This window comes from Triticum urartu, chromosome 2A, assembly GCF_056163025.1.
Source record: "Triticum urartu cultivar PI428250 chromosome 2A, HENAU_Tu73, whole genome shotgun sequence".
In the NCBI taxonomy this organism is placed as follows: Eukaryota; Viridiplantae; Streptophyta; class Magnoliopsida; order Poales; family Poaceae; genus Triticum; species Triticum urartu.
The window spans coordinates 712487613-712559701 of record NC_141874.1 but is presented as its reverse complement, the minus strand read 5'-3'; the positions used below and the strand labels follow the sequence as shown (position 1 = coordinate 712559701).

The window sequence follows — 72089 nt, the reverse complement described above, 5'->3', positions numbered from 1 at the left end:
ATTTTGTCTTTTTTCAAGATCATTTCCATGAACACTCACCAAAAAACCTCCGCCCAACTTTGCCAAGTTGCCCGGAGGCTTGGGGGCTACTGTCAGAGTAATCGACCACGGGTACCCCGAGGACGGCAAGACGATATTTCAAGACATCGGGGCTAGCAAAGCCCCTCAGTCCGACTGTCCGGCCGCTCCTGCCGGCTTCCCGTCCAACTGCTCTGCCCGGCTGACTGCCAGCTGCCGACTGCGCCAACCAGCCGGCTGCCGACTGTAGCACGACCCGACACCGACAAGACCCTGACACGATGGCCATACCGCGGACAAGACGGCTGTACCCGGACACTGCTGAGCAATAGTGATACACGGTAGCAGGTGTGAGATGTCACATCGTTGTCTCCCAAATAGTGAAGTTGGTCACATGGGCCATCCCTTGTCCCCTGGGCTCCCCTTTATAAGGAGCACCAGGGGAGGCTCACGGCCACGGGCGCCACTATGGCCTCTTGGCCATTCACTTCCACGCATGCATGCTAGCTAGCAAGATGGCAAGCTAGCTCACGCCCACATCCATCCATCCATCCATTCATAGACACATGGACTCACACACTCTCACGCATGAGCATGGCCGGCCACTAGCTAGCTCACATACACATATGAGACATATACCAGATCAGATGCACTCGACACTGATCCCAGATACAGCTCCAGGAGCACTTTGTACTGCCCGATGTACACCCCAGATAGATGCACTCAGACATGCAGCAGTAGGAGTATTATCTCTCCGGAGAGCTCCCAAGCTGGGTAAACCACCGCGTGCTACTCGCATACCCGCTGCCGGGCCTACCAGCAGCAGTCTTACCCACACACTAAGCCCTTATGGCATCTGTCGACTCGCAAGCCCCCCGTGAGAAATACCACGACAGGACCCGGTACCCGTATTCGATTGAATCGGCCTCGGGGCCCCATCCCGCGTTGTCCATGTAGAGCTTGCCACGGCGACTCTAAATCATCCGGCCCACATCGTATCCCTTGAGGCCATCAAATCTGCCCTTTAAGAAATCGAAGCCATCGTGCGATAGCCCCACGGTGGGTGCCAACTATCGTGGGTTTGTCACGGTAGATGTCCTCGTGAAAGGACTTAGTTGTGGGGCCATCGCAACAGGTTAGCTTAAAGGGGTTAAACCGTACAAGGGGACACGGGAAGTTTATACTAGTTCGGCCCCTTCAATGAAGGTAAAAGCCTACGTCTAGTTGTGATTGGTATTTCTAGGGTTTCGACGGCCAGGGAGCGAATCCGCTTTGACTGGCCCTCGAGTTGTTGTTTTTTCTCCTCAAACCGTGGTCGGGTCGTCCCTTTGTATATACAGGTTGACGCCCGCCGGTTTAAAGAGTCCCGAGGCTGGATCATAGAGGTGTCCGGCTCGGTCTCTATTCCTGTAACTTACAATACAAGTTTACATGATAAAGTCGGTTTACATCTACAGGCTTTAATCCATCTTTGGGCCTTGGGCCTTCTTAAAGCGCCAGTATCTTCTCATCTTCGTGGGCTTCAATCTTCATGGAGCTAATCCGGCCACTCCTAGCCGGTTTACCTCCAGTAACCATATCCCCAACACCTACCATAATCTCTTCATTTGTTCTCCGCTATTAGTTACTTTGAAGTGACTCATTGTTGCATCTTGAGGGGTAGTTATATGATCCAATTATGTTATTATTGTTGAGAGAACTTGCACTAGTGAAAGTATGAACCCTAGGCCTTATTTCCACGCATTGCAATACCGTTTACGCTCACTTTTATCATTAGTTACCTTGCTGTTTTTATATTTTCAGATTACAAAAACCTTTATCTACCATCCATATACCACTTGTATCACCATCTCTTCGCCGAACTAGTGCACCCATACAATTTACCATTGTATTGGGTCTGTTGGGGACACAAGAGACTCTTTGCTATTTGGTTGCAGGGTTGCTTGAGAGATACCATCTTCATCCTACGCCTCCTACGGATTGATAAACCTTAGGTCATCCACTTGAGGGAAATTTGCTACTGTCCTACAAACCTCTGCACTTGGAGGCCCAACAACTTCTACAAGAAGAAGGTTGTGTAGTACACATCAAGCTCTTTTCTAGCGCCGTTGCCGGGGAGGCTAGGTAAGCGGCACTAACACCCCGTCAACTAAGCTCTTTTCTGGCGCCGTTGCTGGGGAGGTTAGCGCTTGAAGGTATATCTTTAGATCTTGCAATTGAATCTTTTTGTTTCTTGTTTTAGCACTAGTTTAGTTTATAAAAGAAAACTACAAAAAAATGCAATTGAGTTTGCCTCATACGCTTCATCTTTTTAATATCTTTCGTGAGTATGATGGAAAGGAAAATTGTGCCAAAGTGTTAGAAGAAGAATTCATTAAAATGTTTGGCACTAAATCTTTGAATGATGAGCATGATTGCAATGTTATTAGTATGAACTCCTTGAATATCCATGATGCTAATGATATGCAAACCACAAGCTTGGGGATGCTATGTTTGATGAAGATGATATTTTTTGTCCCCCAAGTTTTGATGAGCAAATTTATTATGATGAAAGCATGCCTCCTATTTATGATGATTATATTGATGAAAGTGGATTTGGAGAGGTCATGACTTCATTTAGTGATGAATCCACTATTTCGGAAGAGGTTCCAATTGATTATGAGAACAAAGTTGCTATCTATGATGATTGTTGTGATGACTTGTATGCTATAAAGAATAATGATATCCATGAAACTTGTCATCATGATTTTAGTTTTCAATTGGATTATGCCTCACATGATGATTATTTGGTTGAGTTTGCTCCCACTATTATTCATGAGAAGAATTTTGCTTGTGTGGAGAGTAATAAAATTTCTATGCTTGTAGATCATGAAAAGAATGCTTTAGGTGCTGGTTATATTGTTGAATTCATTCATGATGCTACTGAAAATTATTATGAGGGAGGAATATATGCTTATAGGAATTGCAATAATATCAAGTTTCCTCTCTATGTGCTTAAAGTTTTGAAGTTATGCTTGTTTTACCTTCCTATGCAAGTTGATTCTTGTTCCCACAAGTTGTTTGCTCACAAAACCCCTATGCATAGGAAGTGGGTTAGACTTAAATGTGTTAGTCATATTCTTCATGATGCTCTCTTTATGTTTCAATTCTTATCTTTTATGTGAGCATGATTGAATCATCATGCCTAGCTAGGGGCGTTAAACGATAGCGCTTGTTGGGAGGAAACCCAACTTCATTTTTGTTCTTTGCTTTTTGTTCCTGTTTAGTAATAAATAATTTATCTAGCCTCTGTTGTGATAGAGTTTTTATGTTTTAGTTAGTGTTTGTGCCAAGTAGAACCGTTGGGAAGACTTGGGGAAAGTCTTGTTGATCTTGCTGTAAAAAACAGAAACTTTAGCACTCACGAGAATTGCTGTCATTTTTTATTGGAGAGTGATATTTAGTTAAATATTTTTGCAGATGATTTATATATAAATTTCTCAAGTCCATAAATTTATTTTAGAATTTTTGGGGTTCCAGAAGTTTGCGTTAGTTACAGATTACTACAGACTGTTCTGTTTTTGACATATTCTGTTTTTCATGTGTTGTTTACTTATTTTGATGAATCTATGGCTAGTAAAAGAGTTTATAAACCATAGATAAGTTGGAATGTAGTAGTTTTAACACCAATATAGATAAATAATGAGTTCATTACATTACCTTGAAGTGGTGTTTTGTTTTCTTTCGCTAATGGAGCTTACGAGTTTTCTGTTAAGTTTTGTGTTGTAAAGTTTTCAAGTTTTGGGTAAAGATTCGATGGACTATGGAATAAGGAGTGGCAAGAGCCTATGCTTGGGGATGCCCAAGGCACCCCGAGGTAATATTCAAGGACAACCAAAAGCCTAAGCTTGGGGATGCCCCGGAAGGCATCCCCTCTTTCGTCTTCGTTCATCGGTAACTTTACTTGGAGCTATATTTTTATTCACCACATCATATGTGTTTTGCTTGGAGCATCAATTTATTTTGTTAGAATTTGCTTGCTGTTATTTATAACAATGTTTTGCATCTTTTATTTCAATAAAAGTGGCATTGATAGCCTTTACGTTGATTCCGTCAGCGAGTATACCGGGTCTGAGCTAATTATTCGGCTTTTGACTTTCTCATTTTATCGGTATACCCATTTTTGGTAATACGTTGTGATATGTTTTAACTTTGCCGTTGAGTTCAAACTGTTGAGGTTGCAAAGGAATCTTGGATCTGCCAGAACAGACTTGGATATTCCACACTAACCATGTCAAGCGGGTCAGCGGGGTATGCAAATCCTTGTAAATAGAGTAGGCCGCTGAAGGTGTATGTCTTTGTGGATCCATGTGGAATTATGGCCTCCAACTGACTTGGGGTATCCGGACCCTGATGGTCGTGCAAAATAATCATACCTTTGTTGTCAGTCTCACCCTTTAACGGTCATGATTTTCTTTGTCAGGATACCTTCTGAAATACTTGACCACAGATGTCCTTGATCCTTCGTATGACCATGACTGTGGCTAGTGCAATATTTTTGGCATTATTCCTTCTGCTTATTTTATGACCTTTCTTAGGTATATCTGCTGGATCGGTGTCATATCCCGTATAAGTGACCGATCTGACCCGGGATACATGCGTGCCATATGTATAATAAACATATGCAATTGAATACCATATTAGTGCGGCAGGCATATGTTTTGACTGAATTGTTCCTCTGACAAAATTATTGCAAATTTGATCCTTGATCCGAAGAGAAAAGCAATTCGTGTAGCTTGCCGAGGAAGGCTCATTAGCTTCTGCTCGAAGCTTTTGTCTGTGTAGCGTGCAGAAGAAGCCTTGATAGCTTACACATGAAGCTTGACCTGAGTAGTGTGTGCAGGAGAAGCTGGGTTTCCGTACTTGAGAAGCTTCTCCTCAGGTTTGCTTGTTGAGAAAAATTCATTTCCCGTCTGTCAGAAGCTTTTACCGAGGTGTCTTGTTGAGAAAGACCGGGTACCGTGGGCCGGAAATAGTTCACATATCATGCTGAGGAAAACTTGAGGAGCCTTGCCTCATAAATTTCTTCCGATAGCGTGTGGAATAATGATGGGTATCTTATATCCAAAACTTCATACTGATATGCAGACTGAAATCCCTGCACATGTCCATAATATTTTGCGGCTGATCATTTGCATGAGAAAATTTGTTTGACTGTCTTCCTTGAGCATATCACATCCTGACTTTCTCTTGGAGTATAACATATTTCAAGTATCATTTATTGTTGAGCCAAAAATTTGCCTATGATCCATACCTTTGACTGAAAAATATACCGTTGGTCTTGCATCTGACTTGCCTTTCTACCGGATGGATCATTACTGCTGCAGAATTGATGCGGCTAATCAATCCAAGACACAGTTTGTATTCTGAGCAGATATTCCATATATCATGCGGTTGACTGAGAAGGCCATAATGTTTAGCTGAGCTTCTTCCAAATATTTAAATACTTATTACTTCTTCGAGTCTGTTGTCAGTTGATGAGCAACTCTTTATAGGGGGAAAATAATGCAACTCCGGGGCCCAAAAAGAAAGAAGCAAAAGAAAACTCAACTAAACAAAAAAACACAACAATAATCAATTCACACACAATCACTGTCGCATATTACTGCTAGTCACACAACATGCATGCCTACTTAAGCACACAAATTTCGTGGGATCTTCGGTTCTACGATCTAGCATGTTGTGACGATGTGCACGAGGACGAATAAATGTGTGGAAAAATTGGTGTAAACAGCGCTACACCAAGTGCTAGCTTAGCCAGGTAGCAACCCGGACTAGCTCGGAGGCGAGGGCGCATTCGGCAATCATGCAGTGGGACACGAAGGTCGCAACCACATTATTTTCAAGCGGACGGAAAAAGATTCGTACTCGTCCAAGAAATAGGATAGCAGGGGGAAAACTGAGGCTGCTGACACTGCCCTTTCTTGATAACTATGATCATTAAGGGTTGCCAAAATGACAAGAAAAAGGACGATCCGTGATAGAAGCATGTCTACCACCGAAACAAAAGGTGCGGCTGAAAGAAATAATTCGGCGCGATACCTGAGCACCATTTTTGCAAACAGTGTCGGGATCACTTGGCATCACTCTGCTGGGACAGAAATGACGCCAAACACTGAAGAATGAGCAAGAAAAGAAAACTGGAGAGATGCAAAGGCTGAGCTGTAGTGGATCCGGACCGATGCCATCTACACTCACCAGATTAAACCGTTAGTAACAAAATAAAAAGGCTACATGCATGCTATGCAACAAACAAATGCAGCAACCAAATGCGACAAACAAGACCACCCCTAAACTACCGATTTCTACCGCTCGCGCTGACTAGGGCGTCCTACAGCCAGACCTGCTCTGATACCAAGCCTGTGGCACCGCGGCTCAGAGAAACCGGAACACCCCGTATTCCCGCCCAGAGATCGAGGAGAAGTCTCTGGAATACGGCACTGCTTGAAATAGAACAAATCAGCTCTTATTACAAAAATAATAATTACACGGGTCTGATGTTACAATGATCACATCAGCATGGCGACACTACGGCTGCGATACTACACTTGCTCTATGCTAGCAGCGGAACAAGTCGTAGCAGCGGAACAACGACGAAGGTGGTGAACTCCACTCCGCAGGGACTCTGGCTGGGACACGATCTAGCTCGTGCGAACGGAAACCACGACAAGCAATCAAGCAATCACGGCATCACCTGCAATCTGGCATGACATGCCAGGTCAGTACATTGAATGTACTTGCAAGCTCACAACAACCATAAACATCAAGGCAAGACAATAACATAGCATTAAGCAGGTTAATTAAATTAACATCTACCATGATACGACAGCAACTACTAAGCATGATATGAAACTACTACAATACATATAAATCACCATCTCAGATCTCCATAACCATATCTCTCTTGGCTAACCGGTCAAGCAATATACCATCTCGATCAACTCACGATCGAAACCATACCGTGATCTTTCCGGCGATCACAACCATGACCAACACTTGGTCTCCAACATCATCATCAACATCCTGCCAAACTATTACTGCTCACAATATATCATCATATATATATATCACCTATAAGTCATTCCGTCATGTGAGTGTTGATCGAATGGTGGGACCTAGTACAGACGCGACTATCGATAGATTAATACACTCTGCAGAGGTAGCACACTGTACCCACACCACAGAACCCATGGCCTCGCACTCCCATTCGGGTGGACCAACGGCGTTCCGATAAAACCGATCTACTGCCATGATACTCTCCCGGCCACTCCGACCCACTCCCCAACGGGCTGGTCCTGGGTGGCCCCGTGTCTACCAAAGACATCCCGACCGCCGTCGTGGTCAAAACACTCCCACTCGGGGACACTCCCACTCGAGGACTCGGTACCATAATCTCATCAACGAGCACACAAGATTATGCCTGCTTACCGGGCCAGGGCAAGCACGACATAACCTTCCCTAGATGGAGGCACCGACGAGATGCATGACAATAGACCGCATTAGGGCCTTCCCACAAAGGCAAATGTGGTTGCACTGGAGAAACCCCGGTTCGGCGTCACATGACCAACTTAATGACGGAATTTATCCCCAAAATATAATTGTGGTAACTGATACTCCGATATCAACTATCAAACTATAATCCAAATCATAGCCATAACCAACAAATAATTCAAGCATAATACCATCATCTCAAAATACTCCAAGGGTAGCACAACACTACTGTCATGATGGATCCGAAAACAATAATCCTACTACTCCAATAACAAGAATAAAGCTATTCGGCTAAGATCCACATGTAAACATCATTACTGAAAATAATACTCCAAGCAACAGAACATCAACTAGCATCATGAAAATAATCATACTAACCACTAATAATCCCAAGGCAGCATGATATCCAAGGTAATACTCCAAAATATAATAACAAGTATCATCATGAAAATAATCATACTAACCACTAATAATCCAAAGGCAGCATGACATCCAAAGAAATACTCCAAAATATAATAACAAGTATCATCATGAAAATAATCATACTAACCACTAATAATCCAAAGGCAGCATGATATCCAAAGTAATACTCCAAAATATAATAACAGATACCATCATGGAAATAATCATACTAACCACTCATAATCCAAAGGCAGCATGACATCCCAAGTGATACTCCAAAAATATCATATCCAACACCACCATGAAAATAATCATAACATAAGCCACTAATAATCCAATGGCAACATGTCAACCACATAAGCTGCAAAAATATAAGTCCTAGAACTCCAAGCAACATCATGGCAATAACAAGATCAAAATACAACTCCGAGAAATTGCCATGCACAAAGTCATGTAGCTAAAGCAATATTTTAAACAAGTTCAAATAATTTAAACCATGTCACTGCATTGCAATCATGCAAATGGAGGGTGTGGCTTGCCTGTGGTGGAAGAAATCACCGAAAGAAAGTGCGAGAAACTCGCGGAAAGATCGCCGGAAAATCTACTCTCCCGGAGGGGGCTGAATAAGGGCAGGGGCAAAATGGTCATTTTCAGAATGTCAAAACATGGTGAAAATGATTCCATCAGAATGGGCTCGACAAAACAAAGAAGTGGGCTTTGGAATCACCTCATTTGGAGTTAGGAGCAAAAAGATATGAATGTTTTTCTACCAGGGACCTATCTGTAAAGAAAATATTTTCCAACAGGGCGGGTGGGGACGGCCACTTATCCACGTCACCACTGGGCTGGGTCAACGCGTAGTGGCTGACGAGGGGGTCCCACGTGCGGGGTGTCATCTTCTTCATCTCCCTCGCGCTCGCCCGTGGACCAGAGGGAGGTCTCCGACGTCGATACTCGTCCGGGCGGCTCAGGTCGACTCGGGTGACGCCCCGGCCACCGGAGTGACCAGCACGGGGACGCGCATCCACCTAGGCTCTTCACGCGCGTCGGTGAGAGCTGGAGGAAGCAGGGCCTCGACCACGGCGGACAGGAGCTTCGGGCGTCGTCGAACTCGATGCTATGGGGCTCTGGCAGAGGAGGGGAATGGCGAGGGAGCTCATCCATGATCTGGTAGGTGCTCTGGTGGAGGAGGAAGTGGGAGAGGGGCTCAGGCTTGAGCCAATCAGGGAGCGTGCCCGCGGCGGCCATGGCGGTGATGGTGGAGCAGGAGGACCGTTCGAGCTCAATGGAGAGGTTGGGGAGGGAGCTGGGAGGTTGGTGAGGAGGCTGATGAGCTCGGAAGGGCCTCAGGTGGCCTTATATAGGCGGGGGCGAGGGGCACGGGCTCGGGTGTCGCCGGGCATGTCTGACCGAGGCTCTGGCGACGGCCAGCGATCACGGGGAGGCGCAGGAACGCGACGAGGGGGGTGCAGACGAGCCGCGGAGGTCACGGAGACGAGCGGAGCTTGGGGACAAGAAGAGGAAGAAGCCACGGCGCCATCAATGCTCGGTCGGCCATAGTGCATCCATGGGCGCACAGCGACGAGAGCTGACAGAGGGGGAAGAGGCTCCAGGAGGACGGCGACGATGCAGGCTAGCTGTTGGACACGCTCACGCGCGCGAAGACGGCGAGAGGAGGAGGGACCGAAGCACAAACAACCACTGGATGCGGCCGCAGTGCATAGAGCGCGTGCACTGCTATGCCATTAACGCGGTCACCGCGTGCACTGGCATATAGCGGGGGAGTGAGGCTTGAACATGTTGTCTAGTGGTAAGTTCATCCAGGGTAGGTCTCAACTACGGTGGTAGCTCGGTTGAAAGTGATATGGTTAAACGGTAAGAACTCTTTGAAGTTTAAAGCAGTAAACTTGGGTGAGCACTAGTGATCAACGGGAAGGGTTTTGGATCCAATGGAGTTGTCTGCGAGGTTGAGGTAAATAAGGACTTACATCCTGGTAACTTGGAGAAGAATTGGATCAACATAAATCATAGTTGCTTTGCAACTGCCAAATCTGGTCCAGAAATGAGATTTGGACGATGCACTCAAATGGTGTGGCCACTTGAGCTCAAGTTTGGCAAGGCTTCATGATTTAATCATATAAAGATGTTGTATAAGTTTCATACCAATTGGATAAACCAAAATGGTACTTGCTTCACAAACATCCTTGCTGACCAGAAACTTGCAAAAATTCTAGAGGAATAATGGCATGATGAACCTTGTCCAAAATGTGTGAAGGTAGGTTATATGAATAATATAAGGCCTAGAAAAATTTTCAGCCATAATGGAGCAAGATAAAATATACTTGCTTCACAAACTGAAATTTTGGGCAGAATCAAAGAATTGAAGGTGAGCTCACATGGAGGCATGAAATGAGCTCTACTTTGGTGGAGGGCTATGATATAATGATATGAGGGATCATGCAAAATGGCAACTCATTTGGACATGCTTAGCTTGTACTTCCTTCACAACCAGTTCCCTCGGATAGGAACTTTGGAAAATCATAATTAAATATTTACTAGGCAAATGAGGTTGCATTTTGGCATGTGGCAATGATATATACAGGAAAAGGTGTCCAAGGAGTTTGAGGTCAATTGGGAAAATATAAATGTCACTTGCTTCACATTCTGCCATTCAGGACAGAAGAGGAAATGAATTATTTGAGAAAGATGATAAACATGACAAATGAAATATTTTGCCATATTTGAGAATTATATTACCCAAAAAATTTATGAGAATTATTTGGGAATTTTAGGAGTGATGGAAATAAAGGTTGCTTCACAACCTAGGGCAGACAGGGTTATTCCTTTAATAGAAAAGGGAATATTCCTGAGAAAAAGATTTTAGGGTTTGGTCAAGGAGTGAAGTGTCATGATCTTGGCAAGGTTTTGAGAATGATGAGCCACTTGGGAGGAAAAAGAGGATGATTTCCCAGGTGACAAGGTCACAGAACCACTCCAAAAAGAAAAACAGAGCAAAAACCAATAAATCAAAAAGAAAAAGAAAAGGGCCAAAATCCAGGCTGTTACAATGCCGAAGGCATCCCAGGATAATATTTCAAGAAGTCTCAAGCGTCTAAGCTTGGGGATGCCCCGGTTGGCATCCCACCTTTCTTCTTCAACAACTATCGGTTAGTTTCGGTTGATCCTAAGTTTTTGCTTCTTCACATGATGTTTGCCATTCTTAGAATGTCATTTTACTTTGTTTTGATTGCTGTTTGAATAAAATACCAAGATCTGAAATTCTTAAATGTTAGAGAGTCTTCACATAGTTGCATAATTATTCGACTACTCATTTATCTTCACTTATATCTTTCGGAGTAGTTTGTCATTTGCTCTAGTGCTTCACTTATATCTTTTTAGAGCACGGTGGTGGTTTTATTTTGAAGAAATATATGAACTCTCATGCTTCACTTATATCATTTTGAGAGTCTTTAGAACAGCATGGTAGTTTTCTTTGGTTATGAAACTAGTCCTAATATGATGGGCATCCAAGAGGGATATAGTAAAAACTTTCATATAAAGTGCATTGAATACTATGAGAAGTTTGATAGTTGACAATTGTTTTGAGATATGGAGATGGTGATATTAGAGATGTGCTAGTTGAGTAGTTGTGAATTTGAGAAATGCTTGTGCTAAAGTTTGTAATTCCCGTAGCATGCACGTATGGTGAACTGTTATGTGATGAAGTCGGAGGATGACTTATTTATTGATTGCCTTCCTTATGAGTGGCGGTCGGGGACGAGCGATGGTCTTTTCCTACCAATCTATCCCCCTAGGAGCATGCGGGTAGTACTTTGTTTCGATAACTAATAGATTTTTTGCAATAAGTATGTGAGTTCTTTATGACTAATGTTGAGTCCATGGATTATACGCACTGTCACCCTTCCACCATTCCTAACCTCTCTAGTACCGCGCAACTTTCGCCGGTACCATAAACCCACCATATACCTTCCTCGAAACAGCCACCATACCTACCTATTATGGCATTTCCATAGCCATTCCGAGATATATTGCCATGCAACTTTCCACTGTTCCATTATTATGACATGCTTCATCATTGGCATATTGCTTTGCATGATCATGTAGTTGACATCGTATTTGTGGCAAAGCCACCGTTCATAATTCTTCCATACATGTCACTCTTGAGTCATTGCACATCCCGGTACACTGCCGGAGGCATTCATATAGAGTCATATTTTGTTCTAGGAATCGAGTTGTAATTCATAAGTTGTAAGTAAATAAAAGTGTGATGATCATCATTAATAGAGCATTATCCCAAAAAAGGGTAGAAAGGCCAAATAAAAAAATAAAGGCCAAATAAAAAAGAAAAAAGAAAGGCCAAAAAAAGAAAATAAAAAGGGGCAATGCTACTATCCTTTTACCACACTTGTGCTTCAAAGTAGCACCATGATCTTCATGATACAGAGTCTCTTATGTTGTCACTTTCATATACTAGTGGGAATTTTTCATTATAGAACTTGGCTTGTATATTCCAACAATGGGCTTCCTCAAATGCCCTAGGTCTTCGTGAGCAAGCAAGTTGGATGCACACCCACTAGTTTCTTTTGTTGAGCTTTCATACATTTATATCTCTAGTGCATCCGTTGCATGGCAATCCCTACTCACTCACATTGATATCTATTGATGGGCATCTCCATAGCCCATTGATACGCCTAGTTGATATGAGACTATCTTCTCCTTTTTGTCTTCTCCACAACCACCATTCTATTCCACCTATAGTGCTACGTCCATGGCTCACGCTCATGTATTGCGTGAAGATTGAAAAAGTTTGAGAACATCAAAAGTATGAAACAATTGCTTGGCTTGTCATCAGGGTTGTGCATGACTTAAATATTTTGTGTGGTGAAGATGGAGCATAGCCATACTATATGATTTTGTAGGGATAGCTTTCTTTGGCCATGTTATTTTGAGAAGATATAATTGCTTGGTTAGTATGCTTGAAGTATTCTTATTTTTATGTCAATATTAAACTTTTGTCTTGAATCTTATGGATCTGAATATTCTTGCCACAATAAAGAGAACTACATGGATAAATATGTTAGGTAGCATTCCACATCAAAAATTCTGTTTTTATCATTTACCTACTCGAGGACGAGCAGGAATTAAGCTTGGGGATGCTGATACGTCTCCAACGTATCTATAATTTTTTTATTGTTCCATGCTATTATATTATCAACCTTGGATGCTTTATATGCATTTATATGCTATTCTATATGATTTTTGGGACTAACCTATTAACCCAGAGCCCAGTGCTAGTTTCTGTTTTTTCCTTGTTTTAGAGTATCGCAGAAAAGGAAAATCAAACGGAGTCCAATTGACCTGAAACTTCACGAAACTTATTTTTGGACCAGAAGAAGCCCACGGGGTATCGGAGTTGGACCAGGAGAGTCCCGAGCTGCCCACCCCCCTGGGCGTGCCCCCCTACCTCGTGGACAGCCCAGAGGTCCACCGACGTACTTCTTCCTCCCATATATACCCATATACCCTAAAAACTTCGGGGAGCACAATAGATCGGGAGTTCCACCGCCACAACCTCCGTAGCCACCGAAAACCAATCTAGACCCATTCCGGCACCCTGCTGGAGGGGGGAATCCCTCTCCGGTGGCCATCTTCATCATCCCGGTGCTCTCCATGACGAGGAGGGAGTAGTTCTCCCTCGGGGATGAGGGTATGTACCAGTAGCTATGTGTTTGATCTCTCTCTCTCTCTCGTGTTCTTGAGGTGGTACGATCTTGATGTATCGCGAGCTTTGCTATTATAGTTGGATCATATGATGTTTCTCCCCCTCTACTCTCTTGTAATGGATTGAGTTTTCCCTTTGAAGTTATCTTATTGAATTGAGTCTTTAAGGATATGAGAACACTTGATGCATGTCTTGCGTGGGATACCCGTGGTGACAATGGGGTATTATATTGATCCACTTTTTGTATGTTTTGTTGATCAACTTGCGGGTTCCGCCCATGAACCTATGCAAAGGGGTTGGCACATGTTTTCGTCTTGACTCTCCGGTAGAAACTTTGGGGCACTCTTTGAAGTACTTTGTGTTGGTTTGAATAGATGAATCTGAGATTGTGTGATGCATATCGTATAATCATACCCACGGATACTTGAGGTAACATTGGAGTATCTAGGTGACATTAGGGTTTTGGTTGATTTGTGTCTTAAGGTGTTATTCTAGTGCGAACTCCAGGGCTGTTTGTGACACTTATAGGAATAGCCCAATGGATTGATTGGAAAGAATAACTTTGAGGTGGTTTCGTACCCTACCATAATCTTTTCGTTTGTTCTCCGCTATTAGTGACTTTGGAGTGACTCTTTGTTTCATGTTGAGGGATAGTTATATGATCTAATTATGTTATTATTGTTGACAGAACTTGCACTAGTGAAAGTATGAACCCTAGGCCTTATTTCCACGCATTGCAATACCATTTACGCTCACTTTTATCATTAGTTACCTTGCTGTTTTTATATTTTCAGATTACAAAAACCTTTATCTACCATCCATATACCACTTGTATCACCATCTCTTCGCCGAACTAGTGCACCTGTACAATTTACCATTGTATTGGGTGTGTTGGGGGCACAAGAGACTCTTTGCTATTTGGTTGCAGGGTTGCTTGAGAGAGACCATCTTCATCCTACGCCTCCTACAGATTGATAAACCTTAGGACATCCACTTGAGGGAAATTTGCTACTGTCCTACAAACCTCTGCACTTGGAGGCCCAACAATGTCTATGTGAAGAAGGTTTTGTAGTAGACATCAGCCCGAACCCGGGAGCTCAATGTGTCGTCAGCACCAACGAATTTGGTCTCTGAAATTGCTGCTCTGGCAGTTGGGGATGCAGATCTGAAGGGGGAATTAAAGAAGATGAACAAGAACTTGAAGCAGATGATTCAATTGAACAAGTAGGCGAATCTGATAGCTTTAGGATTTTATTTTTGTATAGTTGCTCTAGGAATTGCTTACTTGCTGGTCATCACTCGTTAGAGATGTTATTTGTGTCGTGTCATGTGCTCTATGATTTGCTTAAGGATTTGTGGATCATGTGCTCTCTGTGTTGCTTAATTTGTGGATCATGTGCTCTTTGTGTTGCTTAAACTATGCCTCTATCTCCATCTCTGAATCTCTGTAGGTGTCAGTTTTTGACACTTTCAGTTTCGTCAGACAACACCGACCGCAGAAGAGAAAAAACGTAGTTCTAGGTCCCAAATTAAAACTAAGCTCTGGTTGGGCCATCTCATTGCATTGACTGTCAAAGGCCCACAAAGATAAAAGAGGCCTAGAAAATAGTGCATGTGCTGGCCTCTGTATTTTTGCTTGATTATTGCCATGGTAAATTCATTTATTGTCATGCCGAACAAAAATAATGAATGATGGTAAATCGATTTATTGTTAGCAGTACAACTTTTGTCGCATGGCATTTTTGTACAGATAATTGCCATGGCGAACTGAAGAATAAATTTTTCCATGTCATTGTTAGTGTAGATACCATGACAAATTCTTTAGGGTCCCGATTCTTTATTTAACTTGCCCATGTCAAATTTATTTGTACATATCGTGGCAATTTCCTTCTCTATATAGCCTACGGCACAACACTTCGATTTTTTTGACATGCGGGTATTATAAACATGTTTTTGGTGCAAGAAAATATTGTATACACGATTTTTTGTTTTTTTGTTTTATACATGATTTTTTGTAGAACATGGCAAATTTATTAGGGATCTCAATTTATTATTAAGATCATGTCAGATTTAATTATGTAGATCATGATATCCATCAGAAACCATGTCTAAAATAAAGTCTGGTGGCACCATTAGCCACCATATCCATCAAGAGAGCATGTCTAGGGCTCGGCTACGGCACCATATCCATCTAGAGAGCATGTCTACGGCTCGTCTACGACACTATATCCATCTACCGATATCTCATGTAGCAAGCATAGATCCATAACACAGAAAGTAGCAAGCATAACATAGTTCTTACATAAAACATAGGGTGCACAACAGAGTTCATGGTAGAACCACGACATAACATAAAAATATATAAAAATCCCTAATAGGCAAGACAAGCTTCATGAGACCCGCTGGGCCTTCACCACCATCTTCACTACGCCTTCTCTTCAGTGCTCCTCCTCCATACCGTCCTCGCAGAGGTAGTAGGGGAAGTTGTGCATACCGTCGCAGACGGGGAAAATGTAGTCGAAGTTTGTGAGGATGTTGTGGGTTGTGAATGCGATGAATTCGCCTCCACACCAAAACACCTTGGTGAGGAGGTAGTACGCTTCAAATCTGTTGGTGAAGTTGACGATGAGCCCTATCTGTGGAGTGCTGGAGTTTGGACGCACTTCATCCAGTCGGAACATCACCGGCGAGCCCGCCGGGAGGTGGGCAAAGCCTACACTGAGGAACCACTGGGAAAACTCCCTTGCACCCCTCCAGCGTGAGAACGCCCACATGTGGAGTGTCCTCTCCATGACAACGCTGGACAAATACCGTCTATCCAGCATGGTCGGTGGGAGCTCGAAGGTGGGGCCGTTGTACTGCATGCTCGCCTTGCTTTGAGAGTGCTCTGGGTTTGGGTGAAGAAGAGAAGGGGGCGGCGCAAATGGATGTCTGGAGAATAGGTGGAGGGGTGGTGGTTTAAATAGGCAAAGGGGAAGGGAAGGGAAGTTGCACCGGCCGCGCTTTGGATCTGCTACGTTCAAATGAGCCGCCTCAATTGATATGCCACTTTAATTGGAACATGTTTTAATTGTAACGTTGAATAGATGTGACTGTATCGAAAAGTGTAAAACAATGCTCTACATCGAGGAGATACGCGTGCGAGATGAGACAAACCAGCGGCAGCGACCGTCCCTGCGTCCGTGGCGGCTCGTGATAACCCACAAGTATAGGGGATCGCAACAGTTTTTGAGGGTAGAGTATTCAACCCAAATTTATTGATTCGGCACAAGGGGAGCCAAAGAATATTCTCAAGTATTAACAGTTGAGTTGTCAATTTAACCACACCTGAAAGACTTAATATCTGCAGCAAAGTATTTAGTAGCAAAGTAATATGGAAGTAGCAGTAACAGTGGCAAAAGTAACAGACAGTAGCAGTATTTGTAGTGATTGTAACAGTGGCAACGGAAAAGTAACTAAGCAAAGATCAATATGTGAAAAGCTCGTAGGCAATGGATCAGTGATGGATAATTATGTCGGATTCGATTCCTCATGCAACAGTTATAACATAGGGTGACACAGAACTAGCTCCAGTTCATCAATGTAATGTAGGCATGTATTCCGAATATAGTCATACGTGCTTATGGAAAAGAACTTGCATGACATCTTTTGTCCTACCCTCCTGTGGCAGCGGGGTCCTATCGGAAACTAAGGGATATTAAGGCCTCCTTTTAATAGAGTACCAAAACAAAGCATTAACACTTAGTGAATACATGAACTCCTCAAACTACGGTCATCACCGGGAGTGGTCCCGATTATTGTCACTTCGGGGTTACCGGTTCATAACACATAGTAGGTGACTATTGACTTGCAAAATAGGATCAAGAACTCACATATATTCATGAAAACATAATAGGTTCAGATCTGAAATCATGGCACTCGGGCCCTAGTGACAAGCATTAAGCATAGCAAATCCATAGCAACATCAATCTCAGAACATAATGGATATATACTAGGGATCAAACCCTAACAAAACTAACTCGATTACATGATAAATCTCATCCAACCCATCACCGTCCAGCAAGACTATGATGGAATTACTCACGCACGGTGGTGAGCATCATCAAATTGGTGATGCAGGAAGGTTGATGATGACGATGGCGATGGATTCCCCTCTCCGGAGCCCCAAACGGACTCCAGATCAGCCCTCCCGAGAGAGATTAGGGCTTGGCGGCGGCTCCGTATCATAAAATGTGATGAATCCTTCTCTCTGATTTTTTTCCTCCTCGAACATGAATATATAGAGTTGGAGTTGAGGTCGGTGGAGCCTCAGGGGGGCCATGAGACAGGGGGGCGTGCCTAGGGGGTGGGTGCGCCCCCACCCTCGTGGACAGGGTGTGGTGTAATACCCCGGATATGATTTTCCCAATATGTACTCCAACTCTTGCCGTTTCCGGCGTTAAGTTATTTTATTTTCTCGGGTTCGGGTTTTTGCCTCCGTGTGTTGTTGTCGTTGTCATGCATCTCATATCATGTCATCATGTGCATTGCATTTGCATACGTGTTCATCTCATGCATCCGAGCATTTTCCCCGTTGTCCGTTTTGCATTCCGGCGCTTCGTTCTCCTCCGGTGGCCATTTCTACCTTTCTTTCGTGTGTGGGGATTAAACATTTCCGGATTGGACCGAGACTTGCCAAGCGGCCTTGGTTTACTACCGGTAGACCGCCTGTCAAGTTTCGTACCATTTGGACTTCGTTTGATGCTCCAACGGTTAACCGAGGGACCGAGAAGGCCTCGTGTGTGTTGCAGCCCAACACCCCTCCAAGTTGGCCCAAAACCCACCAACACCCTCTCCATCATCTAGAGCGTTCGATCATGATGGCGTGGCCGAAAACCGCACCTCATTTGGACACTCCTAGCTCCCTCTACCTCTATATAAAGACCCCTCCGAATTTCTCCTTCTCCTTCCCCCCGAAACCCTAGCTCCACTCATCATCGCGCACCGCCGGACAAAACTGCCACCGACGGACACGTCCGGATCCACCCCGCCGCCGCCACGTGGCGCTCCGCCATTCGCCCGCGCCCCCGTGACCACATCGACGTCTCCCGCGCCGCGGGCCCGCAAGGCCCGTGCGGGGCCCTCCCCGGCCCGGCAGCGCCGCCCGCCTGCCGCATCACCGCGCCGCCCACGCCTTCGTCTTCTCCGGCCGTGGCGCCCCAGCGCCGCCTCGCCTCCATCACCGGCGGCATGCGCCACCGCGCCGCAGCGAGCCCCGCCGGCGACCGCCTCATCCTTGGCGGTAGGAACCGCGCCGCCAGCGGCCTCCGCCCCGACGTCCTCGCTCCGGTCGCCCTCGTCAACTCCAGCAAGCAATCCGGCCATCCTCGAAGTCCATGCCGCTGCTACAGTAACCGGATCTACATCTGGAATTTGGATCGGTTGACCTTTTTGCCCGAAACCCTAATTATTTGGCTATGTTCATCGCGTCGTAACTTTGCATTCGTAGCTCCATTTTGGGCATATAGCATATCAAAATGTTCTCCTCAGAGAGCACATCATTTCATCTCATTGCATCATTTTCATTTGAGTTCATCTTGATGCCCGAAATGCTGTTAGAAGAATGCTATTTGAGATAATTGGCAGATCTGCTGCTCCAATTAGATATTTTTCATTTTTGCCATGATTTTTGTGTGCATGATATGCCCCTCAGCTCTACATGAGTTTTGCTATATGTTTTGCCATCTATCCAGAGGTGCAACCCATGTATTTTTGTAATGTGTGTGGTGACTAGCACAAGCTTGCAAAGTGGTGCATTCGTTAATGCTGATTTCAGGGACTTAGCATTTCCACTAAGTCCTTGATCTGTTTATCTCAATATGCCATATGTTCATGTTGTTTGCTAGTGATCCGTGCCTCTTTTGAGGATGGTCAGTAAGGATGTTTTGTTAATCTTGTAGTGCTCTATCCATCCATGTATTTTTGCAATTATGGAGCACCCTAGCTTGAGTCAATCGAGCTCTACTTTTGCCATTTAATGAATCTGGGCAGATTGTCTACTTGTTAGCAATTTTGCCGAGGATGTTGTAGTTGATCCGTGCATGCTATGCTATTGTTCTTGCCATGTCTAGCTTGTATAATGTGTATTCTTGATGGGTGTATGCGTAGATTGTCATGACTTGCTCTGTAGTGAGTGCATCGAGCTCGCAAACATGCCTACTTGATATCTGATTTGCATGCTCCAGTTTTTCACTAAGTCTGTGATCTGATTATGTTTTTGCCATGTTCACATGCTTGCAAATGTATTTTCTGATCCCTTTTGGCTCAAGGTCACTAAGGGACTTTTGTTAAGCTCTTTGAGTAGCTCCAATCCATGCTTTAGTTTTCCATGTTCAGGTCCTGTAGTATATAGTTTTCATGCTCCAAAGTGTGCTACCTGATCTGAAATTCCACACAAGTGTTAATTTCACTAAGTCTGAAATCTGTTTACCAAATGCATTTTTGCCATGCTTGTTTGAACCTGTAAATGGATGAATTGGCCGTAGCTCAGTGTTCCTCTTTTGTTAAGCATCATGAATGGATTCCTGCCATGTATTTTGATGCCATGTTTGGGTGCTGTAGCATGTTCATCTTGATGCATTTAGATGGCTACTTGCTGCAAATCGCAGACCGTTGTCATATTTGAATTGCTTGCCATTTCCAAACCGTAACTCCGATTCCGGCGTTCTTTATATCGTTTTCAAGAGATTTCATCTCACCTTTCCAGTGGCACACTTGGATTTCCATGTTGAGGCCAGGTTCATGCATTCCTTGTCAAATCTTGCATATGCATCGCATATCGCATCCCGCATAGCATACCATGTTTGCATCTTGTTGTTTGAGTTTGCACATGGTTGATTGTGTCCTTGTTGCTTGTTTGTCTTGTTTGGGTAGAGCCGGGAGACGAGTTCGCTAACGAGGAGCCCGTTGAGTTTGCTTTCGAGGATCCAGTCAACTCTGACAACTTTGCAGGCAAGATGATCATACCCTCGAAATCACTACTATCTTTGCTTTGCTAGATGCTCGCTCTTTTGCTATGCCTATGCTACGATGCCTACCACTTGCTTTTCATGCCTCCCAAATTGCCATGTCAAACCTCTAACCCACCATGTCCTAGCAAACCGTTGATTGGCTATGTTACCGCTTTGCTCAGCCCCTCTTATAGCGTTGCTAGTTGCAGGTGAAGATTGGAGACCGTTCCTTGTTGGAACATTATTTACTTGTTGGGATATCATTATATTATCTTGTTATCTTAATGCATCTATATACTTGGTAAAGGGTGGAAGGCTCGGCCTCTCTCCTAGTGTTTTGTTCCACTCTTGCCGCCCTAGTTTCCGTCATATCGGTGTTATGTTCCCGGATTTTGCGTTCCTTACGCGGTTGGGTTATAATGGGAAGCCCTTGATAGTTCGCCTTGATTAAAGCTTTTCCAGCAATGCCCAACCTTGGCTTTACAATTTGCCACCTAGCCTCTTTTTCCCTTGGGTTTTCGGAGCCCGAGGGTCATCTTATTTAAACCCCCCGGGCCAGTGCTCCTCTGAGTGTTGGTCCAAACAAAGCCACTTGCAGCGCCACCTCGGGGCAACTCGAGGGTTGGTTTTAGTTGTACGTATTGTTCATCTGAGTGTGCCCTGAGAACGAGATATGTGCAGCTCCTATCGGGATTTGTCGGCACATTCGAGAGGTGTTGCTGGATTTGTTTTAACTTGTCGAAGTGTCTTGTAGAACCGGGATACCGAGTCTGATCGGAATGTCTCGGGAGAAGGTCTATTCCTTCGTTGACCGTGAGAGCTTGTCATGGGCTAAGTTGGGACTCCCCTGCAGGGATTTGAACTTTCGAAAGCCGTGCCCGCGGTTATGGGCAGATGGGAATTTGTTAATGTCCGGTTGTAGATAACTTGAACCTTAACTTAATTAAAATGAATCAACTGTGTGAGTTACCGTGATGGTCTCTTCTCGGCGGAGTCCGGGAAGTGAACACGGTGTTGGAGTAATGCTTGCCGCAGGTTGCTCTCTAGTTATTCGTTCGCGCTTTGCCTTCTCTTCTCGCTCTCTTTTGCGAACAGGTTAGCCACCATATAAGTTAGTCGCTTGCTGCAGCTCCACATATTTACCTTGCCTTACCTATAAGCTTAAATAGTCTTGATCGCAAGGGTGCGAGATTGCTGAGTCCCTGTGGCTCACAGATTACTTCCAAACCAGATGCAGGGCCTGATGACTCCGTTCCAGATGACGCGCTTGAGCTCAAGTGGGAGTTCGACGAGGACTCTCGCCGTTACTATGTGTCTTTCCCTGATGATCAGTAGTGGTGCCCAGTTGGGGCGATAGGGACCGTGTCGCATGTTGGGTTGATCTTTCATTTTGGTGCCGTAGTCGGGCCATGAGTGATTGGTTGATGTAATGCTATTTATGTACTTTGATTGACGTGGCGAGTGTAAGCCAACTATGTATCTCCCCTTTTATTATATATATTACATGGGATGTTGTGAAGATTGCTTAACTTGCGACATTGCTTTCAATGCGGTTATGCCTCTAAGTCGTGCCTCGACACGTGGGAGATATAGCTGCATCGAGGGCGTTACAAGTTGGTATCAGAGCCTTCCCCGACCTTAGGAGCCCCATTGCTTGATCGTTATTAGCGGCGGAGTTGTGTCTAGAAAAATGTTTTGAGTCATTTAGGAATTATATATCGGAGAGTTTAGGAATTCTTTTTACTCCCTAGTCCCTTCATCGCTCTGGTAAGGCATCCTGACGTAGAGTTTTGACTCTTCTCTTCTCAAATTTCACTCAAAAAATTTAGGATCACGCGGGTATCTTGGAATCGTTCCGATGGTTTTGTGACGAGAACATTGTTCTTGGTGCCTCCTGTCTTTAGGGGTTGTGGCAGTGTCCCGGGGAGTTGAGCTCCGAGGTGTTGTCGTCACAATTTTATCGTTGTTGTTCTGGAATACCTGAGTTTAGTACACTGACATCGAAAATCTCTTTTATGCAGTTCGTTGGTGAGATAACGTCGACGCCACCCAGTACTGGGGCGGGTGTTCGGGAGTATCGCCATAACTTGTATAACGGATGCTTTTCGAAGGTTGAGGTAGATGGTTTCCGAAGTTTTTCTCGGTTATGTGTTGAAGGATGGATACAGCTGGATGTAGGATTTGCTAGATTTGGGTGAGATATTATGCTTCCCCTGTATCCCCAACACCTGATTGCATAACCGGAAAGGTTCGGGAGTTTCATAGGTGGGAATTCTTGTAGCTCTAGTTCTTCTTCCACGGATATTTGGTTTGAGATTGGGATTTCTTACCGAGTATTCGTTCTTGATCCGTACCTTGTTGATTTATTCCTCTACCTAAATTCTAAGTGGCTTCTCAATTTATGGATATGTGACCATTTCAAGTGGAATGCATTCGTTCATTTTGTTCGGCTGTGAAGACTATATGTTGCAATTTCTACGCGTTTGATTCAGCTTCATTTTATTTGTCAATGTGCTAACGGTTGTCACCCTCTTCAGGATGGCTCCCGCTAAGAGCACCAATCAGAATCAGAATCAGGATCCGCCACCACCTCCACCTCCTCCGGAGGCATGGCAAGCTGTGATGGCCGCAACCAATGCAAACACATAGTTGATCATGCAAATTCTTCAAGAGCGCAATCAAGCGAACCAAGGCAACAATCAGAATAACTTTGCTACACTCAACCAGTTCCTTGCTAACGGGCCAAAGACTTTCAGCAATTGTGTTGAGGCAACTGATGCTGACGATTGGCTTGTGGATCTGTGCAAGCATTTCGAGTGCAGTAACGTCAGGCCTGAGGACTTTGTCAAGTTCGCTTCCTTCCAACTCAAAGACCAAGCTGCGGAATGGTTCCAGCAATACAATGATTCCAGAAGAGGCCGTGTGATTACCTGGGATGAATTCCGTCAAGATTTCAAAGCTCATCATATCCCTCAGAGCGTGGTTGAAAGGAAGCGTGAGGAATTCCGCAACCTGAAGCAAGGCTCTTTGTCTGTCTATGACTACAACAAGTTGTTTCAGAAGCTCGCCCGCTTTGCTAAGCAGGACGTCCCTGACGAGAAGAGCATGATATACCAGTTTAGGGGTGGTCTCAGAGAAGAAATCCAGCTAGCTCTTGTTCTCTTTGAGCCCTTGAGGTACGATGAGTTCTACAACATGGCATTGAAGCAAGAGACTGCTCAACTGAGGTGTGATGCTTCCAAGAAGCGAGTCAAAGATGCTACTCCTTCTTCCTCTACTCAAGTGGCCAAGCAGCAGAAGTATTGGCTTCCTCCTCCGTTCCGTCAGCCGTATCAGAAGAGCAAAGGTGGCAGTGCATCTTCCCACCCACCCAACCCTGGCTTTCAGAACAAGACTTCGTCTCAAGATCCAGGATCGAGTGCTCCGTATCACCGTTCGCTTTCAGAGGTCACGTGCAACAAGTGCCAACAGAAGGGTCACTATGCCAACAAGTGCTTCAACCAGAGACGTCTTCCTCCTCCTCCTGTGAGATCGGGAAGTATAGCTGTGGTAAAGCATAACCCCAAGCACGCCAAGGTCAATTTGCTGAATGCAGCTCAGGCAGAGGACTCGCCAGATGTCATCATGGGTAACCTTCCTGTTAACGATATTCCAGGTAAAGTTCTTTTTGACACCGGTGCATCGCTTTCTTTTATTTCAACACCATTTGTTGCCAAGCATGATTTTATGACCGAAAGGATTCCTGTCCTGTTGAAGATTGTGTCTCCGGGCAAGCAAATGACTTCTAACAATTGCGTCCCGGATGTCTCTATCACGTTGGGCGATTACAAGTTTCTTTCTTCTCTGGTGGTTCTTGGTAACTCGGATATTGATCTTATTCTCAGGATGGATTGGCTTTCTAAGCACAAGGCGCATCTTGATTGTGCAGCCAGGCAGATTCAATTGACTTATTCGTCTGAGGATGTAATTGTCTTTGCCGCTCGTGATGCTACCATCCGTCTGTTTTCTCTCAATGAGAAGGGTGAACTGGATGCCATCTCGCAAATTCCAGTCGTTTGCGACTATCAAGACGTCTTTCCAGAAGAGCTTCCAGGAATGCCTCCGCACCGGCCAGTTGAATTCGTCATCGATCTTGAGCCTGGCACGGAACCGGTGTGCAAACGTCCTTACAAGCTCGGACCTGAAGAGTTGAAGGAGCTGAAGAAACAACTCAATGTTCAAGAGAGAATGGGTCTCATCCGACCTAGTTCTTCTCCGTGGGGTTGTGGTGTTCTTTTTGTGAAGAAGAAGGATGGAACGGACGGACTTTGTGTTGACTACCGTCCATTGAACTAGAAGACTATCAAGATCAAATACCCACTTCCCAACATCAACGAGCTGTTCGAACAACTCAAAGGTGCCCAAGTATTCTCCAAGCTTGATCTCCATATGGGTTATTACCAGATTCGAATCCGTGAGCAAGATATTCCCAAGACGGCTTTCAGGACAAGCTTTGGTTCACATGAATACACTGTCATGTCTTTTGGCCTCGTCAATGCTCCTCCGACTTTCTCTCGCATGATGAACTTCATCTTCAATGCCTACACCAATGACTTCGTTTTGGTCTATCTCGACGACATTCTGGTCTTTTCAAAGAACAAGGAAGATCATGCCAAGCACTTGCGTTTGGTACTCGATAAGCTCAGTGAACACAAGTTCTACGCCAAGTTCTCCAAGTGCGAATTTTGGCTCGATGAGGTTCTTTATCTTGGTCATATCATCTCTGCCAAGGGCATTGCGGTGAATCCTGAGAAGGTGTCTGCAATTATGAACTGGGAACCACCTCAGAACGTGAAGCAACTCCGTAGCTTCCTCGATCTCGCAAGCTACTGTCGAAGATTCATTGAAAACTTTTCTAAGATCGCGAAGCCTCTCTCAAATATTCTCCAGAAGCACGTCAAGTACGTTTGGTCTCCGGAATGTGACATCGCTTTCAACACTTTGAAAGAGAAATTGGTCACTGCTCCAGTTCTGACTCCTCCTGATGAATCCAAACCGTATGAGGTCTTTTGCGATGCCTCTCTCCAAGGTCTTGGCGCAGTGTTGATGCAAGAGAAGAAAGTTGTGGCTTATACCTCTTGCCAGTTGAAGCCCAACGAGAAGAACAACCCCACTCATGACCTCGAGTTGGCGGCAGTTGTGCATGCTCTTTTGACTTGGAGACATCTCTTATTGGGAAGAAAAGTGGACATTTTCACTGACCACAAGAGTCTCAAGTACATCTTCACTCATCCTAATCTCAACCTTAGGCAAACTCGATGGGTCGAAATGATTCAAGAATATAATCCGAGTATCGAGTATACTCCAGGCAAGGCCAATGTGATTGCTGACGCATTGAGCAGGATGGCTTATTGCAACAGTCTGATTCTCAAGCCTTATCAACCCGAGCTTTGTGAAGCTTTCCGCAAACTTAATCTGCAAGTTGTTCCTCAAGGTTTCCTCGCCAACCTTCAAGTCTCTCCTACCTTGGCAGACCAGATTCGCCAAGCTCAGCTTCTTGATGCTATGGTGAAAAAGGTGAAGATTGGGATTGCCAAGAGTCAACCCAAGTACAAGTGCTACCGCCTTGATGACAAGGATACTCTCTTCTTCGAGGATCGTATTGTTGTGCCCAAAGGTGACCTTCGTAAAGTGATCAGGAACGAGGCTCACAATTCTCTCCTCTCCATCCACCCTAGGAGCACGAAGATGTATCAGGACCTCAAGCAGGCTTATTGCTGGACTTGAATGTAGCGCAAGATTGCTCAGTTTGTGAATGAATGTGATGTCTGCAGAAGAGTGAAGGCAGAACACCAAAGGGCAGCTGGTCTCCTCCAACCTCTTGCCATTCCAGAATGGAAGTTTGACCACATTGAGATGGACTTCGTGACTGGGTTTCCAAAGTCCAAACGTGGAAATGATGCTATATTCGTTGTCATCGACAAACTCACTAAAGTGGCTCACTTTCTGCCTATCAAAGAGTCAATCACTGCAGCTCAATTGGCGGAACTCTATACCTCTCGAATTGTCTCTCTGCACGGTATTCCACAAGTGATCTCTTCAGACCGTGGCAGCATCTTTACCTCCAAGTTTTGGGATTCTTTTCAGAAGGCCATGGGCACCAACATCTGCTTCAGCACTGCTTTCCATCCTCAAACTAGCGGTCAAGTCGAGCGTGTTAACCAGATTCTTGAAGATATGCTCAAGGCTTGTGTGATCTCCTTCGGCATGAAGTGGGAGGACTGTCATCTATCCAGAGGTGCAACCCATGTATTTTTGTAATGTGTGTGGTGACTAGCACAAGCTTGCAAAGTGGTGCATTCGTTAATGCTGATTTCAGGGACTTAGCATTTCCACTAAGTCCTTGATCTGTTTATCTCAATATGCCATATGTTCATGTTGTTTGCTTGTGATCCGTGCCTCTTTTGATGATGGTCAGTAAGGATGTTTTGTTAATCTTGTAGTGCTCTATCCATCCATGTATTTTTGCAATTATGGAGCACCCTAGCTTGAGTCAATCGAGCTCTACTTTTGCCATTTCATGAATCTGGGCAGATTGTCTACTTGTTAGCAATTTTGCCGAGGATGTTGTAGTTGATCCGTGCATTTTATGCTATTGTTCTTGCCATGTCTAGCTTGTATAATGTGTATTCTTGATGGGTGTATGCGTAGATTGTCATGACTTGCTCTGTAGTGAGTGCATCGAGCTCGCAAATATGCCTACTTGATATCTGATTTGCATGCTCCAGTTTTTCACTAAGTCTGTGATCTAATTATGTTTTTGCCATGTTCACATGCTTGCAAATGTATTTTCTGATCCCTTTTAGCTCAAGGTCACTAAGGGACTTTTGTTAAGCTCTTTGAGTAGCTCCAATCCATGCTTTAGTTTTCCATGTTCAGGTCCTGTAGTATATAGTTTTCATGCCCAAAGTGTGCTACCTGATCTGAAATTCCAGACAAGTGTTAATTTCACTAAGTCTGAAATCTGTTTACCAAATGCATTTTTGCCATGCTTATTTGAACCTGTAAATGGATGAATTAGCCATAGCTCAATGTTCCTCTTTTGTTAAGCATCATGAATGGATCCCTGCCATGTATTTTGATGCCATGTTTGGGTGCTGTAGCATGTTCATCTTGATGCATTTAGATGGCTACTTGCTGCAAATCGCAGACCGTTGTCATATTTAAATTGCCTGCCATTTCCAAACCATAACTCCGATTCCGGCGTTCTTTATATCGTTTTCAAGCGATTTCATCTCACCTTTCCAGTGGAACACTTGGATTTCCAAGTTGAGGCCAGGTTCATGCATTCCTTGTCAAATCTTGCATATGCATCGCATATCGCATCCCGCATAGCATACCATGTTTGCATCTTGTTGTTTGAGTTTGCACGTGGTTGATTGTGTCCTTGTTGCTTGTTTGTCTTGTTTGGGTAGAGCCGGGAGACGAGTTCGCTAACGAGGAGCCCGTTGAGTTTGCTTTCGAGGATCCAGTCAACTCTGGCAACTTTGCAGGCAAGATGATCATACCCTCGAAATCACTACTATCTTTGCTTTGCTAGATGCTCGCTCTTTTGCTATGCCTATGCTATGATGCCTACCACTTACTTTTCATGCCTCCCAAATTGCCATGGCAAACCTCTAACCCACCATGTCCTAGCAAACCGTTGATTGGCTATGTTACCGCTTTGCTCAGCCCCTCTTATAGCGTTGCTAGTTGCAGGTGAAGATTGGAGACCGTTCCTTGTTGGAACATTATTTACTTGTTGGGATATCATTACATTATCTTGTTATCTTAATGCATCTATATACTTGGTAAAGGGTGGAAGGATCGGCCTCTCTCCTAGTGTTTTGTTCCACTCTTGCCGCCCTAGTTTCCGTCGTATCGGTGTTATGTTCCCGGATTTTGCGTTCCTTACGCGGTTGGGTTATAATGGGAACCCCTTGATAGTTCGCCTTGATTAAAGCTTTTCCAGCAATGCCCAACCTTGGTTTTACCATTTGCCACCTAGCCTCTTTTTCCCTTGGGTTTCCGGAGCCTGAGGGTCATCTTATTTAACCCCCCCCCCCCCCGAGCCAGTGCTCCTCTGAGTGTTGGTCCAAACTGAGCCACTTGCAGCGCCACCATGGGGCAACTCGAGGGTTGGTTTTGGTTGTATGTAGTGTTCATCTGAGTGTGCCCTGAGAACGAGATATGTGCAGCTCCTATCGGGATTTGTCAGCACATTCGGGCGGTGTTGCTGGATTTGTTTTAACTTGTCGAAGTGTCTTGTAGAACCGGGATACCGAGTCTGATCGGAATGTCTCGGGAGAAGTTCTATTCCTTCGTTGACCGTGAGAGCTTGTCATGGGCTAAGTTGGGACTCCCCTGCAGGGATTTGAACTTTCGAAAGTCGTGCCCGCGGTTATGGGCAGATGGGAATTTGTTAATGTCCGGTTGTAGATAACTTGAACCTTAACTTAATTAAAATGAATCAACTGTGTGAGTTACCATGATGGTCTCTTCTCGGCGGAGTCCGGGAAGTGAACACGGTGTTGGAGTAATGCTTGCCTCAGGTTGTTCTCTAGTTATTCGTTCGCGCTTTGCCTTCTCTTCTCGCTCTCTTTTGCGGACAGGTTAGCCACCATATAAGTTAGTCGCTTGCTGCAGCTCCACATATTTATCTTGCCTTACCTATAAGCTTAAATAGTCTTGATCGCAAGGGTGCGAGATTGCTGAGTCCCTGTGGCTCACAGATTACTTCCAAACCAGATGCAGGGCCTGATGACTCCGTTCCAGATGACGCGCTTGAGCTCAAGTGGGAGTTCGACGAGGACTCTCGCCGTTACTATGTGTCTTTCGCTGATGATCAGTAGTGGTGCCCAGTTGGGGCGATCGGGACAGTGTCGCATGTTGGGTTGATCTTTCATTTTGGCGCCGTAGTCGGGCCATGAGTGATTGCTTGATGTAATGCTATTTATGTACTCTGATTAACGTGGCGAGTGTAAGCCAACTATGTATGTCCCCTTTTATTATATATATTACATGGGATGTTGTGAAGATTGCCTAACTTGCGACATTGCTTTCAATGCGGTTATGCCTCTAAGTCGTGCCTCGACACGTGGGAGATATAGCCTCATCGAGGGTGTTACATGTGGGCCCCTGGTGTTGATTCTTTTGCCAATATTTTTTATAAATTCCAAAAATATTCTCTATGATGTTTCAGGTCATTCCGAGAACTTTTATTTCTACACAAAAATAACACCATGGCAATTCTGCTGAAAACAACGTCAGCCTGGGTTAGTTCCATTCAAACCGTGCAAGTTAGAGTCCAAAACAAGGTCAAAAGTGTTTGGAAAAGTAGATATGATGGAGACGTATCAACTCCCCCAAGCTTAAACCTTTGCTTGTCCTCAAGCAATTCATTTGACAAACTGAAAGTGATAAAGAAAAACTTTTACAAACTCTGTTTGATCTTGTTGTTGTAAATATGTAAAGCCAGCATTCAAGTTTTCAGCAAAGATTATGAACTAACCATATTCACAACAACATTTAGGTCTCATGTTTACTCATATCAATGGCATAATCAACTAGCGAGCAATAATAGTAAATCTCGGATGACAACACTTTCTCAAAACAATCATAATATGATATAACAAGATGGTATCTCGCTAGCCCTTTATGAGACCGCAAAACATAAATGCAGAGCACCTCTAAAGTTCAAGGACTGACTAAACATTGTAATTCATGGTAAAAGAGATCCAGTCATACTCAATGTAAACTAATAGTAATGCATGCAAATGACAGTGGTGCTCTCCAACTGGTGCTTTTTAATAAGAGGATGATGACTCAACATAAAAGTAAATAGATAGGCCCTTCTCAGAGGGAAGCAGGGGTTTGTACAGGTGCCAGAGCTCGATTTTGAAATAGAGATAAATAATATTTTGAGTGGTATACTTTCATTGTCAACATAACAACCGAGAGATCTCGATATCTTCCATGCTACACACATTATAGGTGGTTCCCAAACAGAATGGTAAACTTTATACTCCCCCACCACCAACAAACATCAATCCATGGCTTGTCTGAAACAACGGGTGCCTCCAACTAACAACAATCCTGGGGGAGTTTTGTTTGCAATTATTTTAATTTAAGCATGGGACTGGGCATCCCGGTTACCAACCACTTTCTCGTGAATGAGGAGCGGAGTCCACTCCTCTTGAGAATAAGCCACCTAGCATGGAAGATATAGACAGCCCTAGTTGATACATGAGCTATTCGAGCATACAAAATAGAATTTCATTTGAAGGTTTAGAGTTTGGCACATACAAATTTAATTGGAACGACGGGTAGATACCGCATATAGGAAGGTATGGTGGACTCATATGGAATAACTTTTGGGGTTTATGGAAGTGGATGCACAAGCAGTATTCCCGCTTAGTACAAGTGAAGGCTAGAAAGAGACTGGGAAGCGGCCAGCTAGAGAGAGACAATAGTCATCAACATGCATTAAAATTAATCAACACTGAGTGCAAGCATGAGTAGGATATAATTCACCATGAACATAAATATCGTGGAGGCTATGTTGATTTTGTTTCAACTACATGCGTGAACATGTGCCAAGTCAAGCCACTCAAATCGTTTAAAGGAGGATACCTCCCTATCATACCACATCACAACCATTTTAATAGCATGCTCGCATGCAAGGTAAACCATTATAAACTCCTAGCTAATTAAGAATGGCATGAGAAACTATAATCTCTAATTGTCATCGCAAACATGTTTCATTCATAATAGGATGAATCAGGAACGATGAACTAATCATATTTACAAAAACAAGATAGGTTGAGTTCATACCAGCTTTTCTCATTTCAATCAGTCCATCATATATCGTCATTATTGCCTTTCACTTGCACGACCGAACGGTGTGGATAATAATAATAGTGCACGTGCATTGGACAAAGTCGGAATCTGCAAGCATTCAATACAAGGGAGAAGACAAGGTAATATGGGCTCTCGGTTAAATCAACAATAGTGCATATGAGAGCCACTCAACATTTTCGTCATGGTCTTCTCCTCTCGACCCCCAAAGAAAAGAAATGAAACAAAACTATTTACACGGGAAAGCTCCCAACAAGCAAAAGAAGAACGAGAAATATTTTTGGGTTTTCTTTTAATTACTACTACAGGCATGGGAAGTAAAGTAGCTAAAAGCTACAACTAATTTTTTTAGTTTTTATTAAGGTTTTTCAAACACACAAGAAGAAGGCTTAGAAAAGAATTAAGCTACCATGGATAGTACAATGAAACAATATGAGCACCAAAAATTCTCACGAGTGTGTGGAGATGAATGTAATGTCGGTGAGAAATAAGTACTCCCCCAAGCTTAGGCTTTTGGCCTAAGTTGGTCTAGGGCCATGGCTCAAAGCTGCCCTCTCCGGTGTACGAAGGAGTGTCCTCTGGATGCCACAGGTTGGCGATCTCCTCTGGATCCCACTGATAAACAGACTATCAATAAGGATCAAGGGGTGGCTCGGGCTCGGGCTCTGGAGCTGGTGTCAAGCTCCAGTATGCATGAACGGCCTCCGGCAAAACGAGGTACATGCCTGAAAATATGTTAAACAAAGAGGGTGCATGCAAGGTAATAATCTCACAGTAATTTTTATCAAATATCAATTTATATTTAAGCATCTTCTTCTTATCTTTAACAATGAAATCATGTGCTACCATACTCTTATAATCTGGAAAAATAGGGGGCAGCAACTTTTCCTATTTCTCATAATGCCTAATAGGTATCCTAAAGTGTGCAGCAAGGCGCGAAGCAAAGATGCCTCCGAAGATGGGACCCTTTGTTCGGTTCAGATTTAATCGTTTAGCAACAATAGCGCCTAAACTGAAAGTGGTATCATGTAACAAAGCATGGCGCAAAATAACAATATCAGGGGTGCTGAGATTTCCACTGTTCCCGCAACCAATCAAGCATCTACTAGCAAATATTGCAAAGTAACATAGAAAAAGAAAATGTATGCTAGTAATTCTTGCATCGGAAACTTTCCTCGTTTCCCCTACAGTAACTGTATCAATAAACCCCTCCACATCATTACGATGTGGTTCCTCTATGCTGCCTGCAAAGGGGATCTTACAGACCCGGCAAAAATCATATAGTGACATCTCCTTAACCTCGTCATATAAATGGAATTCCACTGAAGGTGGTGATTTCTTAGGATGAAAGTAGAAATTTTGCATGAAAATATTAGTGAGGAGGAGATACTGTTCGCACTAGTCGCGGAGGAAGTCGATGAGGCCTGCATTCTTAGCCAAATAATAAAAGTCCTCATAAATCCCGGTTGCTCTCAAGAACTCATCACAAGGCCATTTGCATGACCGAACCTCCATAGTGCGACGGAGATTATATTTGGGATTCTTATTCTCTTCACTTTGCTTATCCTTCGAGCTTCGGCTCGAAGAGCCCCTCAACAATCTTTTCATCATTTTCTTTCTCTGAAAAATTTCTAAAATTTTTAGTGACTCAAAATAAAAGTGAACCAAACTCAACAAGATTGATAGCAACCACTCCTACAAGTGCCTAGAGGCTGTATCATGCATTAAAACTACTTTTGACCATATAAATTTGACATGCAAGCTCAAGGACAGGGTCACCTAAGCAGCAAAAATTTGCAATAAATAAAGCACTAGAACAAAAACTAATTGGACCATTGGAGGAGTCACATGCCGAAGAACAATCACCAAAGCAGTTTTGTGAATGGAGCTTTGAGCTAGGAGATCGAAAATGGCAGCAAGATGAGCTTGAACTCGGGTTTGAGCTGGTGGATGATTTTTTCTGGAGGAAGACGAAGTGTGTGGGTGCAAGAATAAGTGGAGGGGGCCCACGTGGGCTCCACGAGGCAGGGGGCGTGCCTAGGGGGTGGGCGCACCCTGGACCCTCGTAGTCAGGTGGTGGATTCCCCAGGTGTGTTCTCAGTGCCAAATATTCTTAAATATTCTAAAAAATCATATAAAATTTTCAAGACATTTGGAGAACTTTTATTTTCGGGGTATTTTTTATTGCAAGGATAATTCAAAAAATAGATAGAAATACTATTTTTTTCTTTATTTAATCTAAATAACAGAAAGTAAAAGGAGGGTACAGAGAGTTTTTCTTTCTAACTTCATCCATATCATGCTCATCAAAAAGGAATCCATTAACAAGGTTGATCAAGTCTTGTTAACAAATTCTTTTCGAACAACATGAAACCGGAGAATTTTCGAATAACACTAAGTTACCTCAACAGGGATATTCACGTCCCCAACAATAAGAATATCATATTTCTTCTTGACAGTAGGAAGAGGAAATTCAAAACCACCAATAGTAAATGTTGAAGTTTTTCTAATAGAATTAATGCTGTGGACTTGAGGTTGTTTCCTCAGAAAGTGTACCATATGCTCATTACCATTAACATGAAAAGTTACATTTCCTTTGTTGCAATAAATAATAGCCCCTGTAGTATTCAAAAAGGGTCTACCAAGAATAATAGACATACTATCGTCCTCGGGAATATCAAGAATAAAAAAGTCCGTTAAAATAGTAACGTTTGCAACCACAATATGCACATCCTCACAAATACCGACAGGTATAGCAGTTGATTTATCAGCCATGTGCAAAGATATTTCTGTAGGTGTCAACTTATTCAAATCATGTCTACGATATAAAGAGAGAGGCATAACACTGACACCGGCTCCAAGATCACATAAAGCAGTTTTAACATAGTTTCTTTTAATGGAGCATGGTATAGTTGGTACTCCTGGATCTCCCAGTTTCTTTGGTATTCCACCCTTAAAAGTATAATTATCAAGCATTGAGGAAATTTCAGCTTCTTGTATCTTTCTTTTATTTGTGACAATATCTTTCATATACTTAGCATAAGGATTCATTTTAAGCATATCAGTCAAATGCATACGCAAAAAGATAGGTCTAATCATTTCAGCAAAGCGCTCAAAATCCTCATCATCCTTTTTCTTGGATGGTTTAGGAGGAAAAGGCATGGGTTTCTGAACCCATGGTTCTCTTTCTTTACCGTGCTTCCTAGCAACGAAGTCTCTCTTATCATAACGTTGATTCTTTGATTGTGGGTTATCAAGATCAACAACAAGTTCAATCTCTACATCATTGTTATTGCTAGGTTGAGCATCAGTATGAACATCATCATTAACATTATCACTAGGTTCATGTTCATTACCCGATTGTGTTTCAGCATCAGAAATAGAAATATCATTGGGATTCTCAGGTGTGTCAACAACAGGTTCACTAGAAGCATGCAAAGTCCTATCATTTTTCCTTTTCTTCTTCTTAGAAGAACTAGGTGCATCAACATTAGTTCTCTGAGAATCTTGCTCAATTCTCTTAGGGTGACCCTCAGGATACAAAGGTCCCTGTGTCATTTTACCCCCTCTAGTCACAACTCTAACAGCATTATCATTTTTCTTATTATCTAATTCACTGAGCAAATCATTCTGAGCTTTAAGCACTTGTTCTACTTGAGTGGTAACCATAGAAGCATGTTTACTAATAAGTTTAAGTTCACCTTTAACTCTAGACATATAATCACTCAAGTGTTCAATCATATACGCATTACGTTTCACTTGTCTACCAACATAAGCATTGAAGTTTTCTTGTTTAACAATAAAATTATCAAACTCATCCAAGCATTGGCTAGCAGGCTTATTACGAGGAATATCACCTTCATCAAATCTATAGAGAGAATTTACCTTTACTACTTGTGTCGGGTTATCAAGACCATGTATTTCTTCAATAGGTGGTAAATTCTTGACATCTTCAGCTTTAATACATTTTTCTTTCATAGATTTCTTTGCCTCTTGCATATCTTCGGGACTGAGAAATAGAATAACCCTTTTCTTCGGAGTTGTCTTAGGAGTTGGTCAGGAAGTGTCCAATCATTTTCATTACTCAACATATTATTCAATAGCAATTCATCTTGATCAACAGTTCTTTCCCTGAAAACACAACCAGCACAACTATCCAGGTGGTCTCTGGAAGCATCGGTTAGTCCATTATAAAAGATATCAAGTATTTCATTTTTCTTGAGAGGATGATCAGGCAAAGCATAAAGTAATCGGACAAGCCTCCCCCGAGCTTGTGGGAGACTATCTTCTTCAATTTGCACAAAATTATATATTTCCCTTAAGGCAGCTTGTTTCTTATGAGCGAGGAAATATTTACCAGAGAAGTAATAAATCATATCCTGGGGACTACGCACACAACCAGGATCAAGAGAATTAAACCATGTTTTAGCATCACCCTCTAATGAGAATGGAAATAACTTAAGGATAAAGTAATAGCGAGTTTTCTCATCATTAGTGAACAGAGTGGCTATATCATTTAATTTAGTAAGATGTGCCACAACGGTTTTACATTCATAGCCATAAAAAGGATCATATTCAACCAAAGTAATTAACTCACGATCAACAGAGAAATCATAATCCTTATCGGCAATATAGATAGGTGAAGTAGCAAAAGCAGGGTCATGTTTCATTCTAGCATTCAAGGATTTATCTTTCATCTTAGCTAACAATTTCTTAAGATCATATCTATCATTGCAAGCTAAAAAGTCTCTATCAGTTTCTTCATCCATAACATAACCCTCAGGCACAACAGGCAATTCATATCTAGGGGGAGAATCTTCATCATCACTTTCATCAATATTATTAGTTTCAATAATTTCATTCTCTCTAACCCTAGCAAGTTGTTCATCAAGAAATTCACCTAATGGCACAGTATTATCTAGCATAGAAGTAGTTTCATCATAAATCTCATGCAAAGCAGAACTGGCATCATTAATAACATGCGACATATCAGAATGAATAGCAGGTGTAGGTGTCACAAGTTTACTCATAATAGAAGGTGAATCAAGTGCATAGCTAGATGGCAGTTCCTTACCTCCCCTCGTAGTTGAGGGATAAATCTTGGTTCTTTCATCTTTCAAGTTCTTCATAGTGATCAACAGATATAAATCCCAAGTGACTCAAAGAATAGAGCTATGCTCCCCGGCAACGGCGCCAGAAAATAGTCTTGATAACCCACAAGTATAGGGGATCGCAACAGTTTTTGAGGGTAGAGTATTCAACCCAAATTTATTGATTCGACACAAGGGGAGCCAAAGAATATTCTCAAGTATTAACAGTTGAGTTGCCAATTCAACCGCACCTGAAAGACTTAATATCTGCAGCAAAGTATTTAGTAGCAAAGTAATATGGAAGTAGCGGTAATGGTGGCAAAAGTAACAGTAGCAGTATTTGTAGTGATTGTAACAATGGCAACGGAAAAGTAACTAAGCAAAGATCAATATGTGAAAAGCTCGTAGGCAATGGATCAATGATGGATAATTATGTCGGATGCGATTCCTCGTGCAACAGTTATAACATAGGGTGACACAGAACTAGCTCCAGTTCATCAATGTAATGTAGGCATGTATTCCGAATATAGTCATACGTGCTTATGGAAAAGAACTTGCATGACATCTTTTGTCCTACCCTCCCGTTGCAGTGGGGTCCTATCGGAAACTAAGGGATATTATGGCCTCCTTTTAATAGAGTACCGGAACAAAGCATTTACACTTAGTGAATACATGAACTCCTCAAACTACGGTCATCATCGGGAGTGGTCCCGATTATTGTCACTTCGGGGTTACCGGATCATAACACATAGTAGGTGACTATTGAATTGCAAAATAGGATCAAGAACTCACATATATTCATGAAAACATAATAGGTTCAAATCTGAAATCATGGCACTCGGGCCCTAGTGACAAGCATTAAGCATAGCAAAGCCATAGCAGCATCAATCTCAGAACATAATGGATATATACTAGGGATCAAACTCTAACAAAACTAACTCGATTACATGATAAATCTCATCCAACCCATCACTGTCCAGCAATCCTACGATGGAATTACTCACGCACGATGGTGAGCATCATGAAATTGGTGATGGAGGAAGGTTGATGATGACGATGGTGATAGATTCCCCTCTCCGGAGCCCCGAACGGACTCCAGATCAGCCCTCCCGAGAGTGATTAGGGCTTGGCGGCGGCTCCGTATCGTAAAATGCGATGAATCCTTGTCTCTGATTTTTTCTCCCCGAATGTGAATATATAGAGTTAGAGTTGAGGTCGGTGGAGCCTCAGGTGCCCACGAGACAGGGGGCGCACCCAGGGGGGTGGGCTCGCCCCCCACCCTCGTGGACAGGGTGTGGGCCCCTGGTGTTGATTCATTCGCTATTATTTTTTATAAATTCCAAAAATATTCTCCGTGAAGTTTCAGGTCATTCCAGAACTTTTATTTCTGCACAAAAATAACACCATGGCAATTCTGCTGAAAACAGCGTCAGTCCGGGTTAATTCCATTCAAATCATGGAAGTTAGAGTCCAAAACAAGGTCAGAAGTGTTTGGATAAGTAGATACGATGGAGACATATCAGCTCGCGTGAAGAAAGAGGTCGGTCGGCGTTCGTGGCGGCTCGCATGCAAAAAGAGGTCGGTCAGTGCATCGTTGCGGAGGGTAGCAACGCATGCAGGTAGGCTAGCTATGTGCATGCATAGTAGGCTAGTTGGACTTGTCATGCATGCATAACAGGCTTCTATCAGTGCGGTGCATGCATGGCCCAACATTCTAACCACGGCCCAATGGGCGAACAGCGACACCGTCCGACGCGACCCCACTCATCATGACCGGGCGACCCAGTCAGCGCGGCCCCAGTAGTCGGAGTTAACGGTTAAAGCACTGACCCGATGGCATCCACCGTTTGTGACCATTTCTGAGGGTTTCAGACAAGAGAGTGGGGAAAATTGAGCAAATGTTAATAGTATGGGGATGAATGAGTATGGCAAAGGAGCCAGGGGCACAAATGTAAAAATCCCTTAGTTATTTGCTACAGCTTTCTTCATGTCAAGTATCAGTTCCTCAAACCATGAGATAATGCCACTCTTGGATACCAGAGGAATACTTTATGTGCTATCAAACATCACTTTGTAATTGGGTGATCATAAAGGTACTCTATAGGTATTTTCAAAGGTGTTTGTTGGGTTGCATGGATTGAGACTGGGATTTGTTGCTCCATGTGACGGAGAGATATCCCTAGGACCTTTCGGTAATATAACATCACAATAAGCTTTCAAGCATGTGACTAATGAGTTCAGTAATGGGATCTTGTATTACGGAACAAGTAAAGAGACTTGCCGGTAATGAGATTGAACTAGGTATGGAGATACCGACGATTGAATCTAGGGCAAGTAACATATCACCGGACAAAGGGAATTGCATACAGGATTGATAGAATCCTTGACATCATGGTTCAACTAATATGGGCATCCAGGTCCCGCTATTGGTTATTGACCGGAGAGGAGTCTTGGTCATGTCTACATGATTCTTGAACCCGTAGGGTCGCACACTTAACGTTCGGTAGCGCTAGGGTAGTATTGAGATATTAATAGTGGAAATTATGAAGGTTGTTTGGAGTCCTGGATGGGATCCGGAATGTTACGAGGAGCTCCGAGATAGTCCAAAGGTAAAGATTTGTATATGGAAAGTTGTTATCGGGGTTCCAGAAAAGTTAGGTTTTTTCGGTATTGTACCGGGAAGCATCCAGAAGGTTACAGAGGACTCCGGAGGGTCCGGAAGTCCGTAAAGGGTTCCACCACATCCCATACAGTAGCATGGGCTGGAGGGGGCACCCTAGCCTTTTTGGGCCAGGTGCATCAGCCCCTACAAGGCCCATGCACCTAGGGAAGGGAAACCCTAAGGGGGAGGCCCCTCCACTTGGCTAGGAGGGCACTCCTCCCCCTTGGCCGCCGCCCCCTTCCTTGGGAGGGGGATAGGGATATACCTCCCCTCCCTCACCCTTATATATAGTGGGAAGGCGCAGGGGGCATCCAACCCTTCTGCGCTTGCCCCGTTTTTCTCCTGTTACTCCTCCATGTTCAGTCAGCGTTCGGTGAAGCCGGAATTCCGTTGACACCACCACCACCATGTCGTTGTGTTGGTTCAGATCTCATCTACCTCATCTCCCTCTCTTTTTGGATCAAGAAGGAGAGGACGCCACCGAGCCGTACGTGTGCTAAACTCGGAGGTGTTGTCTGTTCGGCACTAGATCGGATTGGATTGCGATTGGATCGTGAAGAGTACAACTACATCAACCGCGTTACGGCGCTAATGCTTTCAGTCTACAAGGGTATGTAGACACACTCCCCTCTCATTGCTATACTTCTCCATAGATAGATCTTGGGTGTTCATAGGAATTTTTTTTATTTTCGTGCTTTGTTCCCCATCAGTGGTATCATGAGCTAGATCTATGCGTAGATGTATATGCACGAGTAGAACACAATGAAGTTGTGGGTGTTGATGTTCATATTGCTCACTTCCTTTTTCTTATTTGGATTAGGTGTTATTGTGGGATGAAGTGGCTCATACTAACCTTACTTTCCACGCACAAGAGACCGGTTCCACTAACTGACATGCAACTTGTGTTGCATAAAACTGGCATTGCGGGTGTCTGTCTCTCCTACTTTAGTTGAACCTGATTTGACAAAGGCGGTCCTTGCAGAAGGTTAAAAGGTAACTTGAATATAACCGTTGTAGTTTTTCTTAGATAAGAACGGTTCTTACAGTTTTCCCTAGCAGCCACGGAAAAATTGCAACAACAAAGTATTGGAAGTCTAACTTGTTTTTGCCGGGTATGTTGTGAAGTTGTATGGCCAAAATGTGATGTGATATATGTTGATGTATGAGATGATCATGTTTTTTAATAGGTTAACGATGTGCATGTCGATGAGTACAGCAACCAGCCGGAGCCAAAGGGTTGTTTTTAATTTATTGTATGACATGTGTGTCAATGATTTAATGCCATGTAATTGCTTTACTTTATTGCTATGCGTTAGCAATAGTTGTAGAAGCAATAGTTGGTGGAGGAAACACGTGACGACAGAATGATGGAGATCATAGTGTTATGCCAGTGATGATGGAGATCATGCCAGGTGCATTGGAGATGGAGATCAAAATCACAAGATGATAATGGCTATATCATGTCACATATATCTATTACATATGATGTTTATCTTTTATGCATCTTATTTTGCTTAGGATGAGGTAGCATTACAAGATGACCCCCTTCACTTAATTTCAATATAAAAGGTGTTCTCCCCAAGTATGCACCATTGCAAAAGTTTGTCTTTCAAAGTACCTCATGATGATCGGGTGTGATAGACTCTACGTTCACATACAACGGGTGTAAGCCAGTTTTACACATGCAGAATACTTGGGTTAAACTTGACGATCCTAGCATGTACATACATGGCCTCGGAACACAGAGGAATGGAAGGTCTAACATGAGTCATATAGTAGATATGATCAACATGGAGATGTTCACCATCGATGACTACCCCATCTCACGTGATGATCGGACATGGGTTATTTGATATGGATCATGTAACACTTAGACAACTTGAGGGATGTTGATTTAAGTGGGAGTTCACTAGTAATTTGATTAACTGAACCAATTATCGTGAACATAGTCTAAATGTTTTCGCAAATTATGTCAAGCTCTCTTGGTAAGTGGAAATCGGTAAGGAAAAATTTATATTACGTGCTGAAATTTATTGTCACTTGTTACTATGGAAGACAATCCTTTGAGGGGTTTGTTCGGGGTATCTTCACCTCGATCGGAAGCACAAAGAGTTGCCCCTCAACCTACTGCACCTACTGGACATATTAGTTATGAGATTCCTTCGGGTATGAAAGAGCAACTACTAGCTAATTCTTATGCAGGAGACGGAAGAACACATGCCGACATGCATTTGATACATGTGGATGAAATTTGTGGATTGTTTAAGCTTGCAGGTTTGCCCGGAGATGAATTCAATAAGAAGGTTTTACCTTTATCTTTGGGGGAGAAATCACTGACATGGTATAGGCTATGTGATGATATTGGATCTTGGAACTGGAATCATTTGAAATTGGAATTTCACCAAAAGTCCTATGCATCTAGTTCATTGTGATCAGAATTTATATATATAGGGTCACGCTATTCGTCACCCTGGGTGAGGAATAGTTATTCTTCACCCCCCCCCCCCTCTATTTTACCATCAATACACCGTAATTTTACGTTCCGTAAGTTTTGTCTTATTTCCGACGCAAAAAGAGACCGTAAGAAATATATAATCGCCGTAAAAAATATTTTATGTTATGTAAAATTATAAACGTAAAAACATAGTCTAAAATACACATAAACTGCAAATTTTCTTGTCTTATGACCTATATTTTTATTTACTTATGTCAAATTTTATGTAGTGAATCAATAGAAATGTAACTATTTGAATTTCAAACGTAATTTAATTATGAAATGATCGTAAGATTACCTCGGGTGAAGAATAACTTATTCTGCACCCTGGGTGATGAATAGTAACACTATATATATATATATATATATAATTTGTCTCATGAAGGAGAAGGTATCGCTCTAGCTTGGGGGAGGCTTAAGTCAATGTTATATTGATGCCCCAATCATGAGCTCTTAAGAGAAATTATCATTCAGAATTTTTATGTTCAGCTTTCTCATAATGATCAATCCATGCTCGATACTTCCTGTGTTGGTTCTTTAATGAAGAAGACTATTGAATTCAGGTGGGATCTTTTAGAAAGAATTAAACGTAACTCTGAAGACTAGGAACTCGACGAAGGTAAAGAGTCAGGTATTAAGCTTGAGTATGATTGTGTTAAATCTTTTATGAATAACGATGCTTTCACAAGTTTAGCACTAAATATGGACCTAACTCTGAGATAGTAGCCTATTTTTGTAAATCATTTGCTACTCATGTTGATCTCTCTAAGGAGAAGTGGTTTACACCTATTAGAGAAGAAATTAAAGAACCAGATATAATTAAAGATGAAACTATTATTTACAATGTTGATCTAGTTCTGCCTACTGCTTATATTGAAAACTCACCTTTCCCTGTCACGATAAAGGAACATGCTAAGGTATCAACACTGGTTCGCAAAAGCAATATTAAAGCACCTAAACCCTCTGAACAAATTAAAGTGGAACCTAGTGTTGCTATGGTTAAAGATCTCTTGGTCGATAATATTGATGGGCATGTTATTTACTTCTGTGATGAAGCTGCTAGAATTGCCAAACCCGATGAAAATGATAAACATAGACTTGTTGTTGGCATGCTTGTCGTCTCAGTTAAAATAGGAGATCATTGCTCTCATGGCTTATGTCATTTAGGTGCTAGTGTGAGTGCTATCCCTTTTACTTTATACCAAGAAATTATGAATGATATAGCACCCGCTGAAATAGAAGCCATAGATGTCACTATTAAACTTGCTAATTGATACATCTCCAATGTATTTACAATTTTTGATTGTTTCATGTTGTTATATTATCTTTCTTGGATGTTGTACAATCATTTTATAATCATTTTATATCATTTTTGGGACTGGCCTATTGACATAGTGCCTAGTGCCAGTTGTTGTTTTTTGCTTGTTTCGTACATCGCAGGAAATCAATATCAAACGGACTCCAAATGCAGCAAAACTTTTTGTGGAATTTTTATGGACCAGAAGACACCCAATGGGCTGGAGAAGCACTTGGGGATGCCCCGAGGGAGCAAAACCCACCAGGGTGTGCTTGGGCCCCCACGCGCGCCCAGGTGGGTTGTGCCCACCTCGGTGGCCTCCCGCACCGCCTCTTTGCTCTATAAATACCCCAATATTCCAGAAATCCTAGGGGGGTTGATGAAAATAATTTCCAGCCACCGCAAGTTCCAGAAACACTAGATCCAATCTAGACACCATCACGGAGGGGTTCATCATTCTCATTGGTGCCTCTCCGATGATGTGTGCGTAGTCTTTTGTAGACCTACGGGTCCGTAGTTCGTAGCTAGATGGCTTCCTCTCTCTCTCTCTCTCTTGATTCTCAATACAATGGTCTCTTGGAGATCTATTTGATGTAACTCTTTTTACGGTGTGTTTGTTGGGATCCGATGAACTTTGAGTTTATGATCAGATCTATGTTTTTTACATGAAAGTTATTTGAGTTCTTTGATCTCTTATATGCATGATTACGTATAGCCTCGTATTTCTTCTTCAAATCTTTGGTTTATTAGGCCAACTAGATCATTTTTTCTTGCCATGGGAAGAGGTGCTTTGTGATGGGTTCGATCTTACGGTGCTTGATCCCAGTGACAGAAGGGGAACCGACACTTATGTATCATTGCTATTAAGGATAACAAGATGGGGTCTATTTCTACATAAATAGATCTTGTCTACATCATGTCATCGTTCTTATTGCATTACTCCATTTCTCCATGAACTTAATACACTAGATGCATGCTGGATAGCGGTCGATCTGTGGAGTAATAGTAGTAGATGCAGGCAGGAGTCGGTCTACTAATCTTAGACGTGATGCCTATATAATGATCATTACCTAGATATCATCATGATTATTTGAAGTTCTATCAATTTCCCAACAGTAATTTGTTTACCCACCGTTGCTATTTTCTCGAGAGAAGCCACTAGTGAAATATACGGCCCTTGGGTCTCTTCTTTATTATATTTGCCTTCGCGATCTATTTTTATTTGCTTTTATTTTCAGATCTATTAATACAAAAATACAAAAATACTTTGCTGCTTTTCTTTTATATTTATTTTATCTCGCGATCCCGCGAGATCTATTTATCCAATCCACTACAATTTTACCTATCTTTTTACCCATGAGGAATTGACAACCCCTCTCTTACGTCTGGTTGCAGGTATTTGTTCTTTGTGTGCAGGAGCTGTTTATGTGGTGTTGCGTGGTTCTCCTACTGGTTCGGTAACCTTGGTCTCATCACTGAGGGAAATACCTACCGTAGATGTGCTGCAGCATCCCTTCCTTTTTGGGGTAATACCGACGTAGTTCAAGCCGCATCAAAAGGAATTTCTGGTGACGTTGCCGGAGAGGATTCGTCACCCGTCAACTAGCCAATTTCTGGCGCCATTGCCGGGGAGACATCATCAACATCTACCAGTTTCCTAATCAGAAATATCCTCTCCTTGCAATTTACATTATTTGCCATTTGCCTCTCATTTTCCTCTCCCCCACTTCACAAAAAATTTCCGTTTTATTCGCCCTCTTTTTCGTTCACCATTTTCTCGTCAGATCTGTTTTTGAGTGCAATCTTGTTGCATAGTCACAATGACTCAAGAGAACACCAAGTTGTGTGATTTCTCCAATACCAACAACAATGATTTTATTAGCACTACGATTCCTCCTCCCGCCACTAGTGCGAAGTCTTGTGATATTAATATCGATTTGTTGAATCTTGTTATGAAAGATCAATTTTCCGGCACTCCTAATGAGGATGCCACGTCCCATCTTAACACATTCGTGGAATTATGCAATATGCAAAAGAAAAAAGATGTGGACAATCATATTGTGAAGTTGAAATTATTGCCGATTTCTTTGCGAGATTGTGTAAAAAATTGGTTTTCTTTTTTGCCTCGCAATAGTATCGATTCTTGGGATAAGTGCAAAGATGCTTTTATTACTAAATATTTTCCGCCTGCAAAAATTATTTCCCTTAGAACCTAGATCATGAATTTCAAGCAACTTGAACAAGAGCATGTTGCACAATCTTGGGAAAGGATGAAATTAATGCTAAGGAATTGCCCAACTCATGGGTTAAATCTTTGGATGATCATACAAAAATTTTATGCGGGGGTTGACTTTTGTTTCTCATAATCTTTTGGATTCCGCCACGGGTGGTACTTTTATGGAAATTACTTTGGGTGAATCCACCAGATTGCTTTATAATATTATGGCAAATTATTCGCGATGGCATACCGAAAGAGTTCCTACTAGTAAAAAAGTTAATTCAGTTGAAGAAATTTCTTCTTTGAGTGAAAAAGTTGATGCTCTTATGAAATTGGTTGGTAATAAAAGTGCTCCTATTGATTTTAATGATGTTCCTTTGTCTACTTTGATTAAGCAAAATAGTGATGCCATAGATGTGAATTTTATCTCGCGAAATAATTTCAATGACAATGCTTATAGAGGTAATTTTAATCCTAGACCTATTCCTAGTAATTCCTCTAATAATTATGGCAATCCTTCTTATAATAATAATAATAATAATAGGAACACCTCTGATCTTGAGAATAATATTAAAGAATGTATCTCTCCATAATAATAAAGCACGGATTGAGTCTCCGGGTTCACCGTCGCAGCAAGTTTGCAGAAAGGTCCTTGTGCTTTTTGGTAAATGAACCCGCAGTCCCTATTTGAGTGGATCTGAGAAAACGTTTTGGTTTTGCAAACTAATCCCTGCATTTTGTAAAAATTCCTTTCGCTCTCCTTTCTTCTATCTTATCCTCTTCATCGCACCGATGGCTGCCCCTCCCCTCCCGTCGGCTCTCTCGGCGTCTCCCTCCCCTGCCCTGGCTCTGGCTCCCCCCTCTACCTCCAGCCCTCTCGGCCCCTTCTCCGTCTCCGGCCTCCCCGGGCCCCCTGTAGGCGCCTAGGCGCCTAGCGTCCTCCACGGCTGCTGCCAGCGCCTCCACTCTCCGTTCCTCTTTGTTGTGCACAGCAGCAGGAGGGGCCCTGATGGGAGCGTGCTTCTGCCCCCCGTCGCGGCGCTCCCCTCGCCGACCGCGTTGAGAGTACACCTGCCGGTCTCAGTGTCCACCTCAAACGCCCTGATCCACCACAAGGACACCCTGATCCACAAGGCCATCCCGGTGCCCACGCCCGACGGCAAGGCGATGGTGGCCGTCATCTACTTCCAGCCGCACCGCCAACAGTGGGCCACGGATCGACCCGGCAAGAGCACCTGGAAATCTGTGAGGCCGAGCAACATCCTGGTCGTGGTGGACCTGGCGCTCCACCGCGGGCAACTCTACGCCAACACCCGCTTCAGGGTTGTGTACGTCTTCCTAGAGTTGCACGGGCTCGGCTCCGCGTCCCCGATATCATCCCGTCCGTGATGCGGAGGCCAACCTCGCGCGTGGAGAGCAACTTCCTCGTGCAGACCCCCGGCGGCGCATCCAAGTGGAGCTCGTCGAGGCGGCCGTGGGTGAGGAGTTCATGGTTCGCGTGCTGGACGAGTGCGGTGGGACATGGGAGGAGGAGGACGACATTGGCAACGTTGCGGTGCCCATGGACGCATCCGGCACGGTGGCTGTGTCCACAAGGGAGTGCCCCGGGCTAAGGCCCGGCACCGTCTACTACAGGGACCTCAACAGTGGTGAGACACGGGTTCGGGCGTACAGCCTCGCCGGCAAGCACAAGAAGGTCGAGGTCGTCGAGTCCCTCTCTAGGGCGAAGGGAAACAAGCGGTCGTGCTTCTGGTTCACGTCGCTCTATTCATAGTGACAGTGAGTCCTGATCATGATCAACGTTCGTTTTTAGCCTGATCGTCTGATCGTGATGCAATGTCTGCGAGTTGTGCAATGTTCATCGAGAGTCTGTAGTATCTCTTTGAGCACAACTTATTCACCTGAACCTTCTCCAGTTAAGCGGCACTCCAGATTTGACAAAGATGCTCTTAAAAATATAGATATGATTAACATTTTAGTCTTGTTCAGTTTGATTCATACTGCTTCTATATGATCACCTGTAGGAAAAACTGTCTATGCCAATGGTGGGCTCCATGCCGAGTGTTATTTCAGAATAACTATGTGGACTTTCTTCTTTACCATTTGTATGACCCTTTTTTTGTATGATTACTTTTTGCATAGTAAGCTCTTCCATGATTACTAATAGTCTGAACGTTGTTTTATTCTCCAGGTTGTTTGCATACTTAAATAGAGAGTCATACACACACAGACTTGCTTAGTTTGGTCTCTTTACATATATCACAGTTATTTCCTTCCACAAACACTTTTTAGATTCATTTTGACACACTTCTGACTTTCTGAGTGTTGTCACACATAATGACTGCGGTTCGCGCAACATGTAACCATTCCAGTTAATGTTAATTGAGAATTGTTGTTTCGCATCACACTAGCAAGATAGGAACACAAAAGACAAGATTAGTATGGCAATACTTTTTTATTATGTGCGACGGCACCCATTTTTGTTTTTTGTCATAGACACATCAATCTGCATATAGGATGTGGCGTTTGACCTTGATAACATCAAGAAATTGTCAATGGGCTGCACTCAAGCCAGAGAATTGGCCTTTGCAGGTGCTTATCTTTTGTTATTGTCTTCTTACACTATCTAGAATGTTACTAGCATTAGAACTGTCATTAACCCTACTGCTATCCTTCTTTCCTTTTAACTTAACCTTGACAGAGGCAAACAAACATGTTGATGATGTGGAAAGATGTCAAGCACATTCTTCAGAATGATAAACTGTTGGGTGACAGAGTGGAGAAAATCGTCAAAGAGTGTGATGCCTACACGAGTTCTACAAGAAAGTAGATGTATCTCCCCACAAGGAAATGGCGGTGGTTGATATCGACAAATAATGAGAATTCCATGATGAAAAAGATGTAGTGACATGTTGGAACTACTAAAGTGAGGAGTGTCCAGTAGGTCCCTAAATGATCCTAATAACCTCCTCCAGTCATGTTAATCTTTTGATGAGATGGAATTGGCATTTGGTTGACGGATCCTTAAAGCACTTTTTTTGTTGCAAATCACTATGTAGTTTACCAATATTTTATAGTTCTTTTATTGCAGAACATGGAAAAACCTATGATATAAGCCTTCTGTAGCAATGCACCGGTATTTAGCTCACAAAGAAGTGGCAAAAAGGCTGGAGTGGTGGAGGCAAGAAAATAATTTTGAGTAGCCAACAAAGAAAAAAGCTCTTTGTGAAATCAGAACAAAGTCAAAAATAGAGTGCTTCATTTCATACAACTGTTTCTTGTGTTATTACTTTCATAGTGAGTGCAAGTTTGGAATCACATATATGCAGAGGTCGGCTGCTAATGGGTTCTAGGTTGCCGGGAGTGAGGAAATTATATTAGCCAAGGAGTGAGCCCTCTATTTTGTGGTGTAGCAGCATTGTCTATTACAATGTACATTCTATTATTTTTCCTTCTCTTTTTATAATTGCAACTGAAGGAATTTTTGCTAAAATAAATTGGGTGCATTACAAGCTTATGTTGAGTGTGTTAATTCCTATCATTTTGTTGTCATGGAGACCTGAAAAATGACATTTTTCTTCCATTTCCCTGTTCTTCATTTCCAGATCTGAACCGTGTCGTTGCTTATCAATTCTCACATCCATTTTTATCAGTTCACAAGGATGTGCATCCCTTCTTACATGGGGAACCAGATAACAAGAACGGGTAGAGCAGGCTTCCAACCTCCTCGAAGGAAGACGATTATGGTGCGTGACCTCAAGCAATTGTTAGTTTAGATTGGTAACAATAATTGAAAATCCTATATATTGATTTTGTTTTGCAATTAGCGGTACTAAAGATTGCTCTAGGCACAAGAATAGTGGAAGGTTACCGGTTCTTAGGAAATGTAGTTCTTTTTGTTTCCAGCATGTTAGAAGTTGCATGTGTAGAACTAATGAAGTCGATAATCCAATTATGTGCCAGTACCTTCAGGTGCTGGTTTATTTGTCTTAGTGTCATTGCTCTTTATGTCACTGGAAAAAATAGCGCGCTATAGCGCCGCTAATAGCACGCTATAGCGTGTAGAGAATTACCTCGCTAAATTAATTTATGTACAATGTCTCGCTAATAGCACGTTGTAGCGCGCTATACCACACTAATAGCATATTTTCAGGGCCCGCGCTATTTTTTTCATTTTGTAGAGACATGGTTTTCCTCATTCTTAAGTTATTGTCCTTCGCAACCAACATTGTTTTTCCAAGGTTGTGATAAAAATGGATGAGGTCGTCCTTCTACAAGCCATCATGAGGTGTTATATGATCTTTGTTACATGGCATGACGTTCAAGGAAGCAAAGGCGCTCTGAGGTTGTCATTTGATAATTTTCATACTACGGTTTTTGCATAGAATTATAATGTAGCAAGTAATTTCGGCCTATGGTCATCTTTTTTATATCAAGATGAATACCTGATAATCCAAAAAAAATAAGAGAAAAGCAAACTCATTCATTGTGTAGTTTTTGCTGATATACATTTTACCTTGGCGTGTCGTCTTCGGATAGCACCGTATGGATGTTGGCGTGCCGCATTGATGGACGTTTGTATGGACACATGAACTTTCTCTCCCGTTACAACGCACGGGCATTTGTCCCATATTATATATATATATTATATATATAGGGTCGCGCTATTCGTCATCCTGGTTGAGGAATAGTTATTCTTCACCCCTCTATTTTACCATCAATGCACCGTAATTTTACGTTCCGTAAGTTTTGTCTTATTTCCGACGTAAAAAGAGACCGTAAGAAAATATATAATCGCCGTAAAAAATATTTTATGTTATGTAAAATTACAAACGTAAAAACATAGTCTAAAATACACATAAACTACAAATTTTCTTGTCTTATGACCTATATTTTTATTTTTTTATGTCAAATTTTACGTAGTGAATCAATAGGAATGTAACTATTTGAATTCTAAACGTAATTTAATTATGAAATGATCGTAAGATTACCTCGGGTGAAGAATAACTTATTCTGCACCCTGGATGATGAATAGTAACACTATATATATATAGGACAGCACTATTCTAATCCTGGGATTAGAATAGTTATTTGGATCACAGCAGCCCCTATATAGGGCCCGACAGGGCCCTCCCGAACTTATGAACTGCTGCCGGCCCGGCAGGATCCACTGGATCCCGAGGCTCCCCGACAGGATCCACCTGATCCCGATCCCGAGCCGCCCCAGCCCCCCTCCTCCCCTCGATCCCCCGACCTTCCCCCGTGGTCACCGCCGATCTTCGCTGGATCCGCCGCCTCCCCCCGTCTCCAGCTCCTGGCCGGCCGGATCCACCGCCTCCCCCCGTCTCCAACTCCTGGCCGGCCGGATCCGGCCCCTCCCCTCCTTCCCCAGATCCTGGCCGACCACCGCGCGAGCGAGCGACGGCGGACGCCGGCGCGAGGGAGCCCGCGTCACCTGGACGCGGCAAAGCTGCCATGGACTTCCGGAAGCCGCATCCTCCTTCCATATTCACTGCCGGACGCATTGGTAGAGAAGATGACAGCCCCGACGCAAGCTATGGCGAACGGCGTGGCGAACGGGGCAACTCCGCGGCGAAGGCGGCATCGGAGGCGCCTTCAAATCCAGTAGCGGTACCTGAACTTCCTCCCACTTGTCGCCTTCTTCTTCAACCGTCCCTTGCCTGACCTTCTTGCTTCGTGCAGATGAACTTCACGCCCTATGCAAGTCATGGATTGCCATGCGATTCCTCTCCTAGCTCTCCGACAAATTGCTCACAAGGTGGCCTATCAGCTGCTGGAAAAAGGTTGGCCGAACTTCTAGCCAGGGTATGGTTGAACTTCTTCCCTCTGCTTGTTATTTTCTTACTGCCATGAGAAGTTCAGGTGGTGTGTAGCACCAGTCCATGAGAAGTTCAGGCTGCCAAAAATAGTAATAAATCTGCCTGAACTTCAAATCCATGAGAAGTTCAGGTACATCTGTGAGCATCAGTCCATGAGAAGTTCAGGCTGCCAAAAATAGTAGTAAATCTGCCTGAACTTCACATCCATGAGAAGTTCAGGTACATCTGTGAGCATCAGTCCATGAGAAGTTCAGGCTGCCAAAAATAATAGTAAATCTGCCTGAACTTCACATCCTTGAGAAGTTCAGGTACATCTGTGAGCATCAGTCCATGAGAAGTTCAGGCTGCCAAAAATAGTAGTAAATCTGCCTAAACTTCACATCCATGAGAAGTTCAGGTACATCTCTGAGCATTAGTCCAGGCTACAAAAGCTTTTTTTAAATCTGCCTGTTGTAACATGTGAAGTTCATGTAGTCTGTGAGCATCAGTCCAGGCTGCAAATAGCTTTATATATGAGAAGTTCAGGCTGTGAATAATGCTAAGTTTAGTTAGAAATGTATAGCCAGATGTAACTTGTGTGCTAATAAACATTTTTTTCTTTTTTGACAGGAAGACGAGAGACGCATGAAGAAGCTCAGAAGTTCCCTGCAGCAAGTACTCAATCCCAAGCCCGTACGCGTTGCACCGACCCCCCTCCCCCCCTGCTCGGCCTCGCGCTACCGCATTTTTCAATAGGCCCATTTAAAACCTAAAATAGCAAACATAATTATAATTAAAGAAGTTCAAATAGAAAAGATATAGAAGTTCGGGACAGTTATTCAATGAAGATCTTGAGCATTTTAGAAAACAGACCCCGACCTCGATGCTTTGAATGGTAAAGAGCCTCTGCAAAGCATTATCTAGAAAAATTGAGCAACTCTCCCTTCTAATGCGGAAATAAAGGTGAACGGAGGCCTATCAGAACAGAGAACCAACTTGGGTCGTAAACGAACTGCTTTTGTCCATTGTCATTCCAAGAAGAAACAACCATTATCGTCCTTCAATACCACAACAACAACAATTACAATAACGTAATTAAACACACTTGATATTTATTCATTGTATTGACATGTATAATCAGAGTACAGTTGTAACATACTTGTCAGTATCAAGTAATTTCGCTGCAGCCTCGAAGTAGTCAAAGAAATCTGGGGCGATCTCCATGTCATTTGTTAACCAATTAACCATGGAAATGAGATGGCATGCGGAAACATCTAAGAACAAGAACCATCAAGGAGATCAGACCTTCCAGAATGATTACTCGGCGGAAATCATGCTTAATGAATAGCTCATCCAAGGCCCATTTATAATGGTCTAAGTTAAGAAACATCGTTAGGACAAGAACCGGTCATATCATCAACTCTAAAGAAAACACTCATCAATTCAGGACCACCTACTAGCTATCTTGTAATATGCAACTTTTTCTCCTGGTCTTTCAGTGCGCACAGGCTCAAGATCCACATGTTGCAACACATCAAAGGCAAAAAGAAAACCGAGTTCTAGCTAAACAAAAACAAATCTACACTGAGTAATAGATTTTTTCAAAACCTCAAATTAACATTTTAAAAACGATTAGCATACAGAAGTTCGGGATAGTTATTCACTGAAGATCGAACAACTACTATAAGTACGAAAACATACTAGAAAAAATAAGAAATATACGCATATCCGTAGGCCAATTACATGGTTGCTCATGGGACTATCAAAAAAATCTAAAGCAATGCAAAAGAATGAAAATAACATAAAAAAGAAAGAAACACATAGGGCTTGCTCCATTACCTTGCAAAGAAGGAAAACAGAAGTTCAAGTATGAACAGTATAAAAGTCCAGCTTGTACAACGACCCTTAGATGATCTGGAAAAAGTGCATGCATACTTGGACTAATCCCATGATTGACCACGAGACAAACTCTAAAAATAATATCTCAAGAACTAAAATTATAAAAAATGAAAAAAAGAAAATATATAGCACCATGCACCTTTGCCTTGCAAAATATGGAATGCAATGTGGAAAACCAGAAGTTCAACCATTAATTAGAAAGAAGTCCAGCATCTACTGAAGATAGTGGATCATCAAAAATAACAAACCATCGACTGAAGTCAAGCATCTACTTACAGCACAGAAGTTCAGGTGCGAAAGTTCTAGCAGTCCAGCTTGTACAACAGAACGAAAATTGATTGAAACAACAACCCCAATTAAATTTGGTTCCTAGATTTAATCGTTCGGGTCAATTCCGACACGTCAAAAGCCATTTTGAATGTCGTCATACTCCAGATAAAACTTTCAAAAAAGATCCGCCATCAATCAGTGCGCTCGAACAACAAACCGCGATGGGAGGCAGAAAGTGCAATCCACAATTTCGAAATGAATGAGCCAGCCAAATCGAATTAACGAAACGGGGAGGATTCAACCGCCATTTCGAACGTCATCATGCTCCGGATAAATAAGAAAATGATCCCCATCATACTGTCCCTCGAACAAAAAACCACGGCGGGAGGCAGAAGATCCAATCGCCGGATTTCGATTTGTATGAGCTCACATATTCAAATTAACAACATGGGCAGCATTTTGTCTCACTAATGCACACAAATCCACACCCAATTTGAACAGAAAACCTACAAATCTACAACAGCGGCCGAAATCAATCCCGCAGACGAAGAACAGAGGTGGCGGAACACCAAATCGAATTCGTTCGAAAATAACAACAAATCATGAAGTAAACTCATACCTAAACCCAATTCTCATCCTATTAGGGATCCTAGAACATCCAGTACATGCAAAACACTTGTGACAGACCCATGTTCATCACCGCCCGAGAGCAAATACGCCAACGAGCTAGATTCCTAATCAAAACAAGCATTTAGATCCTAAAAACCGTGTAAACATTACACTTACATCGCCAACAACACGAACGATCAGAAAAACTCGCGGTAGAAGGCACGGTTGAGAGGATAGCCCGAAGGTCGGGTTCGTATAGAGGGAAGGTCAGGCGCGTTACTCAGGCAGTTCAGGTTGTGATCAGAATATTATTCTGATCCCTTGATCAGAATAGTGTTTATATATATATATATATAAACGTCCATGGCACTCCAGCGGGGCGCGGACCAGAGAGAAGAGAAAGGGATTACACAAAGGAGAGAAAACGAGGCGCAGCTCCAGAGCTCACTCACCTCGCTGGTGTGACCTTGCTGGGCGACAATGACCCGAGAAGGGGAGGCACGGGAAGACTGAGGGCGCGCGCGGGTGAGGAGGATCCAGGTAGTAGAAGAGGGCAGTCTGCAGAGAAGATGGGCGCGCAGGGCAGGTCCTAAGCGATGGCGAGCTTGTGGATAAGATAACACACGCACTGCTCGCTGGGCTAGATGGCTACTGGCTTTTTAAAATCAAACTTAGATGTTGTGGCCGCACCGATTAGAAGCTCCTGGATGTCGCTCTACGTGCTAGCATCGAGTACAATTAGTTCTTTTTTATGGACCGAGTACTATTAGTTGGCTGCTATTTGTTTGTACGACCATGGTTTAATGTTCATGCCTATCATATCTTATGAATGCATTAATAGTTACAATAATTAAAATACATGTGAATGGAGTTTAAATAATTTGGTACTCCAAAAAGTTCCAAAAATTAAAATAAGAGAACTTTAAATCAAATTTTTAATAAATCATAAAATGTATGTGGATTCAAAAAAATCTTCGCAATTTTGGAAACAAATGTTTGGAAAATAAAAAAATGTTCATATTTTTTCTAAAAAGTTCATGTATTAAAACTATTAATGAAATTGACCAAAATGTTATTGGTGATACATCATTATTGTCTTTGGAGATTACGATTTTTTTCCTTCTCCCGTTGCAACGCACGGGCCTTTTTGCTAGTCAATACTCAAAAAGTTTTCAATGCTACAATACAAAAAAAGTTGAATAAGATTGATGATATCTCTAGAAGTATTGATAGAATTTCTCATGATGTAGAAAATCTCAAGATGAAAATTTTGTGCCTAAGGTTGAGGAATCAATTAAGGCTCTTTATGTTTCTATGGATGAAAGTAAGAAAAGAACCACTATGCTTGGAGCTAGAAGAGAATTTTTAGAAAAAGCGTTTTCTAGTGATTGCTTTCATAAAAGTAGTGAAGATCTTAAAATGATTGGTGTTTCCTCTATTGATTCCTTGTTTAGTAAGATTAAGATTGATAATAAAGGGACTAAAGAAGATTCAACTTTAGCTAGAAGATGTCCCCATAATTCAAGCGTGAAAATCTTGTTGAAAAAATTGATAAAGGTGGGTTTGAAGAGGTCAAAACTTTAACTAGTGATGTGCCCACTCTTTTGGATTACAAAGACTTTAATTATGATAGTTACTCCTTGATTGATTGTATTTCTTTGTTGCAGTCCATGATAAACTCACCCCATGCTTATGAACAAAATAACACTTTTACTAAACATATTATTGATGCTATGATGAAAGCTTTAGAAGAAAAGTTAGAATTAAAGATTTTAGTTTATAGAAAATTGCATGATGAATGGGAACCTACCATCAAAGTCAAGATTAAAAATTATGAGTGTTTTTCTTTATGTAACTTGGGTGCTAGTGTTTCTACAATTCCCAAATCTTTATGTGATGTGCTTGGTCTTACCGATATTGAAGAGTGTTCTCTAAATTTGCACTTGGCGGATTCTACTATTAAAAAACCTATGGGAAGAATTAATAATGTTCTTATTCTTGAAAATAGAAATTATGTGCCCATATATTTTATTGTTCTTGATATTGATTGCAATCTGTCTTGTCCAATTATTCTTGGTAGATCGTTTTTACGTATTATTGGTGTCGTGATTGATATGAAAGAAGGCAATATTAAATTTCAATTTCCACTAAGGAAGGGTATGGGACAATTCCCTAGAACTAGAATTAATCCACCTTGTGAATCAACCATGAGGGCATCATATGGATCTAGAAACAAAGATGATAATACTTAGATCCTTCGCATTATGCCTAGCTAGGGGCATAAAACGATAGCGCTTGTTGGCAGGCAACCCAATGAACAAAATTTATTTTTGTCTTTTTTCTGTTCTTGAGTGTTTGCACAATTATGCTACTGTTATGATTGTGTTTTCGTGTTTTAATTAGTGTTTGTGCGATGCAAAGCCTTTGGGATCATGTTGGGTGATAGTTGATTTGATCTTGCTGAAAAACAGAAACTTTTGCGCCCAGAAAAACAATTTTTCATTTTTAACAGAGGCGCGATAAAACACTAATTGTTTTTGCAGAAGATTAATATAAAAATTTCTCACATTGTCCTAATTTTTCGGAACTTTTGGAGTGACAGAAGTATTCAAAATTTCCAGATTGCTACAAACTGTTCTGTTTTTGATAGATTCTGTTTTCTTTGCGTTGTGTGCTTGTTTTGATGATTCTATGGTTTCCTTTGAAGAGTTTTTGCCATAGAAAAGTTGGAATACAGTAGATATAATGCAAAAATAAAATATGAATGGGTTTGCAACAGTACTTATAGTAGTGATTTTCTTTCTTATACTAACGGATCTCATGAAGGTTTGGCTGAGTTTTGTGTGACTGAAGTTTTCAAGTTTTGGGTAACATTACGATGGATGATGGAATAAGGATTAGCAAAAGGAAAAACTTGGGGATTCCCATGGCACCCCAAGATAATTTTCAAGAAGTATCAAGCAACTAAGCTTGGGGATGCCCTCGAGTGGCATCCCCTCTTTCTTCTAACGACCATCAGTATTTTACTTGAAACTATATTTTTATTCGTCACATATTATGAGTTTTGCTTGGAGAGTCTTGTATGATATGAGTCTTTGCTTGTTTTGCTTTGTATTTTTAGTAATGAATCCTTGCTGGACACACCTATTTGAGAGAGCCAAAATTATGCTATGACTTGTTAGAATTGCTCTTTATGCTTCACTTAAATCTTTTTGAGCAATGGAATTGCTCTAGTGCTTCACTTATATCTTTTTGAGAACAGTGTGCTTTAGTATTTTTGAAGAAATGCTCTCATGCTTCACTTAGATTTATTTGAGAGTTAGTAAAAAAATTTAGAAATTCTCTATTGCTTCACTTAAATTATTTTGAGTGAAGAAAAAAAGTATGCTCATGTTCTTCACTTAGATTTGTTTGATTTATCAAAAGCAACATATGAAACTAGTCTCAAAGTGATAGATATCCAAGGAGGATATAATAAAAACTTTCATGAAGATCATTGGATAAAATAAACTTGATTCCTTGTAATAGTTTTGCGATATGTTGATATAATATGTGAGTCATGTTGATGAGTAATTATGCGTTAGTAAGAATATTGGTGTTAAGGTTTGTGGTTCCCTATGGAAGCACGAAAGTCAATAGTTATGCAATGAAATTACATCCTACTTGTGGTGCATTATTCGGTGTTAGTTATTCTTAATGCTCGCTTATGAGATTTTTCATTTCTTGGTTGGATGCTTCTCAATCTTTTGCTAGCCTTCATTTTGCACTAAGTATGATCACTACTTGTGCATCCAAAACACTTTAAACCAGTTTTGCCACATGAGTACACTATACCTACCTATATGCGGTATTCTTTTGCCGTTCTAAGAAAATTTTTATGTGCCATATCTACTTTTCAAAATAAACTTCTCTTTTGTGGCTTGTACCGCTCATGAAACGGTAGGGGGTGGCTGATATATTTCCATGCTAGATGAGTTATTCTCAAGATGAGTGTTTATTCACTCGTCATTACACAAGAGTATGGCAAAGGTATTAGGGATGCCCAGTACCGAAATGAAAAATGAATTTACTTTATGTTGTCAACTAATAAATTCCTTGGAAAGTGTTGGTATGGAAGGCACCCGTGGATGCGGTTAGCCATGGAAAGTGAAAGTATGGTGGAAAAAGGAATAAACTTTATTTTCTGTTTGGGAACCGCCTATGATATATCTAGCATGGAAAGTATTGGTAACTACTTCATTGTTTTCGTTGACAGGAAAAGCATGCCACCCAAAATGTTTTATCTCTGTCTTTTTCATTTTGAGCTCTGGCACCTCTACAATTCCCTACTTCCCTCTGCGAAGGGCCTTTCTATTTACTTTATGCAATTTTTATTTTTACTTGAGTCTCCATCTTCTCTTATAAAGCACCAACTAAGGGGCACTATGATCGTACTTGAGCATTGGGTGTAGCTAATATACGAGTGTGTTTCATGAATGGATCAATGATTGAGCATATTGGGCTAGGGATAACTTGCTTTAGCGTTGATATTTTGAAAGACATGGTTGCTTGTTGATATGCTTGAGTATTAAAGTCCTCATGTCAAAACTAGACTATTGCTTTGAACCATATAAAAGTCCAATTGTCCATGCTATAAAGAAAGAATATGTGATGAACATGTTAGGCAGCATTCCATATCAAAAATTCTGTTTTTACCATTTACCTACTCGAGCACGAGCAGGAATTAAGCCTGGGGATGCCGATACGTCTCCAACGTATCTATAATTTTTGATTGTTCCATGTTGTTATATTACCATTCTTGGATGTTTTAGAATCATTTTATATCATTTTTTGGGAATAACCTATTGACATAGTGCCCAGTGCCAGTTGTTATTTTTTGCTTGTTTTTTACATCGCATGAAATCAATATCAAATGGAGTCCAAATGCAGCGAAACTTTTTGTGGAATTTTTATGGACCAGAAGACACTCAATGGGCCCCCAGGCATGCCCATGTGGGTTGTGCCCACCTCGGTAGCCTCCTGCACCGCCTCTTTGCTCTATAAATACCCCAATATTCCAGAAAACCTAGGGGAGTCGACGAAAATCAATTCCAGCTGCCGCAAGTTCTAGAAACACCAGATCCAATCTAGACACCATCACAGAGGGGTTCATCATCCTCATTGGTGCCTCTCCGATGATGCGTGAGTAGTCTTTTGTAGACCTATGGGTCTGTAGTTAGTAGCTAGATGGCTTCCTCTCTCTCTCTCTCTTGATTCTCAATACAATGGTCTCTTGGAGATCTATTTGATGTAACTCTTTCTACGGTGTGTTTGTTGGGATCCGATGAACTTTGAGTTTATGATCATATCTATGTTTTTATCCATAAAAGTTACTAGCACAAATGCCCGTGCGTTGCAACGGGAATAAAAGTGAGGAGTTTGTTTCGGACACACCGGAGTCCAATTTTGACTCATCATGCTACCGTCAAGAATCACGGTTCTTTCTTTGTGGTTATCGTTCCACTCTCAGAAGCACACTATCTTGTTCTGCTTCGAAATTTAATCGGTGTCGTGGAGGTACTGGGTATATACGTGGTCTAAGCCCGTCTCTCCGGTTATGATGATTAGAGCAGCAGGCTCAAAATTGTCAAGACCATGGAAATTAGAAATTTAAAACTTGAGTGTCATTACATGTGCTCCGGTGTAATAACATCATAAATTACCAGACTGCCTTAGGAGTTTTTGTCTCTGGCACCACAGTTAGAATGGTTGACAATATGCGCATCACCAGCCTGATGAAAGTTGTGGTTGTTATGACGGGCATGGCCAAGAGGATATATGATGCGCAATAACATCCATGAACAACATTTCTCATGGTTCCTGTCTTTTTTTCCTAAACCTGTGCTATATTTGATTATTTGGCACAAGAAAAATTGTAATTCTTTCGCTCCAACTACGACCAACATGCCTCGTAATCTTCCAAAAGATGTCCCTTATGATTTTTTTTCAAAAAAAATAGTGTATTATCTCCTTGCTGTCGTGTGACTGAAGGAAACTGAATGTGGAAATTGAAGTGTATATAGACTGACCCACTCAGAGTGTATACAGAAATATTTTTGTCCAAGTTTTTAGTGCCACACTGTACCTGCAATGTCCATCTGCATCTACACGGCTATGTCTAATCTAAGCAAGAATGCAAACTGAAGCAAGAAACTACCAACCAAACTGAGAGAAAAGCATGTAGCCAAACCTGTAGGTGCTTCATTCGGGAGGAGGCTTATTGCCTAGATGCAGGTGACGTCGAGGTCGCATGTACTCTCCTTCACTCAGACAATATCACTGCTGCGTCCTCTCATCCCCTCCTCAAATTGCAAGGCTATCTCGCCCCGGGTGGCAGGTTGTCAGGGATCAGCGGAGACACACGAAGCCTCGGCTAACGACCGCCGTGCATGGACAGGCCCATCTCGCTTTCATGGCTGCCGTAGTGGCTCCCGGGCTTCTCCGTGGCTCCTCCACTCCGCGTCCGCAGCCCGAGCTCGGCAGCCAACGACTCACCGGGGTATGGCGCGGCGGTACTCGAAGGTGCAGATCTCCGTAGCGCCAACACGGTGGCCAGTTTGTGGGAGCACCGAAGGGCGATAGCCCAGCTCCCTGCCCAGCGAAATTAGCCATAGCGCCGCGCCGAGGAAACTCCTAATGTTGTTATGCACGGTGATGATGATTTCTCAATCGGTGACCACACTTGTGCCATGCCCGAAGCCTTGTTCTGAGAAATATGCACATTTTGTTCCTTCGAGTTGCACCACTTGAGATCATGACCAGGCTGCAACCAACTTTTCACTACAATTTGTTCATCTATTGGCAGCTTTGGGAGGAGCTTTTATCCATGATGGGCTACAATTTGTTCATCTATTGCTATGCACTTTCTGACCCAAGTACATGTTGTTCTCTGATTCTGCATATACTGCAAGCATAGTTGGCAGGGAAAAGCTCCACCTGAGTTCCTGACAACTCCGGAGGACACCACATCAAGATGTAGATGGTACTGGGAAGAACCCCTTATTGTCGGAAGCACTTGCCGCCCACTGTCATGTTGATTACTCGTAGTACAACTCCAGCATCGAACTACTTGTATCACCGCAAACTCCCTTTTCTTGAAGACAAGTGTGTGTACCTACTCACGGAAGCTCCTTTGGTTGCTGAGCACATGCCCGCAGCACCACCACAATGGCATGGCCGAGCAGACCACCAGCGAGTCCCTTTCCTTCATGCCAAATGCAGGTGAAAAGTATTGCTACTTCATCATGAAAACCACCATCGGAGTAGCCATGTAGGCCAACACCATGGTCGCCCACGTGATGTGGTTCTTGACGAGAGTTTTGTCAAACAACTTGCAGGTGATCATCAGGTCTAAGGCAAGCAGTAGCCTGTTGGATAGCGGCAATTGGAGACAACGATTTGGGCATGAACGGAGGCGACCTCAGCATTGTAGACGGAAGCCATGAGGAGGAAGCAGACGTCAGGCCTCGGCATTGTCGGCCTTGAAACGGAGCGCATCCATCAGGCGGACTACATCACGACCACCTGAGGTCGCTATGGCCTTCACCTTCTGCCGCGCTAGCGCCAACCGCTCCAGCCCCTAACCTCGCCCCTCATGGACGCCCTGGACAGGGACCTCCTCGATCCTCCTCCTCCCTCTGCCCGCGAGCTCCTCCACGCCTCCCTCGCCAAGCTCGGTGCCCGTCGGTCAATGGTCGGCAGTGGGAGGGTCGTGCCCATGATGTAGTGGACAGTGACGTCACCACCGCGCGGTCTCAGAGGAGGACCGAGGCATCGACGGTTTCTTCGCCCTCAGATTTGACGGAGGAGGAAAGGGGAACAACGACGAGGCGGCGCAGGAGATGCAGGAAACTGTGGAGCTGGGCAGACATGGTTTTTTTGACAAAACTTGTTTGCTATATAAAAGGCAAACTTCCTTTGTTTTCTCACATAGTATGCTACGTAGGTGGGCTGGTTCAGTATATCTATACCTACTATTAAAGGGATTAGGTATTCTTGGTTTGGTTTAGTCCTTTTTGTTTGGTTCACACACGCTAAGCAATCTGAGCCAGGTACTTTCTATGTTGATGGGCCTTTTCTGGGCTTTCATAGAGACCGCGAAAAATAATTGGGTCAAAATAAATCAACATGTTGGAATTGAAAATAGGACCTCTTGTCTAGCTCTTTGATGTAACAACCAACGACCTATGCACCTTTCACATTTATTAATCCCAACTCGCTCTGAATATACGAGTGGCAGTCATCATGTTTAGGGCGAGCTAATTAAGTGAATGAGCTAATAAAGGAAGGATTGTGGGATGAAATAGAATATTTAAACGGATGTGGCTAATTAAAGAAAGGATTATGCATAAACCGATGAAATAACTAAAAGAAAGATTGTGGTCTTAATAAATTCTACATGAAGGATTTGAGGTAAAATAGTAGGATGATTAAAAGGAAGGATCTGTAGGCTTCAATGTGTTGGGGCTACTAAATTAGAAAAGGAAGGATTTGATTACCGACTAAATGACTGAGGACGCCATGGTAATTAATGAAAGGATTACACTTAAATGTCATTCAAAAGGATTATGCTCGGCAAAGAAAATATGAACATTGCTAATTTGTAATGTATTTTTTATGTTCATTTTGTAGAAGGATGCTGCGTTACAGCATATTCTTCATAGTGAATCCGGTTGACGGTGTCCTGGACTAGGGGGTACTCACCACGTCATCTCCCGATCTGTTAGATTGGGCCGAGGACCCCCATGGCCGTATACTCATGGGCCAATTTGGACAGTTGCCGCATACAGGGAAGATTCCATAAGACTTGGCGATCAAGACAAGGATTCCTCCCCACCAGCGTATTCGGCTAGGACTCTTGTTATCCTAGGCCTCTGGTGCATTATATAAACCGGGGCCAGGCTAGTCGATAGACGACATACAGAACAACAATCATACCATAGGCTAGCTTCTAGGGTTTAGCCTCTACGATCTCGTGGTAGATCTACTCTTGTACTACCCATATCATCAATATTAATCAAGCAGGACGTAGGGTTTTACCTCCATTAAGAGGGCCCGAACCTGGGTAAAACTTTGTGTCCCTTGCCTCCTGTTACCATCCGGCCTAGACGCACAGTTCGGGACTCCCTACCCGAGATCCGCCAGTTTTGACACCGACATTGGTGCTTTCATTGAGAGTTCTGCTGTGTGATCGATAAAAGGATCGATGGCTCGCCTGCAGATCAACTGCGACTTCGGCGTCTTCGTCACCAGTTTGACTGGTCACCTTGGTTCGACCAAGAATTGCGCCCCATGTTCGGATCACCATGTTCGGACGAGGGCCTTCATCAAACATCAACTCCGATCTCTATCAAGATCACGGAGGAATCATCTATGGAGCTCGGGGGCTCAACGTCAACATTGCCCTCAAGCGACCGTGCTGTTTTTTTGGACAGTGAACTCGTATCTGCCGCCACCACCTCCTCGAGTATCGCTTTGACGATCGCTTTGGTGGAATTGTGCGGAATTGAGTCTATAACAACCCTGGAAAATTTCGTTGAGTTCCGATGGAGGAATCTCTGGCAATCCACGATATACCGGAGCCCTGTCAAATCTGGATGGGAATTTGGATGAGTTTAGGGTGTGGTGTCCAGATTCTAGCTCGGACGTCCTTTGGAAGATCCAACCGTTGATCGGCTGCGGAATTCCTATACCTACCACCTCTCAAAATTTCAGCTCGATCCGGCCATCCAAACTCCGGGAACCTTCCGATTAGTGCATCACTTTTCGGATTTGTTTTCTGAGCGAAAACGAATCCGACCCGAGTTCATCTTTTTTATGAACGGGATTTCGGACATCCCTTTTGAAGGAAGTTTTGTATGGGGTATTGTGTTTTGTTCCCAAACACATCCCACTAACTTTAAGATCTTTTGAACATGATCTTCAACATCATGCTGGTGTCAAACCAGTCCGGCAATATTACTCCACGGCTGCCGACCTGCGCTAGACACGTCGTCACTTTGTTGAGCCGAGCTCAACTTCTTCGGATCATTATCTCGGCAAGCCGAACAAGAGTCCGGCATCGCGAAGGATAAATCATCACCAACATCGCCGCCCCACGGATTACACAGAGCAGGCATACCGGCATCGCCACATGTCGGCGTTCTAGGAACAGGGGTCCCCAGACTTGCCTGCCTGCGGCCTGCGGCGTGGCTCGAGGAGGGGCCCAGCACGGCCCATCTTCATCAACACTCACCCAAGACCCTCGCGAGGGGCCAAGCCTCGCGGGGCGGACGACACGGAGCTTCCTCAGGCACGGCCTCATCAGGCTAGCTCGCGAGGAGGGGGAGAGATCAAGGCGGGGTACCTCACGAGGTGCCCGTGACGCAAGCCATGACGACCAAGGGCGCCAGGCGGGCGCCAGCCCGCGCAGTGTCCTCCTTTCCTCTTTGGTGCAAAGGGAGCAAGCGCAGGCGAGAGCATCAAGCAAAGGCACCCGTTTCGGTGCAACGAGACCAAATCCAGTCCAACGGCAGGGAGGAAGTCATTGTGGAGCCTTTGGCAGGCGAGGACCAACTTTAGTCAGGATAAGTGTACCAGATGTTCCCCTTCAAAATGGCCAATTGTTGGCGCCCTTCCCGCTCAATATTTGGGAAGAGGCCCAGGGCCTTTGCCTATAAATAGGACTAGCCACCCCCAGGGTAGGGGGGCAATCAAGAAGGGAGAATCTAGAAGCCAAGAGAGAAACTAGCTAGGATCGAATCGAGTAGCATCACAGAGAGAGAGAGAAGGGCGACTAAACTCCTCCTAGCAGTTCATCCCCCCAGCCAAGAACAGACCCTCGCGAGGCTGTTCTTCCTTGTATTGCTCATCATCATCAGCCCAAGAGGCAATCCACCACACCACACACTGGAGTAGAGTATTACACCACAACGGTGGCCCGAACCAGTATAAACCCTGTGTCTCTTGTGTTGTTCTTTCCATAGCCTAGATCTTAGCGAGGCGGAGAGGTGCAGGTAGGTAGAAGGAGAAATCTCCGCGCGCACCCCAGTGTTTGAACCTCAAGGGTCTGCCGGAACCCGAAATCCGACATTTGGCGCGCCAGGTAGGGGTGCACCGGAGTTTTCCCTTCCGCCACTGCCATGACCTACCCCGCGATGAGTAGCGCGTCGCCCGCTCCGGCCGCCGGCGCCAGCACGGGGGCTTGGGGGATCCGAGCCCTGGCCCCAGCCCTGCAATGGGTAGGGTGGCCAGACAAGTTCAAGCCAACGACGCCGCCGCGCTACAGCGGCGCGACTGATCCGCTGGCCTTCTTGCTGGCATACGAGGAGGCCATCCTCGAAGCTGGAGGTGATGATAGGGTCATGGCCAACTGGTTTCCAATGGCCCTCACCGGCGCTCCGCGCGCATGGCTGCTCCACCTGCCGGCAGTCTCCGTGGCCTCTTAGGAAGAGCTCCGCAGCCTCTTCCTCGCCCACCACGCTACACCAACACACCCAGTCGTCGCGGCCCTCCTGGGCGGCTCGCAAGCGCCGCCTAAAAGTCACCACGTCAAGCCGTTCATCCGTCGGGTCAGCGTCGCTTCCACGCGGCAGGGGGCTCCCCCGGACCGGGCGGCGCCCAAGGCCGGCCTGACCTTCAGCTCGGAGAACCACCCCTCCAACTCGGCCTGCTCGGGTGCGCTCCCCATGCTGTGCACCCCCACCATCTGCCAGGTGGCCGTCACCAGAACTCTCATCGATGGCAGCGCGGGCCTCAGCGTGCTCTCGGTTGAGGCCTTCAACCTCCTCTGCATACCCCTGGAACGGCTGCAACCCAGCCGGCCCTTCTCAGGCGTTGGGGGCGGGTCATCCAGCTCCTTGGGACAGATCCAGCTCCCAGTAACCTTCGGCACCTACGACAACTTTGGCACGGAGCTGGTCGACTTCGACATCGCCCCCATCGGCCTCCCCTACAACGCCATCCTCGGCTATCCAGTGCTGGCCCAGTTCATGGCCGCGACGCACCCGGCGTACAACCTCATGAAGATGCCCGGGAGCAGCGGTGTCCTCACCGCGCACGGGGACACCGGAGACGCGCTGCGAGTGCTCGAGCTCGCCTTCAAGACGGCGGCGTCGGCACAGCCCGCCGACTCGGAGACCCCCGAGCCCAAGGGGGCTGCACCCGCCAAGAAGAAACAGTTGTTCACCCAAGACAAGGCAGAAACCAAGCAGATACCCGTCGATGAGGACGGGTCCACCAATGCCACTTTCTCCATAGGCGCCAACCTCGAGCCCGAGCAGGAGGAGGCTCTGGTCAGGTTCCTGCGCGCGAACAAGAAGAAGGCAAGGCGGCAGTCCACAGAAAAGCAGGCCTTCATCGTCCAAGAGACCCACCAGCTAGAAGCAGCTGGGGTCATTCGCGAGGTCCGATACCCGGATTGGTTGGCCAACCCTGTCGTTGTGCCAAAGAATGGAGGGAAGGAGCGCATGTGTGTCGACTTCACCAACCTCAACAAGGCATGCCCGCAAGATCCGTTCCCGCTCCCCCGCATCGACCAGATCGTCGATTCCACCGCAGAATGCGACCTGCTATGCTTCTTGGATGCCTTCTCTGGGTATCACCAGATCAAGATGGCGGTAGAAGACGTCGAAAAGACAGCCTTCCTAACCCCATGTGGGGTGTACTGCTACACATGCATGCCATTTGGGTTGTGTAACGCAGGGGCGACCTTTCAGCGGCTGATGCACATCACCTTGGGCCTGCAGCTCAGGAAGATCGTCGAGGCTTAAGTCGATGACATAGTGGTGAAGTCTCGGGAGGCCAGGACCCTGATACAAGACCTGGAGGAAACCTTTGCGAGCCTCAACGCAGTGAACCTGCGGCTCAACCCAGAGAAGTGTGTGTTCGGAGTCCCCTCGGGCAAGCTCTTGGGTTTCCTCGTGTCCCACCGAGGCATCGAGGCTAACCCAGAAAAGGTCAAGGCTGTTGAGGACATGAGCCCGCCAAAGACCCTCAGAGAAATGCAGAAGCTCACTGGGCGTGTGACCGTGCTAGGGCGCTTCATCTCCAAGTTGGGGGAGCGAGCGCTGCCTTTCTTCTAGCTAATGAAGAAAAAGGGGCCCTTTGAGTGGACTGAAGAGGCCGACAAGGCGTTCCAGGATCTCAAGAGATACCTGACCAGCCCACCGGTCATGGTGGCTCCGCGCCCTCAAGAGCCCCTGGTGCTTTACCTCGCCGCCACTCCCTACTCCGCCAGCGCAGCCCTGGTGGCGGTTAGGGAGGAGCGTCGAATCAAAACCACGGCAGCAGCCCGGGACAAGGCAAAACAGGAACAAGGAAGGCCCACAGAAACCGCCACCGCGGCTAAGGAGGATCAGCCACCGCAGAGGAGTGCACCGGAGGCGGAAGGGGCCCCTCTCCCAGATGGCCAGCCTCCGGAGGCCCCATCGCCTCAGGAGGTGCCATGGTCTCCGGGGGGCGTCACCAGCACTGATGCACACAACCTCGTCGAGCACCCAGTGTACTTCGTCAGCACGGTGTTGCGGGACGTGAGGGCACGGTACCCCATGCCTCAGAAGCTCCTCCTCGCGCTACTGGTGGCCTCGCGCAAGCTGCGGCACTATTTTCAGGGTCACCCCACCAAGATCGTATCGTCATACCCCTTGGAGAGAGTGCTCAGGAGCCCTGGAAGGGTCGCTGAGTGGAACATAGAACTGCAAGCGTTTCAGCTCGAATTTAGCACGACCAGAGTCATCAAGGGAGCAGCATTAGCGGATTTTGTGGCAGAATGGACGGAGGCCCCAGGCCTCAAGGCCGACGAGGATCGGTCCCTCTCACCGGGAAGCGAGGCACCAGAAGGCTGGGTCATGTACTTCGATGGGGCGTTCTCCAGGCATGGCGCTGGGGCTGGGGTGGTGCTCATATCGCCCACTCAGGACAAGCTCTACTATGCTATACAGCTCTGTTTCCAGCAAGGTGAAAAGGTCTCCAACAACATAGCGGAGTATGAAGGTCTAATAGCATGCTTGAAGGCCGCAGCTGCCCTGGGGGTGAAACGCCTCACCATCAAGGGCGATTCGCAGCTCCTTGTCAATTTCTCCAACAAGGTGTACGAGCCGAAAGATGAGCACATGGAAGCCTACCTTGCGGAGGTCCGCAGGATGGAGAAGCAGTTCTGGGGGTTGGAGTTGCAGCATGTGCCCCATGGCACCAATCAGGAGGCCGACGACATCGCCAAACGGGCGTCCAGGCGGTTACCTCAGGAGCCTGGCGTCTTCGAGGAGCGGCTCTTCAAGCCCTCAGCCCTGCCGTCATTGTCAAACACGGCTCAGCCTCGGGAGGAGCTCCCCTAGCCACCTGCCTCGGGAGCCCCGGTCTGTGGCCCGGCCTCAGGAGCACGCCTGCTCCTGACGATGGAACCCCAGGAGGGGTGCTGGATCACGGAGCTCCAGAGTTACTTAACATAAGGGACCCTACCGGAGAAGGAGGAGGAAGCAGAGTGTGTGGCACGGCTGGCCACGGCATAGTGCATCAAGGATGGAGAGCTCTACCGGAAGTGACCAAACGATGTATCCCTGCACTGCATCTCCAGGGAGCAAGGAAAGGAACTGCCGGAAGATATACACGGCGGAGACTGTGGACATCATTCATCATCACGGACCCTCGTTGGCAAGGCGTTCCGCAGTGGGTTTTATTGGCCCACCGCACTCAATGACGCTATCGAACTGGTGAAGGCTTGTGAGGCCTGCCAGTTCCACGCCAAGCAGATCCATCAGCCGGCAGGAGGCCTGCAGACTATACCCCTTTCATGGCCGTTCGCAGTCTGGGGGCTGGACATCCTGGGCCCGTTTCCTCGGGCGCCAGGGGGCTACCGCTACCTCTACGTCGCCGTGGACAATTTCACCAAGTGGGCTGAAGTAGAGGCCGTCCGCACCATCCCCGCAGGTTCCGCGGTTAAGTTCATCAGGGGCATTGTGAGCCGGTTCGGGGTGCCGAACCGCATTATCATAGACAACGGTTCGCAGTTCACCAGTAACCTCTTCAAAACATACTATGCTAACCTTGGAACGCAGATATGGTACGCTTCGGTGGCGCACCCCCGAAGCAACGCCAGGCCGAGCGAGCCAACGCAGAGGTCCTGAGGGGCCTCAAGACCAGGACGTTCAAGAAGAAGCTGGAGGCCTGCGGCACAGGTTGGTACGACGAGCTTCAGTCCGTGTTGTGGTCCATCCGCACAACCGCGACCAAGCCGACTGGAGAGACCCCGTTCTTCCTGGTCTACGGAGCCGAAGCGGTCCTCCCTCACGAGGTCAGACGTCGCTCCGCATGGGTCCTGGCGAGGTACCAACAAGCACTGCGACGATATCACTGCCGCAACATCCGCCCCAGAACTCACGAAGTAGGCGACCTCGTGCTCAGGCGGGTTCTCTCCAGGGAGGGACTGCACAAGCTCTCTCCCATGTGGGAGGGCCCGTTCAAGGTTGTTCATGTTTCCAGGCCTGGCTCCGCGCGCTTGGAGACTCGGGAGGGGGTGCCGGTCCAGAACGCATGGAACATCCAGCACCTCCGGAGGTTCTACCCCTAAAAAGGCCTAGAGCCTGTGAAGAAGGCGAATGCCTGTGAAGATTATCCTTTTTGGAAAAGGCCCAGAGCCTGTGAAGAAGGCGAATGCCTGTGAAGATTATCCTTTTTGGAAAAGGCCCAGAGCCTGTGAAGAAGGCGAATGCCTGTGAAGATTATCCTTTTTGGAAAAGGCCCAGAGCCTGTGAAGAAGGCGAATGCCTATGAAGATTATCCTTTTTGGAAAAGGCCCAGAGCCTGTGAAGAAGGTGAATGCCTGTGAAGATTATCCTTTTTGGAAAAGGACCAGAGCCTGTGAAGAAGGTGAATGCCTGTGAAGCTGTCACATTTGGGAAAAGGCCCGGAGCCTGTGAAGAGGGCAAATGCCCGTGAAGCCTGCTCCCCCCAAGAAAGGCCCGGAGCCTGTGAAGAAGGCCAACGCCTGTGAAGCTCGCCGCCTGTGACACTCTCACGTAATAATGAGTTGGGGCTGTACACGCACCGGAGTCTCAGGAGCGCCTGCCTCAGGCCCTGGGGCTCCCTCCCACGCCCAGTGGCAGCACTTAGCTCCGCGCTGGTGAGAAGACGTCGAAGACTAGATTAGGTGCCGGACGTGGCTTTTTCATTTGCTTTCCGCGGTTGGCTTGTTCGTTCTCATTCGAAGTTTTATTGAAGCTGTTGTCGTCTTTGACTTGTGGTTCTTCGACTTTTCACTCTCCTACCTCGATTTCTCTTATGCAAGGCCTCGCGAGGGGGGTAGCCGAGCGCCCTCGTGAGTGTTTCCGTCCTAGTCGTTCAAAGGTTTCACGACTTGGGTCCATTACAGGAGCACCCCTCCAGTCCGTGCCCAACGGGCACCGCGACACGAACACAGGGCCTGGGTCAGTCGCCCCCCCCCCCCCCACGGCTGGGGCCAGGAACTATCCACGCGCGGGCACGTAGCCGGAAGGCACAATAACGGAAGCAAAGCGATGATTAACAGCAATAACCCAAACACGCCCCCGCGGGGCTCCACGCTACTGTCTTTTTATGCGGGAAAAAGGAAAAGAAAGAACAAATCAGGCGCAGCTCGCCTCACACCGGCCTGCAGGGAAGACTCGAGCTGCCTCCTGGGCTCAGGCAGACTCCCTCTCGCGCTTCACCGAGGCGCAACGGCAGGCTGACGCGCTACCACCTCCCAAGCAGGTACGACGGCGTGGAGGCTGACCGCGGCCACCGCTAGAAGAGTCGCCGCCTGAAGAAGAACCGGTGAAGCTTGGGGAACCCTGAGCGCTGCCAATCACGCGAGCACTGTCCTCTCCATCATCGTCGGGGCTGGGTCCCCGGCCGCGGTCGTCGTCCTCAGGGCAGCACCCTGCGCGGCGACCATCTTCCCCAAACACCCTCACGTAGAGGGTGGCATCGCCATCAAACTTGAAGTGCAAGGTGCAACGGCGGCTCAGGCCACGCGCGCGGGCAAACGTCTGCCAACCGCGGGTCAAGGCCAGGCTCCCGGCTGCGGAGACCTCCAGTGAAGCCCATGAGGCCCGGCTGCAGCAGCCGTCTGCCTGAAGCCAGAGGCCGCCCGGGGCGCCGGCCAGGAGCTCGCCGAGGAGGAAGCGAGGAAGTTGAAGCCGGGTGCTAGTCGGTTCAGCCGACCACACAACAAACTCCGGCAGCACCTCTGCAGCGCGAAAGCGCGGCCTAGGGGAACGCGCGACCGAAGCGCGCGCCCCGGCCGCAGTAGTCCTCCCGTCACCGTGCTGGAAATCATCTCCACGACCGCGGGGAGCTGCCGTGGAGGCCACAGGATGTTTGCGAGGGCGCCCTCGGCCGCGCTTGGGCGAGGGAGAGGCAGGCTCAACCTGGCGAGCCTTCCCCTTCTCTGCGGCCGAGAACCTCCTCGACGGAGCCATGAAGAAGAAGGAGAAGCAAGGGGGTATGAACTGGAAGGGCGCGCGCCGCTCCGTACTTACAGCCGGCGAGGGCCAACCGTCGGCCCCCACAGTCGCAGGTAAATCGCAGGTAATCATGACCTGCTTTGCATGCAGGGACTTGTCCAATCCGTGTAGTTGCCAAGGCGCCATGGGGAAGTGGAGACGCTCACGTCCAATCAACCGCCACGCGGCGCCCAAGGCCGCAGGCTGTTAGGGCCCGTGGCGCTTCGCTCTTGCCCTTTCGCCTCCCTGCACGGCCAAGTCCGGGCGCGCCTTGGGCCTGGGGGCTACTGTCGGCGTTCTGGGAACGGGGGTCCCCAGACTTGCCTGCCTACAGCCTGCGGCGTGGCTCGAGGAGGGGCCCAGCACGGCCCATCTTCATCAACACAGACCCAAGACCCTCGCGAGGGGCCAAGCCTCGCGGGGCGGACGACACGGAGCTTCCTCGGGCATGGCCTCATCAGGCCGACTCGCGAGGAGGCGGAGAGATCAAGGCGGGGTACCTCACGAGGTGCCCGTGACACAAGCCATCATGACCAAGGGCGCCAGGCGGGCGCCAGGCCGCGTAGTGTCCTCCTGTCCTCTTTGGTGCAAAGGGAGCAAGCGCAGGCGAGAGCATCAAGCAAAGGCACCCGTTTCGGTGCAATGAGACCAAGACCAGTCCAACGGCAGGGAGGAAGTCATTGTGGAGCCCAAG

The 72089-nt window shown here is 44.8% G+C and overlaps 1 pseudogene; it reads left to right on the top strand.

Moving 5' to 3' along the window:
- The first annotated feature begins 18922 nt into the window (after positions 1-18922).
- Positions 18923-47095, top strand: LOC125538069 (uncharacterized; annotated as a pseudogene).
- Positions 47096-72089: the final 24994 nt, after the last annotated feature.